At 42.3% G+C, this 64,848-nt stretch overlaps 1 protein-coding gene across 3 annotated transcripts; it reads right to left on the bottom strand.

Moving 5' to 3' along the window:
- Positions 1 to 4,248: 4,248 nt before the first annotated feature.
- LOC139395958 (zinc finger protein 516-like) lies at positions 4,249 to 33,559 on the bottom strand. Of its 3 annotated transcripts, XM_071143273.1 has the most exons (6): positions 32,831 to 33,245; positions 32,083 to 32,170; positions 15,529 to 17,213; positions 12,286 to 13,671; positions 8,751 to 8,815; positions 4,249 to 8,055 (listed from the first exon to the last, which is right to left on the bottom strand). In XM_071143273.1, exons 3-6 carry the CDS (start codon positions 17,054 to 17,056, stop codon positions 8,005 to 8,007), a joined length of 3,030 nt encoding a protein of 1,009 aa, XP_070999374.1. In that variant the 5' UTR covers positions 17,057 to 17,213; positions 32,083 to 32,170; positions 32,831 to 33,245; the 3' UTR covers positions 4,249 to 8,004. The 3 variants fall into 3 exon arrangements, with proteins under 3 accessions (XP_070999374.1, XP_070999372.1, XP_070999373.1); XM_071143271.1 differs by lacking the exons at positions 32,083 to 32,170; positions 32,831 to 33,245 and adding an exon at positions 33,459 to 33,559; XM_071143272.1 differs by lacking the exon at positions 32,083 to 32,170.
- Between the last annotated feature and the right edge of the window lie 31,289 nt (positions 33,560 to 64,848).

The raw sequence follows: 64,848 nt of genomic DNA, 5'->3' as shown, positions 1-64,848 counted from the left end.
AAGTTTGAGGCTAGGGTTAGGCTTAGGGTTGAGTTGAGATGTGGACATAAAGTTAAGGTTAGGGTAGGGTCCAACCGCCCTCTGTTTCGGTGAAAGCTGAAGGATGGGCCTGGAGAATTGTAAGAAATCTCAAATTCATAGACAAAGCAATGGATGCAAGGACTGACAATCCATGATATCAACATTATAGTTTTAACCATGTTTTGAGGCTCTAAAGTGTTTATTTACATTCATTTGAGTAAAACAAGTTTATATTTTGGGTTCTGCTGTGGCACGAAAGTTGGGTTAATTAATTAAGCTCATGAGGCATTTATAAGTTAAGTTCTTCAAGAATCAATGAGAAAAGGGGGGTCTGAAATTATTGACACCCCTAATAAAGATGAGCAAAAATGTATGTATACTAAAAAAAAAGTTTTCAATGCCTTTCAATACCACGCCTTGCGAGGATAACAGATTCCATGTGTGTTACTTTTTCACAAATGTTCTAAGAGGAGTTGGAAAACACATTGTGAGGGATCTTAGAAAGTTATTCCATACATAATCCTTCCAGATCCTCCGTCTGTGTTTATGGACTGCCCTCTTCCATTCAGACCACAGGTTTTCAATCTGTGTTTCAATAGTGAAGACATATGAAATAACACACATGGAATCATGTCGTTACCAAAAAACTGTTAAACAAATCAAAATACTTGTTATATTTGAAATTCATCAAAGTAGCCACCATTTGCCTTGATGACAGCTTTGAAAAATCTAAAATATATTTTCATTTGTTTAACACTTTTTGGTAACTACGTGATTCCATGTGTGTTATTTCAGAGTTTTTACGTCTTCACTATTATTCTACAAGGAAGAAAATATAAAAAAATAAAGAAAAATCCTTGAATGTTTCCATTTATCATTCTTGAGATATTTCTACAACTTGATTGGAGTCCACCTGTGGCAAATTCAATTTATTGGACATGATTTGGAAAGGCACACACCTGTCTATGTAAGGTCCCACAGTTGACAGTGCATGTAAGAGAAGAAACCAAGCCATGAGGTTGAAGGAATTGCCCATAGAGCTCCGAGACAGGATTGTGTGAAGGCACAGATCTGCCCGAAGGGTACAAAAACATTTCTGCAGCATTGATTGTCCCCAAGAGCACAGTGGTCTCCATCATTCTTAAATGGAGGAGTTTGGTACCACAGAGACTCTTCCTAGGCCAAACTGAGCAATCAGGGGAGACGGGCCTTGGTCAGGGAGGTGACCAAGAACCCAATGGTCACTCTGATAAAGTTCCAGAGTTCCTCTGTGGAGATGGGAGAACTTTCCAGAAGGACAACCTCGTCAGCACTCCACCAATCAGGCCTTTATGGTAGAGTGGCTAGACAGAAGCCAGTGAAGCATGGTGGTGGCAGCAACATGCTCTGGGGATGTTTTTCAGCGGCAGGGACTGGGAGACTAGAATCAAGGGGAAGATGAACAGAGCAAAGCACAGAGAGATCATGTACCTCAGACTGGGAGCGGAGGTTCACCTTCCAACAGGACAACGACCCTAAGCACACAGCCAAGACAATGCAGGAGTGGCTTTGGGACAAGTTTCTTATTGTCCTTGAGTGGCCCAGCCAGAGCCCAGACTTGAACCCGATCGAACATCTCTGGAGAGACCTGAAAATAGCTGTAGAGCGACGCTACCCATCCAACCTGACAGAGCTTGAGACGATCTGCAGAGAAGAATGGGAGAAACTCCCCAAATACATGTGTGCCAAGCTTGTAACGTTATCCCAAGAAGACTCAAGGCTGTAATCACTACCAAAGGTGTTTCAACAAAGTACTGAGTAAAGGGTCTGAATAGATATGTAAATGTGACATTTCAGTTTTTTTCTTATACATCCTGAGTGGCGCAGCGGTCTAAGGCACTGCATCTCAGCACTAGAGGCATCACTACGGACCATGGTTAGATTCCAGGTTGCATCACAGCTGGCCGTGATTGGGAGTCCCATAGGGCAGTGCACAATTGGCCCAGCGTCGTTAGGGTTTAGCCGGGGTAGGCAGTCATTGTAAATAAGAATTTATTCTTAACTGACTTGCCTAGTTAAATAAAGGTAAAATAAATAAATGTTTTGCTCCAGCTTCCAGTTGGCACAACATCCAGGGCACAATGGCAGGAAATGTGGTGTGAACTGTGGTAAAGGTTAGATCCTTGTGAACGCCACATTGTCACGCCCTGACCATAGATTGCTTTGTATGTTTCTATTTTTTGTATGGTCAGGGTGTGATGTGGGTGGGCATTCTATGTTGTTGTTCTATGTTTTCTTTTCTATGTGTTTGGCCTGGTATGGTTCCCAATCAGAGGCAGCTGTCTATCATTGTCTCTGATTGAGAACCATACTTAGGTAACCTTTTCCCACCTGGTGTTTGTGGGTAGTTGTTTCCTGTATTGTGTTTTCACCTTTCAGGACTGTTTCGATTTTCATTTCTTACATTCACTTTGTTATTTTGTATTTTTCGTGTTCTGGTATAATAAATAATCATGGACACTTACCACACTGCGTTTTGGTTCGATCCTTCCCACTCCTCATTCGATGAAGACGAAGATGGTTACACATATTGGGATTTTATTGCCTATGCTTTTCTATTCTTTGAGCAAATGATTTGAATTATGATCTAACTTAACATTTTCATTTGAACATGGTTTATCTTGGAACAACATACAGAGCCTTCAGAAAGTATTCACACCCCTGGACTTTTCCCACATTTTGCTGTGTTACAGCCTGAATATGAAATGGATTACATTTAAGATTTGTGTCACTGATCTACACACAATACTCCAGAATATCAAAGTGGAATTATGGTTTTAGAAATGTTTACAAATTAATAAAAGCTAAAACGTCTTGATTCAATAAGTATTTGTTATGTCAAGCAAGCCTGAATAAGTTCCAGAGTAAAAAGTTAGATAATAAGTCAGATAATAAGTTGCACGGACTACGTGTGAAATAATGGTGTTTAACTTTATTTTTTAAATGACTACCCCATCTCTGTGCCCCACACATAAAATTACCTGCAATGTCCCTTAGTCGAGCAGTGAATTTCAAGCACAGATTCAAGGACAAACACCAGAGGTTTTCCAATGCTTCGCAAAGAAGGGCATCTATTGGTAGATAGGTAAAAAAGAGAGAAAAAATAGAAAAAAAAGCAGACATGGAATATCCCTTTGAGCATGGCAAAGTTATTAATTATGCTTTGGATGGTGTATCAACACAACCAGTCACTCCAAAGTTACAGGCGACCTTCCTAACTCAGTTGCAGGACATGAAGGAAACCACTCAGGGATTTCACCAATGGTGATTTTAAACCAATTACAATGTTACATGGCTGGGATAGGAGAAAACTAAGGATGGATCAACAGCATTGTTGTTACTCCACAATATTAACCTAAATGACAGTGGGGGGAAGAAGGAAGCCTGTACAGCATACAAATATTCCAAAACATGCATCCAAAACAATACATAGCATAGCGTTCGGAGCGAATCCAACACGAAACATCACTGAGTACCACTCTTCATATTTTCAAGCACGATGGTGGCTGAATCATGTTATCGGTATTCTTGTCCTCGGCAAGGACTAGGGAGTTTTTTTTAGGATACAAATAAAAGGAATAGAGCAAAGCACAAGCAAAGTCCTAGAGGAAAACCTGGTTCATTCTGCTTTCCAACAGACACTGGGAGACAAATCCACTTTTCAGCAGGGTAATAGCTGAAACGCAAGGCCAAATATACACTGAAGTTCGTGTAGATGAAGGCGAGGAGACATGTTAAAGAAGGATATTTAACATGGGCCAGCCAGCATCTCTGTGGAACACTTGACACCTTGTAAAGTCCATGCCCGACAAATTGAGGCTGTTCTGAGGGCAAAAGAGGGTGAAACTCAATAATGGGAAGGTGTTCCTAATGTTTTCTACACTCGTTGTATATCCATCCTCTCAGAAAATGAATGTCAAATTCCTTCCATATTGCTTTGTAACACTTTTTACCTTCTAATATAACTATATGAGCTAGAATAATTGGTGTAAGAGCTTTACGAAGCACTTTTTAACAATTATGAAAGATAAATTACGCCGATTACAAATACCTGTGATTGTATGAACTTTTCACGTTACATAATCACAACCATTTATATGTTCATGTGTGTGATTGTCATAAACATACCACCTCAAAGGCTGATGAAAGAGCCTCTTGGATAAGTAAATGACCAATATCAAGCCCATGTAAATATATCAAGTTTTATTTGTACTAACAGGTATTATGCAATATAAATAATTTTGAAAATACAGCCTCATCATCTAAAGTCCTAAAAGTCACAGAATATCTCGGCACTGAGTTGCAAATCATTGCAAATCATCATGAAGCGTTCTGATTAACACATGTCCATCTAAGCCCCAACCTTTTCTTATTACAAACGTCTATCGTTTTACGATCTATACAATTTTGACTTCAATTCATTAGACCTTTTTTAAACCTTTTTTTTTAACATACGACAATCAAGGTGGATAACTATCATATAATATTCAATAAATAAAGTAGTAATAACATAAGATTGGTACTGCTTTAACATGGATGGCTTTCTTTCCTTGTGCACAGCTAAAATAACTTGGGAAAAAACTGCAGAAGCCATTTCTAAGACAGATATCCAGTGATCCAGCAAAACACAAAAAGTAAAACACAGCAAAAAGGAACTAGAGAAGAGTGTTTTTCGAAACAGACAATCCAAGACTGACCCACAATCCTCCTCATTGAAGAGTAGTCATTTTCATGGAGTCAAACTGCACATTACCATCTAAAGGGACATTTTCTGTTCTCAGACCTCAAAAGTGGCCTTCTGTTCCAGGTCCACAACACCATTGGTTGTGTAGATCCAGCTATATGCATGAAGCACTGCAAATCTGTAAGTTACATAGTGCTTTCCTTTTCCATGCATTTGTTTTGGATTCATTTTCCGTTCCGTCTGGATCACATAGCCCAGGACGTAGACTTACCTCAACAGAAGACAACACTCTGAGGTCTGAGAAACACCATGTTTGAAATGTTCCACATGGTCAGTGCTCCCTAGCAACGGAAGCCAGTCTTCCAATGTTGGGATATCCACTTGAGTGGATATACAGGCTTAACGCGACAGAACATACATAGTCAGCAGCATTGACATAGTGGTAAAACAATGGGTGGGTAAACTATAAAGTCCAGTGGGCGATCAAGAGAAGACTAACGAAATACAAGAAGACGTGTTACATTGTTATATCTGTATTATTTGCATTTTACTGTAGGCCTATAGGGAAGGTAGGATATGGGGAGATATTGAAATGTCTTATTTTTGTACGTTCTTAATTTGTCTAATAAGATTAGTACAGATTTTCTCAGGGGATCCCACAGGGTGCCCCGACCCCAAGTTTGGGAACCACTGTACTAACCTCTCGCTCTCTGCTTGCTTCCCCTCTCTGTGTCTCCTCTGCCGCCTCCTGCATGCTTTGCAGCCTGCCGCAGCCTCGCCACCGTCTGTCTGACTAGTCCCACAGATAGAACAATGAACCAGATATTTCACCTGATGTATAAATGTGAAGCATCCGGTTGGCATTTCCACCCACTACCAAATATGGTGATGAGAGGAAGCATAGTTGCCGGCAGAGGAAGAAGATAGAGCGAGATGGATTTTGGCCGACATTCCGCAAAAATAAATAATTGATTAAACATTTGATCTCCATACAGTTTTCTGTTTCCAAAACTAGAATCTGTAACAGTGGACTGTGTTTTGTAGATTTGACCCTTTCCCAAAGTTGTGTTATTTAGTAGGAGGGTAAGGGTAAATGTAGTTATTGCACACGCGCACTTCAGAGTAGGCGTTCCCTAAAGGACATATGCAAATAAATACTAGAACGGTCCAGTAGGATCAAACTAACTTGTGCTTGGCTCTGCCCACCTCCTTACTTATTATGCCCACTATGATTAATTTGCTCCCATTGGAAACGACAGGCTCTGGTCTATCTTGGGTTAGTTATAAACATTTCAGTACTCTCTGTAAAGCAAATTTATGATGAGAACTTAGTAGCCTATATTTTGCCCCTGCTCTGGTCAAGCGCCATTTAACATTAGCTTCTTTCTTCATACAGCTAGCTAGCTGGCTAACACTAGCCAGAGCCCTTTAATAATTTAAAATGTTATAGCACTACTAGAAGTCTCTGCCACCTGACTGACATATCTATACGCAACTATTTGCCAGTTGTACACTCATTCTCCAAGAGTCAGGTTTTTTGTTTGTTTGAGGGATGTCTGTAGACACGGCTGGAGTCGCGTACATTTAGGAGAAAAATAATACAATTATGTACGGCATCTCGCAAACCCACTAGTCTGTCAGCGGCGTCTCTAGTTGCCTACTTTTATAGCCACTTGCCGTTGGTGGGGTAGTTTGATTCACTGGCCCTCGGTCTGTGCTGCGATTCGCGAGAGGGCAGAGTTTAGCTGTTCGCTAAAAGAAGGAAGGCGCGAGTAGAACTCATCAAGAACATTTGTGTTCTGAGCTTTGATCTTCGCTGGGAACGCAATAATAAGTGGGTTAACTGTCATTTCACAAATTAAAAAAGGTGAGTAAATAATACGTTTATAATGGATTATATATATATTTCTTTGCATATCCCAACTCCTCAAGTCACTCGCAGGAAGTTGGGTCACGACCAGGGTTGTACAGCGCCCCTGGAGCAGGGTTAAGTGCTTTGCTCAAGGGCACACCCGACACATGGTTGGCTCCAGTATTCGTATTCCTTTCGGTTACTGGCCCAACGCTCCAACCTCGAGGCTACTTGCCAGCATTTTGTGTGTTTACCCTCCACTACATCCCTGGTCAGCAGAGTCTAGCATCGTTGTTGTTCATGTAAACATGGCTGGAGATGGACGGTAAGCCACAAACAGCCGCCTCATTATTGTTGCCTAAAGATGGGAGAAACTCCTCAGTGAGGGAAACCATACCGCTGTCCACCCCATGGCCATTGTTATTGATTTTGTTTGTTGGACAAAGCAGAGGTGGGGAGCGTCGTGCATCAAGGTATCATTTTTTTCCGTTTTAAGAATAATGAATATATGCTGCTGTTCTATGATGTCCGAGAGAAAAAAATGTGTTTGTTGTTTGCAGTAATTTGTTTCTTGTTGTAATATCACAAATGGACATGGCAGTTTTACCATTAAAGATTCCAGCTTTCAAGGTGGATGGTAAATTTGCTTGTGTGAGCTGGCTGACCAATCCAAACAGTTTCCAAATAACACACAAAAAAAGTGTCAAAAGCTCAAATAAACAGATGACTAAAACACTAACACACACATTCACAGTAAACACACATACCAATCCGATTACTTCAAAATGTTCTATCAATTCTCTGGAGGGATATAATATGAAAGTTTCAGTCTTTGCTTGTCTTTTTGCATTGAAGGTTACATAAAACACCCTGGGGGATCCTGGTTTTCTGCCCTTTAACAACTGATTTAGAATCAGTTATCACTAACCCAGCCTGAACTCAATCACCATGAGCTAAACAACTACACCATCTCTGGGTCAGTATACTGTCACCACATAAACATCTAAGCCCTGTGTGTGATGTAGCAGATGGTTAAGTGCATCGCTACTGCATTCCTGAGAAGTTCTGCCACTCTGGATGCAGAAATGCCTTGTCCTTTCTGTGTCCGAGGTATTGACGGTGCTTCTTGAGTATGTTGAGTTACAGTGTAGAGGGTTGTGAGTTCACACCCCAGTTGGGGAAGAATTTCCACTCTGTCACGTCCACATGTAATGGTAGCTTTATCAGTCCGGGAGGGTTAGTTAGTTGTAGACAAAGAGTGTCCCTTGAGACAATTGGGCCCCTCAAGTGAAGAGTCACTGTTCTCCTGTAGTCATGGCTTGGTTCCTGTGAGGGACTGCAGGCTTCTCATCTTGCAGCAGTGCATTTTGGGAAGTCGAGTTTTCAGGGCATGTGGCATGCAGAGTTTTCATGTCCCCTTCCTAAGAGAGGTTGTGGAAGTAGAGGAACGGCCGCTCACCTGTAGAGGACAGAGACAAGGGGCAAAGCGGAGTCAGATCACAGATCATACCAAGACATGTTTGTGTTGCTGAGTGTCAGTTGTCTTTCTATGAGTGTATTTGTGTGTGTGCAAGTATACTTCTGTGTCTGAATGTGTGTTTCGGATTGTGTAAAAAAAGCAGTTTGTGTGAGTATGTGTGAGTTAATCTTTCGGTGTGTGTCAGTGTGTCCTCACGTCTCATACATTACAAAGGCAACAGAAGAGGAAGAAAATAAGAAGAGAACAACAGACAGGTAGGTAGAGAGAGTCCAGGAGGGCCTGCGTGTGGTCATGATTGGCAGGATGTTGACATGCCATATGGAGACGCACGATTGTTTACCCCAAGGGGGGGGATGTCAAGGCTTTTTTATTTTTTTCTGTTCCTGTCAGCTCCTCGTACCAAACAGAGAAAGAGGGAGACAGCAGTCTGACACAGACGCTCAAGTATCACTGCCTCGCCTTTAGTGTTTCAAACACTGATTTCTCTTTTGGATTCTCAGAGCTGGGAGCAGAAAAGAGTGGTGAGGGATTTTTTTAAAGGTCTAAATACCATTAGTATTTTGTTATTGACGGGATAGGGGGAATGCAGAGGGAGATATACATCGAAGGGCACACAGTAAGGAGACGGATTCTATTTCTAGCTAAACAAAACCCAGACATGGAAAGTAGCATACTTGTTTGGAGGCCTCCGTGGAGGAATGGACTTCATTTCCAAAATGTCCATTGTACTGCAGTATCGCTGTAGAAACAAGAGAGAGAGAGAAACACTTCAGAATCCCAAGACCTTCACAATGAAAAGTTAGAAGAAAAAAACTGAACCTAATAATATCACAGTAAGTTAAGGTATCTGTTGTATTTTTAGGGCAATATTCCGTTTAGATTTCAGGGTAATATTGCCTTGGAGTGACAAGCGGGAAAAGCGATGGCTTTTCTGCTTGTTCTTGGTTTTCAATTGATTTGTGGGCTATATATATATATCTATATATATATATATACACACACACACACACACACACACACACACACACACACACACACACACACACACACACACACACACACACACACACACACACACACACACACACACACACACACACACACACACACACACACACACATATATATATACACTAAATCAAACTGTCCACTTAATAAGCAACACTGATTGACAATAAATGTCACATGCTGTTGTGCAAATGGAATAGACAACAGGTGGAAATTATAGGCAATTAGCAAGACACCCCCAATAAAGGAGTGGTTCTGCAGGTGGGGACCACAGACCACTTCTCAGTTCCTATGCTTCCTGGCTGATGTTTTGGTCACTTTTGAATGCTGGCGGTGCTTTCACTCTAGTGGTAGCATGAGACGGAGTCTACAACCCACACAAGTGGCTCAGGTAGTGCAGCTCATCCAGGATGGCACATCAATGCGAGCAGTGGCAAGAAGGTTTGCTGTGTCTGTCAGCGTAGTGTCCAGAGCATGGAGGCGCTACCAGGAGACAGGCCAGTACATCAGGAGACGAGGTGGAGGCCGTAGGAGGGCAACAACCCAGCAGCAGGACCGCTACCTCCGCCTGTGTGCAAGGAGGAGCAGGAGGAGCACTGCCAGAGCACTGCAAAATGACCTCCAGCAGGCCACAAATGTGCATGTGTCTTACTTATTTTCCACCATAATTTGCAAATAAATTCATAAAAAATCCTACAATGTGATTTTCTGGATTTTTTTTCTCATTTTGTCTGTCATAGTTGAAGTGTACCTATGATGAAAATTACAGGCCTCTCATCTTTTTAAGTGGGAGAACTTGCACCTCAAACCAATTGAGACGGTTTGGGATGAGTTGGACCTCAGAGTGAAGGAAAAGCAGCCAACAAGTGCTCAGCATATGTGGGAACTCATTCAAGACTGTTGGAAAATAATTCTAGGTCGGGTGAGAGAATGCCAAGAGTGTGCAAAGCTGTCATAAAAGGCAAAGGGTGGCTACTTTAAAGAATCTAAAATATAAAATATATTTTGATTTGCTAAACACTTTATGTTACTACATGATTCCATATGTGTTATTTCATAGTTTTGATGTCTACGCTATTACTCTACAATGTAGAAAATAGTTTGTTTTTTTTTATTAAAAAAAGAAAACCCTTGAATGAGTAGGTGGGTCCAAACTTTTGACTGGTACTCTGTGTGTGTGTGTGTGTGTGTGTGTGTGTGTGGGGGTATGTGTTTTTGTGCGTGCAAATCTGCTCTTGCACCAATCCATTCAGCCTCTGCTTGCAGCAATCCAATTCTGGGTTGTTACCATCAAAAGTCTGAACACAAGAATGCATAGGAAACAATGCCGAACACCGTTGGACCAGATGGATTATCTAACGAACATACTCCGTTTGGTACCAGTTAAAAAAATATCATTAACACCACACTCTTTCCTCTATTGTTCGAGCTAGATAGTTTGCTTTGTTCATGGAGTATAGGCTAGCTAGCTATCTACCATTGCAGCTGACCTGCTAAAGTATGCTAGCGTTAGCTAGCCAGCTAGCTCTAATTGCAGTGTTGGAACCTGTTCCATTGATAAATTGTTTATCTCACGCAATTTTAACTTATGCAATCTTTTTACTGGGGCTGTGCAGCAGGCACATATTATGCAGAAACAGTAGCTAGCTAGTTAGCCCATTGGGTTTTTCTTTCAGATTTTTTATTGAACAGAATAAAGTCAGAGTGATAGCGTGTAAAGAATAGGAGAGTGACAAAGGGCTGTGGGTTAGATTTGAACTCATGCAGACACAGGTATACATGTGTGCTGGAGGCAGTGACGCTAACCGCCAGAACACCTAAGCCACAGAGTATTGGGCTCATTAGTACTTCCGATGTGCCATTAAGATGGGGGAGGGGTGGGCTTCATTCAGAGCAGTGGATGACAACTTTCGTACCAAATCTGACAGCCCTGACACAGCCCCTGGCTGCCTGGGAAGTAACGCATATATTACCGCAAATTAAACTGCCTGGCCTCTGATGTGCCTTTGGCCAGCGCTCCCGTGTCACATGTCAGATGTCCTCCTCTTGCTCTTTTTCTCTCTCTATGTCTGCATATCCCTCTCACTAGGTCACTCTTTCGCTCCTTGTTGTTTCTCCCTCTCTTTCTCTGTACTTGCTCACTGCTCTTTCTCCTGCTGTCACCCCAATTGTGTCAGGTCTCTGATGTTCTGGGAGTGGAATTTACTGTGTGTGTGTGTGTGTGTGTGTCTGTAGCCTTGATGCCACCTCTTTCATTCTTCCTTTCTCTCGCTCAGACACACACACCCTTATCCTTGTCACACAGTACTGGGTGCCCACTGCCCATCTGTGTCACTGTGATCCATGCACGCACATACTGGTACACCAGCGGAGGTTACTGAGGGGAAGACGGCTCATAATAATGGCTGGAATGGAGTGAATGTAATGCTATTAAACACATTCTTGTGTTCGATACCATTCCAATCACTCCATTCCAGCCAAAATACTCTGTTCCAGCCATTATTATGAGCCGTCCTTCCTGTCCACTATGACACACACACCCACACACACACAAACACACACACACAGGTCGACAGCAGACAGAGAGACCTATTCCTTGACTGGTACTATCACCGGCAGAAACATGCAATGTCCTTCTGTCGGCCTTGGTAAACATGTTTCCCCCAAGCTATTAGCATTCAAGCCAAAACACTCGTAGAAAAACAGAAAAGGCGGCGGACAAATGAAATGAAAAACTCATACTACAAAAGGTCACGTTATTACATGTGACTCAAAGGGCTAAAGAGGATGATGATGGGATCTACGACGACAAGCTGCAGGTTAGAGCTGCTACTCTCAAAGTGACCTGAGTGTACAGTACATGGTCAGTTTTGTGAATGTATATTTCTCTTCCTCTACATGCTGAATTATGTAGGGCTGTGGTGAACAATATAAAAAATACAAAATCAATGCCATTGTCATTAATGGCATTGGGGCCGCAGGTAGCCTAGTGGTTAGAGCGTATGGCCAGTAACGGAAAGGTTGCTAGATCAAATCCCTAAGCTGACAAGGTAAAACATCTGTCATTCTCACCCCTGAACAAGGCAGTTAACCCACTGTGCTGTCATTGTAACTAAGAATTTGTTCTTAACTGACTTGCCTAGTTAAATAAAAGGTAGAAAAAAAGGACTACATTACCCAACACTCAATCCCCCCTTTTACCTTGTTGGTCAAGCCTGGGATCTACAAAGCCCCAGTGCTGGTAGAGAGCTGCCAGGTCGTGGGGGTTGTAGTTCTTCAACAGACCCAGGATGTCCATGTCCATCGGGGTGTCTCTGCTTTCCCCAGCAGTCAACTCCCTCTTCCCATGGCCGAAGACGGTGGTGGGTGCCAGGTACCCACTGCTGCCCTGCGCCCCAAACATGTTTGTAACTGACCAAAGGTCTTGACCTTTCAGGGCTGCAGGGGGATCCTGTGGATGGCTGTGTGGGTGTGGACGGGGCTGGGGGTGTAAATGAGTTCTGTCTGGGGTAAGATGGGATGTGTGGTCGGCCCTGCCATGGTTCCTGGCGAGAATAAAGCCGAGGCCCTCTTGCGGAAGCAGGCTTCCCCCGGCAGCAGCCCGATGATGGCTTCCAGATTTGGGTCTGCTTGTCGACTGCTGGGAGAATACTCGGATGCTGGTTGAGGCGGCGGTGGTGGTGGCGGCAGGAACTTTAGGGTGGGCTTCTGTTTTAGATCGGGCGCTCTTATTTGCCACCTCCCCCGTATGGTTTGGGAGGTTTGACAACTTCTTCTTTTGAGGTAGGAGCGACTTCCCACCACCAGTGGGTGACCTTGTGGAGGTACGTGACCCTGACACCATTGCCTGGCTGGTGTTGGACTGGACAGTAGTAGTTGTGGTGCTTGTGTGGGTCTTTGGCCTCTTGGTGCCTCCACCTGAAGGTTGCGTGGCAGTGAAACCTGGGGCTTTGGTGCGCTGGGACCGGGGCACTGGGAGCGCTGGGCAGTCTTTTCCTTCCAGGAAAGGCGGGGGCCCCGTGCGTCGTCCAGCAGCCTTGGAGCCCTTGAAACAGGTGACGTAGGGGGCCCACTTGGGGGCCAGGGAGCTGCCACTATCCACCCTGTGGGCCACACGCTGGTGGATCCACAGCACCTCCAGGTAATGGGTGGTGTGGGTGCAGAACGGACACTGGTGTCTGACAAGCTTACCCTCGGACAGCGCTGCCACAGGGTTCGCACCACTATCCTCCTGCTGGCCCTCGGGCGGGGCAGACAGGTTGAGGAGGCTGGCGTTGATGATAGATTCCTGAGAGGATTGCCCTTTGACCTTTAGGCTCCTCGAATTTTCAGACTGTCCGCTCGATGCCGCCCTCTCCTGGCCAGGAGGATTCCAGTAGGGCTGGCTAAGCAGTGTGCTCTTCAGCCGGAGATATTCCATGTAACCTGAGACTTTGGGAGTGCCGTGGTTCGGGTCTTCTATAACTGCTTCCAGTATGTGATGACGTGCATCCCTGATGTGCTTGTGCAGCTTGTGCATGTGGAACGTGAGGCAAGAAGGGTCGCTGGTGTGGAAGTCACAGTGCTCGCAGAAGTATGGCTTGGTATCTGTGGATAGCAGAGTACAGGTAGACTAAGCTCACATTGAAAAACAGACATTTTAAGAAAATGAGCTTCAGCAAGGTGTGAAGATTTAATAAGCTTTCACAAACATGTGGATGAGAGAGAAGGACATTGTAATGCTACTTTTCATCAGTCCTTTTTAGTCATTTAGCCTAACAACTCAACTATTTTCAATACACGCTAAATTCAACCGTGTTCACGTCCAACTTAACTTTTACTGTTGAATGAAGCCTTCATGAACCCTTAAGTATATTCCAGAAAACATTCAAACAAATGTCAAGCTATATGAATGGTACAGAAAGGTTTATGCCTCACAGTACCAGATGTAAGGGCCTTTCATATTCCTTTATGTAGGATGGGGGGTGGAATGGGCAATCCATGCCACACGATGGCGCCATAAAGCCATATAATTTGCAGTGGCACCCTAAAGGCAACTGTTGAACAACCATTTGACCTGTATGAGTACTGCTCCATGACAACTGCTTCGAACTGGAAAACTGAACTAAGACATCCACGTCCATACTACTTCAAAATGTGAGAAAAGTGCTACAGAATAATAAATACATCCATCACTTTTTGCTTGTCAATGTCATGAGTGTAATTTCAAACATTATAAGACTATCACAAACTTGTGAGTTGCTAGTTATGGGCATATTTACCATGTAACCACGTTTTATTTGTTTTATTTCACCTTTATTTAACCAGGTAGGCCAGTTGAGAACAGGGCCAAGATAAAGCATAGCAGTGCGACAAAAACAAAACAGAGTTACACATGGGATAAACATAAACAAACGTACAGTCAATAACACAATAGAAAAGGTCTATGTACAGTGTGTGCAAATGTAGTAAGATTAGGGAGGTAAGGCAATAAATAGGCCATAGAGGCGAAATAATTATAATTTAGCATTAACACTGGAGTGATAGATGTGCAGATGATGGTGTGCAAGTAGAGATACTGGGGTGCAAAAGAGCAAAAACAAAATAACAATATGGGGATGAGGTAGTTGGGTGTGCTATTTACAGATGGGCTGTGTACAGGTACAGTGATCGGTAAACTGCCCTGATGCTTAAAGTTGGAGAAGGAGATATAAGTCTCCAGCTTCAGTGATTTTTGCAATTCGTTCCAGCCTTTGGCAGCAGAGAACTGGAAGGCGGCCAAAGTAGGTGTTGGCTTTGGGGATGACCAGCGAAATATGGTAATGTGGTAATGTCTGAATTTTTGGGGGGATTTTTTTCATTATTATTGCTGTGAGAGTAAGGAAAATTGTCCTGTTTTTTAAATATTTTTTATACCCTTTTTGTGATATCCAAGTGGTAGTTACAGTACTGTCCCATCGCCGCAACTCCCTTACAGACTCGGGAGAGGCGAAGGTCGAGAGTCATGAGTCCTCTGAAACATGACACCGCCAAGCCGCACTGATTCTTGACCCAGAAGCCAGATGCACCAATGTGTCGGAGGAAACACCTTTCAGCTGGCGACCGAAGTTAGCGCTGCTTGTGCCCAGCCCGCCACAAGGAGTCGCTAAAGCGCGATGGGACAAGGACATCCCGGCCAGCCAAACCCTCCCCTAACCCAGACAACGCTGGGCCAATTGTGCGGCTGGCTGCGACACAACCTGTGATCGAACCGCTTGTCTGTAGTGACGCCTGTAGCACTGAGATGCAGTGCCTTAGACTGCTGCGCCAAGACAAATGCTCCTTTTGAGGATTACTTTTTTCAGAAATGTTCCCTTTTCAATCAGGATTTGAAGTGTGAATACAACCAAGATGCCCTTTGTCATGTAATTTCACGAAAATCGAATTCTTGTTGCTAATCTAGGTGATAGTGTGGTTTTGTCTTACCTTCATAGGTTGGGTCCCTGATATTATTCCTCTTTATGGAAGAGGCAGACAGAGAATGTTCTTGTCTTGGTGTGCTGGGCTGACTGGAAGAGTTTGATTTGGTGGCTTGCTTGCTGGCTTGATGACCATCTTTCACCTTTTTCTGCAATATTCCAAACGTCTCTGGGCTGAGCCCATTCAACAAGGTGCGGCTATTTCTACTGTCACCATGCTGGTGGGAGATCCCACCGCAACCACCATTAACGACAACATCCTGGGAACCTTTCTTCTTCCTGCTTTGGGAGGAGTCCAGCTGCCTCTTCCGCTTCTCCTGTTTCAGCGGCACATACTCGCCTTTCTCCTGGTCAAACACCACGTCGGCATCCGCCAGCCTCTCCTCCCAGCCTATACTTTTATCTGTCACCTCAACCACATGCCCTCTGGTGACCAACTGCCAGGCCTGGTAACTGCATACCGGGTCCAGCTCGGGGATCCGTCTTCCAAGATTCCCCTCTATAGCTGCCTCTCCAGCCCCGGCTGCCCTGAGGTTAAGGCATTCCAGGAAGCGACTCTTGGCGGCGGGTGATGACGAGCCATTTTCGGGGTCTTGCTGCAGTGGCTTGTTGGGGGTATGGCTCTGCTTGTGGACCCTCTCATGCAGCCGGAGGGTCTTGCGGTCGTAAAAGAAGTTGCCGCAGCCGGCACACAGCTCGTAGAGACAGTCATCGTTCACCAGGGACGCCGGCTCCCGGGGGACCCCGTTGAGGGTGGTCGGGGACTCGCCGCTGTCACCACCCCCAGCCCGCAGCTGGCTTTTGGCCCGATGAATCCGCATGTGGCTCTGGAGGAACCAGGCCTGGCGGAAGCGCCGGCCGCAGATGCGGCAGCCATGGTCTAGGGAGCCGCGGTGCTTCTTCATGTGGGCCTTGAGGAGCAGGGCCTGGGAAAAGACTTGGCTGCAAGACCCGCAGGGGAAGGAGCCAGCACTGGCCTCCTCGACCCTTTCGTCCATCCAGTTGGTCCCTCCCGGAAATGAGTTGCCCTCAGCCATGGTTTGTGATTTGTCCTCCTTGCCGTCATCCTGGATCACTGCGTCGTCGTCTTTCTTCTTGGAGCTTTTCTTTTTTGTCTTGCCATTGACTTTGTGCTTCTTGGCCGAGGTGCCTTTGGCAAGGTTGTTGTCGGGACTAAGCAGTTGCTGGGGGTCTCTATGTGTTTGTCCTTGCTCCCCATCCACTTCCCCCTCCCTTTTCTTGCCGTCCTCTTCTTTCTTGCCCAGGCTTCGGCTGAACAGGCCCAGCTTGTGGCTGCGGATGTGGACTTTCAGGCTGCCCTTCTGGGCCGCCCGGTGTTCGCAGTAAGGACACTTGTACGGCTTCTCTCCAGTGTGCCTGCGCATGTGCTGGGACAGCGAGCTAAGGAGAGGGAAGCTCCGTCCGCAGAGACCACAGGTGTGGCCAGAGGCCATCGCATTGTCCCCCTCCTGGTCACTCTTGACAGCGTCGGCCTTGCTTTGGTCCGCCCGCTCCTGCTTCGACACCACCTCCATGGGCTGTGGCAGCTCAAGTGTCTGTTGATCCCCGATGAAGAAAACTGACTCGTGCGTTCCAAAGTCATAAGTTTCTCATAGTGATGAGGGATAGGTCTGTAGATGTTGGATTTTCTTTAGCAATCATTAAGACTGGAGAGATTATCATTAAACACACCTAAAAAACAAGAAAAAACAATTAGGCCATATTATAAATCTAATAATAGGTTTTATTATAACCACGCAACCAATACAATAACTGACATCTGTTAGGCTATATTTACAACCCAGAGACAGACGGAGGCAGACAGGGACAGAGCGAACACAGTTCTCGGACGGAGCTTCTACAGCTGCACCATCGAGAACATCCTGACTGGTTGCATCACTGCCTGGTATGGCAACTGCTCGGCCTCCGACTGCAAGGCACGACAGAGGGTAGTGCGTATGGCCCAGTACATCACTTGGTCCAAGCTTCCTGCCATCCAGGACCTCTATACCAGGCGGTGTCAAAGGAAGGCCCTAAAAATTGTCAGTCATGGACTGGACTCTCTGCTACCACACGGCAAGTGGTACCAGAGCATCTAAGTCCAAAAGGCATCTTAACAGCTTCTTCCCCCAAGCCATAAGACTTCTGAACAGCTAATCAAATGGCTACCCAGACTATTTGCATTGCCCCCCCCCCCCCCCTTTTACGCTGATGCTACTCTCTGTTCATTATCTATGCATAGTCACTTTAACTCTACCTACATGTACATATTGCCTCAATTACTAACCGGTTCCCCTGCACATTGACTCTGTACCGGTACCCCCTGTATATAGCCTTGCGACTGTTATCTTACTACTGCTCTTTAATTATTTGTTACTTTAATTTCTTATTTTCTTTTACATATCTATTATTTACTTAACACATATTCTTCTTAAAAATCGCATTGTTGGTTAAGGGCTTGTAAGTATGCATTTCACTGTAAGGTTGTACCTGTCGTATTCGGCGCATGTGACAAATACAATTGAATTTGATTTGATTTGACAGTCACCAGGAGGTCAAACAGAGGGGAAATGCTATCGTGCTGCAGTCATCAAAAACAAAACAACGCTATGACCATACAAAGAGCACCAACAACTTTGTCTAGAGGACTAGCCTCTATACAATGACGGTTGCAAATAAGTCAAAAATACACCCCCCATTCCCTGGTACATTTAAAATGATTTCATCCACAGCTTAAGTTTGCATACATTTTGAAAAGAGCTTCTCGCATTGGGCCCAAGTGTAAAGAGTTTACATAGGACTACCATTACTAACAAATCATCATGTCCACATACGGTCGGTTTTTTGAATGTGTATGTTTCACTGTCAAAACGTAAGAGAGTGTTACGTCTGTCCGTATTTAAGTTTCATAAATGTAACGGCGTGTGTTAGAGAGGAGAGGGAGAGAATTTGCATGACACTCACTTTTGAATGGCTATTGTCCACAACAACAGGATGATTGATGGTTGTCCTTAAAGGAAGCGTACACTGAAAGTGCGTATGTGTGTGCGTGTGAGTGTCCTCTGTTCCCCATGCCTTAATTGCATGTGTGTACTGAAGCATGAAGAGGTGCATTCAGTCCTGACCAGTCAGATGAGGCCTCAGGGCCAGTCCACTCCAAACCGCATCAATACGCCATTATCAACAAACTACATTTCTTTATCGCACAGACAAACAAACAGGCTGAGACAGTCACACACGCGCAGACAGACACACACTCGCAATACTAACAGTGAACGTCAAGGTCACATTGAGTGGTTATTAATATGAAGGGAAATGTAATGTCATAAACGAACAGTAGTTAACCTCACTCATACAAGAGACACTGAGAAAAGCACAGATAAAATAATTATAGAAATGGGGCAGGTGGCATCAGCATCGTTAAGAGAAGAATGATACATATTTTCATAGTCAACTCCTCCTGCACTATAGATACCCTAAAGTAAAATAAAATGTGAGCTGTTCCTATATCAAACAAACAATGTGTTTATTATTTACATCTAAGACAAAGATGTATCTTTGTGAAGGGGCATCTGTTCCAAGTTGTGTTTTTTAAATTTTTGTGGATGATACACACACATCCTTCACGGGCCAACTAATTGGCGGCAGGGGGATGGTTTCCCAGACCACAGCAGATGATGGTGCCTTCCTTCTCAAAAACTATAACGGTGCGCAAAGTGCCCAGGCTCTCTTAGAGCCAACGCAGTACAGGCAGCCGCGGGAAAGGAACACCATTGTGTCAGCTGCACCAGAACTGTCACATTTCGTCACGTCTCGCCCTCCAACCATTACCAGGGGGTCCTACAGTGGCCATTGTTGGGCAATGGGGCCTGCAAAAGATGTCTAGGGGTGAGAGAGCAGTGGCGGGGGGGGGGTGACAAAAGAGACCTATCTGTCCCGTTTCAGGCCACTCTGAGCCGTGCGTGTGTGTGCGCGCGCATCCCAGCATGTCTGTGTGTGCGTTCTGCTATGGGCTTTTCACTGCGTGTGCTCTTCCAGCGAAACAGCCAAGACACTGGCATGGGCTCCAGAATGGGAGTTGAGTTAGACGAGTGTGGTGGCAGGTGTTAAGAGGGCAGACGCTGAGGGATTAGCGTACAGACCGAGTGGCACAGTGGCTCTGTATGGGGGGGGGGGGGGGGGGGGAGACAGGGAAGGGGGTGGTTAGTGGAAATTAAGGGGTTAAGGTGACGGCCGGGCCGGGTGATGATGGGTTAACACAATGGGGGATGGTGGGATGATGTCAGAGCGAAAGGAGGCAACAGATGGTAGTGGAGGGCCATCAGGCCTGTGTGTGTGTGTGTGTCTTACAAGCAGACTAAATGAGTCATCCCCGGTAAAGTTTTTGAGGGTATGAAGTGTTTCCAACTAGGTCATTGTTAGGTTTGGGGTCTTAAAATGGCATACAGCAACCTATCCTAATAGGCAGCAACACCATCTTTTATAAAAACTCTCACAAAATGTTTGACAGACATCAACAATTCCATGGTCAGACTTAACACTTTCCAAGGAAAATTTTGAAAAAACACATTTACTTGAAGAACAATGCAGATGCAAAATTTGGTAACAGAATGACTGTTTGTGCCGGCATTCTGTTACCAAACTTTTGAATCTATACTGTTCAAGTAAATGTGATTTTGTAAAATCTTCTGGAAATTCTTCCAAGTTGCCCTTGTGCATAGAGTTGTACGGTTTGTTGAACTTTGCAATCATTGGTTTTTGTTTGACATAGATTTTAAAGTAAAAAATCTCAGTCTCAACATAATTCTGTTGTCCGTGGACAACAAACTTTCCTGAATTGAAAACACACACAAAAACAAACCAAAAAGAGTATTTCTATGAGAGGGTTTAAATACATGCTGTGTCATTTAGTGGAGTGAGAAGATGTCTGACAGTGTGCTGTGTGTTCCGATCTCTCTAACCTCTGGCTGTTCCTTTATTATGTCTCTGTTTGTATAAATCTCTGTGTTCTTCAAAAGTCCATACTAAACAGAAATGGGCCTAATAGAGAAGAACATGATCTTGAATGATCATCGATTTGTGCAATAGACAACATAGCAATAGAAACAAAGAGCAAAAAGAGGAGATTTGAAGAAAAAAAAAGGTCTGCAATATTTACAATTCAAAACAAATGTAAGAGTGTGTCTTTAAAGATATACAGTGCCTTGCGAAAGTATTCGGCCCCCTTGAACTTTGCGACCTTTTGCCACATTTCAGGCTTCAAACATAAAGATATAAAACTGTATTTTTTGTGAAGAATCAACAACAAGTGGGACACAATCATGAAGTGGAACGACATTTATTGGATATTTCAAACTTTTTTAACAAATCAAAAACGGAAAAATTGGGCGTGCAAAATTATTCAGCCCCCTTAAGTTAATACTTTGTAGCGCCACCTTTTGCTGCGATTACAGCTGTAAGTCGCTTGGGGTATGTCTCTATCAGTTTTGCACATCGAGAGACTGACATTTTTTCCCATTCCTCCTTGCAAAACAGCTCGAGCTCAGTGAGGTTGGATGGAGAGCATTTGTGAACAGCAGTTTTCAGTTCTTTCCACAGATTCTCGATTGGATTCAGGTCTGGACTTTGACTTGGCCATTCTAACACCTGGATATGTTTATTTTTGAACCATTCCATTGTAGATTTTGCTTTATGTTTTGGATCATTGTCTTGTTGGAAGACAAATCTTCGTCCCAGTCTCAGGTCTTTTGCAGACTCCATCAGGTTTTCTTCCAGAATGGTCCTGTATTTGGCTCCATCCATCTTCCCATCAATTTTAACCATCTTCCCTGTCCCTGCTGAAGAAAAGCAGGCCCAAACCATGATGCTGCCACCACCATGTTTGACAGTGGGGATGGTGTGTTCAGGGTGATGAGCTGTGTTGCTTTTACGCCAAACTTAACGTTTTGCATTGTTGCCAAAAAGTTCAATTTTGGTTTCATCTGACCAGAGCACCTTCTTCCACATGTTTGGTGTGTCTCCCAGGTGGCTTGTGGCAAACTTTAAACAAAACTTTTTATGGATATCTTTAAGAAATGGCTTTCTTCTTGCCACTCTTCCATAAAGGCCAGATTTGTGCAATATACGACTGATTGTTGTCCTATGGACAGAGTCTCCCACCTCAGCTGTAGATCTCTGCAGTTCATCCAGAGTGATCATGGGCCTCTTGGCTGCATCTCTGATCTGTCTTCTCCTTGTATGAGCTGAAAGTTTAGAGGGACGGCCAGGTCTTGGTAGATTTGCAGTGGTCTGATACTCCTTCCATTTCAATATTATCGCTTGCACAGTGCTCCTTGGGATGTTTAAAGCTTGGGAAATCTTTTTGTATCCAAATCCGGCTTTAAACTTCTTCACAACAGTATCTCGGACCTGCCTGGTGTGTTCCTTGTTCTTCATGATGCTCTCTGCGCTTTTAACGGACCTCTGAGACTATCACAGTGCAGGTGCATTTATACGGAGACTTGATTACACACAGGTGGATTGTATTTATCATCATTAGTCATTTAGGTCAACATTGGATCATTCAGAGATCCTCACTGAACTTCTGGAGAGAGTTTGCTGCACTGAAAGTAAAGGGGCTGAATAATTTTGCACGCCCAATTTTTCAGTTTTTGATTTGTTAAAAAAGTTTGAAATATCCAATAAATGTCGTTCCACTTCATGATTGTGTCCCACTTGTTGTTGATTCTTCACAAAAAATACAGTTTTATATCTTTATGTTTGAAGCCTGAAATGTGGCAAAAGGTCGCAAAGTTCAAGGGGGCCGAATACTTTCGCAAGGCACTGTATTAGCTCTACGTTGAACCTTACAAAGGTTCTCTCAGATGATCTACATAAAGGAAGACAATACATAATATAGGCCAGGGGTTTCCATCCCTGTTCCCGGAGAGCTACCATCGGTAGCTCTACCTGTCGGTTTTCACTCCAACCCTAATCTAGCGCACCTGATTTGTAATAATTAGCTGATTGATCAACTGAATCAGGTTAGTTACAACTGGGGTTGTAGCGAAAGCCTACAAGAGGATAGCTCTCCAGGAACAGGGTTGGAGAGCCCTGATATAGGCTTTTAGCCTAGCTAGATAACACATTCAATAAAAACAGAGATGTGACATTGACTTCAAGATAGTGGAAGGGTGATGCTTCGGACAAACACACACACACAAACAAAAAACAGGACACGTCGATGGATGATACACACAGGCGCAGATAGCCAAACATATTGCTATGAGCTGACTTTTTCTGTACAGTCCCTCTCTCCCGCTCTCTTTTCTTTGGCAGATGAATAGCCATGTCCAGTCAGCTGTCCTCACATTTATTCAGCCTGACGTCCAAACCAGCTCAGCATAAACTCCCCATGGCCAGGGCTCTGGTGCTGAGCTAAGAGCCTGTGTGTGTGTGTGTGTGAGAGAGAGTGTGTGGTGCGTGAGAGACAGTATGTGAATACATGCATGTGTGCGGCTATGCGTGCACGCACCAGTGAACCTTTGTCTGAGTATGTGAGTGTGTTGTCTGTGTGTGATGATTAAGTCACCCACATATGCTCTCTCAACCAACTGCAAGCTGTGCCAACATAGCCACTAGTGCTAGCATGTGACAGTCCTTATGCTAATGTTATGCTATACAGTGTGCTTCTGTCAGTGATCCAAATTTGTGTCTTGCCCAATCCCAAATCAACCTCTAGACCCTACTCCCTCCTAGATCTGTAAGGATTGGAGTACACAATTCCTGTGAGTTTATCAAAGGGCAAGGTGCAGCTATTATGATATTGCTTACAACTATCCAATTAATTCAGATGCATAAAGACTATGGGTCAATTAGGGATTGGGTGAAATTATCCCAGTGATTCACTTTGATTATTTGTAGGTGGAAGATTTTTTTTTTTTTAAATACATAAGACAGCATACAAAACAAGAGACCAAGACAACATAAAGCACAACGAGAACCATAGTAAATTGAGCAACTGAGATAGGCAGGGAGATGCCTCCACTTTGATCACAAAGGGATGCTCTTTGGTCCCAAAGTGTCCCTATTTTGGCCACAGAGGGTCCGCTCCAACGTCCAGCTAAAAAGAGACAGACAGAGGTGTGAGAGGCGACGGGGATGACAGCCGTCTGTCGTGGTGAGGTCACAGTGTAGAGGCCCTTTAAACGAGGCATTGTTTACCAGGCCGCGCGGCAGCTCCAGCGTCCGCCACGTTGACTAACACCCTCTACACTGTCTGCCTAATCCACGTCCTGGAGGCCCACTGTGTTATAGACGTGTCAGAAGCACTGTGTTATAGACGTGTCAGAAGCACTGTGTTATAGACGTGTCAGAAGCACTGTGTTATAGACGTGTCAGAAGCACTGTGTTATAGACGTGTGAGAAGCACTGTGTTATAGACGTGTGAGAAGCACTGTGTTATAGACGTGTGAGAAGCACTGTGTTATAGACGTGTGAGAAGCACTGTGTTATAGACGTGTGAGAAGCACTGTGTTATAGACGTGTGAGAAGCACTGTGTTATAGACGTGTGAGAAGCACTGTGTTATAGACGTGTGAGAAGCACTGTGTTATAGACGTTTGAGAAGCACTGTGTTATAGACGTGTGGGAAGCACTGTGTTATAGACGTGTGAGAAGCACTGTGTTATAGACGTGTGAGAAGCACTGTGTTATAGACGTGTGAGAAGCACTGTGTTATAGACATGTGAGAAGCACTGTGTTATAGACGTGTGAGAAGCACTGTGTTATAGACGTGTGAGAAGCACTGTGTTATAGACGTGTGAGAAGCACTGTGTTATAGACGTGTGAGAAGCACTGTGTTATAGACGTGTGAGAAGCACTGTGTTATAGACGTGTCAGAAACACTGTGTTATAGACGTGTCAGAAGCACTGTGTTATAGACGTGTCAGAAGCACTGTGTTATAGACGTGTCAGAAACACTGTGTTATAGACGTGTCAGAAGCACTGTGTTATAGACGTGTGAGAAGCACTGTGTTATAGACGTGTCAGAAACACAGCCCATTGAGTAGACGTGTCAAATATTGTGTGGAAACAAGAAACTGCATGTCTGGATAAGAAACACCGTTTATAGATGTGGTCCACACAATGTGTGTGATAGACATCTATAAACAGTATCTCTATAAGCTAAACAGAAATTAGGAAGTATGTCTTGTCGCCATTGCGACTATAACCTAATTCTACAGTGAAACACCGCTTTCCCAAATCAACAAAAATATCTAGTCTATATCCCTCAGAAAAGCAAAAAGGTTCAAGTAATTGTTAAAATAAGAGTAAGATATATGATGAAGTCTCATGTTCCTTCTTTGTTTTAACATTATGGCATAAGAGGTGCAAAATGTGCACTAGTACAAACACACAGCATGTCTGGCCCTTAAAGCAACCAGCAGCTGGTGTGGTTATGCTGCTGCTGCGTGTGTGTGTGTGTGTGTGTGTGTGTGTGTCAACTCTCCACCCGGTTACACAACAAATACACAGGGATTACTCTTGATAGCATGTGATGAGCTGCTCAATGAGCTGCCTTTTAACATTCCAGGCCTGCTACACCACTGAAATGTGCTGGAGGTAAACCAGGGAGGGATCTTGAGCATGGAGTTTGAGGGAATTAAGAAAATGCACGCAAATGCACACAGACACACACCCATATAGCTCCCCTAGGTGAGTTTAAAGCCCGATTTTGAGCAATTCCAGAATGTTGTGTATATGAGGCAGTGTTTCCTGTATTTTCCTGGTGGGTCTGACAGTGCAGCACAGACCTCTCCCTCTCCATCTCTACAGCCTCGATTGGTCGGTGTGGGAGACACTGGAGTATAATCTGGTGGCATTAACTTGCTCTCTAAAAAAAGCACTCTCGACAGGGATTAGATTATCATGGTAAGGTCAGCTCAGACTCCCTCTCTCTCCATCCAACCCTCTGTCTGTTTCTCTGTCAAACATAGTGAATATAATCATTTGAAATGCTACAAGGGTCGAATACCGAAATGAGAATATCTAAAGTAATATGGCCCAACACATATGATCCATCTCATCCAATTCATCAGATTTCATCAGATTTCGCAGACAGCACATCTTTCACATTTAATTAGTGGCAGCCTGGCAGGTTAATGTTTTGTAGAATACTATACAGAGATTACAATGAGCGTAAATGTGCTAATTGTATACTTATAACAGTATAAGTGGCAATTTCCTGATTGATCAAATTGTAGGTGAAATTGGTGGAAATTGACGCTGAAATGGTGCTAAACATAGTGATAATCCTAGTATCGTATAGCCTAGCAATAAGCACAACATTTTCAGATGCATCTCTGTCATGGTAAGAGTAAAGAGTAAGGAAAGCTTACATAATTATGAAATGAAAGGCACTGCAGTCTAAAGCCGGTAAAACATATAGCCTAAGGCTGTATAGGCTACATCTAAGCTATCACTCTTATGTAGCAGGAAGTAACTACCCACAAAGACAACAGATTAACAACCAATTTTGTTTAGCATTGGATTGAGGAATATGATAAAATTCCATATCTGAAACATTTTTACAGACAAAATCCCCATTAAAAAATATAATATATATATATATATATATATATATATATATTAGTTGGTCAATAGTTAGGCTGAATTACTTGTTAAAAACAGTATTATTAAATAATTTGCAGTCTTGCAGTCACTAAATAAAACCAATAGTTTGTAGAAAAAATAAGGAATTGGATCACTGCTAGGGTACACAATAGCAGGTATTTTTGTAAATAGAAGGTGCTCTTTGGCCATTGAGTGCAAAGTACATCGGTGTACTCCCTGATGAAGGCCATGCTGCCGAAACGTGTCAGTCTTTAATCCTTGTTCCCTTCAACATGCCATACAAATAAACGCAATTTAATTAGAGAGTGCCTTGATCCTCCTTGCATTTTTAAAGGTGCAATATGCAGAACACCCTCCACCATTTCCTGGTTGCCAAAATTATAATAGTTAGCCTAATTTCAGTTAATGTGACAAAACAAGCAATGTAGAGAATCATTGTACCATCAAAACCGCTGTGAAATACATGTTCAATAACCAAAAACATTGTATTTTCAGCTAGTGTATAAAACCGAAAGTAAAAGATGCAAAACTTAAGAACAGGAAACCTAAAAATAGTGCACATAGAATAGATCTACATCTTCTTAGACTTGCTTTCAATGAGAAAGAAATGTGCGTTACAGATATGTCTGTGAATTTGGTTGGGTCTCCCAAAAACGTTTCATATTGGAGCTTAAAATGTACAGTTTGAGCATTTACACATCATTTGTGGGGGACCATTCTAATGAAGTGGTATCCAAATCGGTCCTCATTTCATGTGTGCATTTAATTACAGCTGGCTGCATCGGGATCAGGTTCCCTGAGGTGGTGCAGCATCTTTTCCAACACCGCCTCATTGGAAGACTATAGTATAGGTAACCGGACACCCATCCAATCTTGTCTTCTTCTCCCTGTCTCAGAGGGCTGAACAGAAGGGATCTGGGACTGCCTCGCCTCCTCATCTCCCATCTGGACAAATTACCAGTGTTTTCCCTACAGATGTGAGATCTTAATTTGAGCCAGTTTGCTACAGCAGGAAAATAATCCTGCAGCAAGAAGACATTTGAATTATGTAGATTAGAATTCATGGACATTTTTGTAGGGGTTGAAAATCAAGTCTGAAATTTCAAAGTGGAAGTTACAGACTTCAAAAGCCTCTGTAAACCTCAGATACACTACACGTTTTACATGTCCTGACATGCAGGAAAGTTTTCCTGCAACAGGATGATCAAATTACGATTTTACATCTATGTATTGAAATACAGACAAGGCAGCCCCATAATCAATATGTTTGCCTCCCCTACCTCAGAGAATTTGGCTTCAAGTCTTCTCATTGAAATGTTTTATTTTGGCTGTAATGGATGGTGATTCTGAAAATAAGAATCTAAGGGCATTGTCTTACGTCAGATAACTCAACGATTCCGCCTGCAGTGATATGTCTCGTATCTCACAAAGAGTAATGGGATAGATCAAAAGGAGTTTGGCTACAATATGCTATATAAGATCTGAAACTGTTACCTACAGTAGGTAACATTGTCTGCTGATCCCCATTTCTCCCTCAAAACAGTTGATCTAAGCTAAAACAATGAATATGTAAATAATGTTGATGTTTTTTGGGGAGAAAGTCTCCCAGTTTTACATGTAGCTAAGGATTATTGTACTTCAATGGGAAGTATTTCAGAATTTTGACTATGGGCATGAAAGCTATCATAAATGTGTCCAACATTAGCTTGCTAGCTGAGCAAGTCACTGAAACAATGTTGCTAACCAACTAACTACCAATTTAGTGCTCCATACACAATATTGAATCTTTCAAAAAAAGCTAGCTAGCAATATACTGTAGTGGTACTAATGCTTACACTGAGTTTTCATGAAGCTGCTATGCTCAGCTAACTCAACGATACAACGTAACGTTAGCGATTGCTGAGAAACGGACTGATTTCTGATAACTGTCCCTCTTAATTTTGGGCCTGCATGTCTACAACTTCATGGTAATTTAAAAAGGTTAAGCAAGGTTTTTATGTAGAGCTAGCTAGCTAGGTAAATATGTCTGTAAGCTAGCTACAATAGTTAGCTAAGCCGCTGATCAAGTCACTGCACTGGCGACTGACGTCCTTGTACATAACTTTTGCAGGAGATAGCTCCGCTTTGTTTTTATTTAATTGCAAACTATTAAATCACTGTCACAGCGTTTGCAATTATATAGCTAGTTATTCTGGTTATTTCATGGAGAGTCATGCGAGAGTGCGGTAATATCTCAAATTAGGAACAATTTTTTCATTTTTGAATGGCGGATGCTCGGGAATACAAAAATGTTAGTATGAGTTCCATGGCCTACAAGACAGGTCGGTTGAGGGACGAGCGTCGCGTAGAAGTAACGCCACCTGTCGTAAGACAATTAATCAAAGGGGTCAATACTACAGCAATAGTGGGAGGAGAGAGGAGAACCATGGGAGTATGAGTTTTCCCAGCTGATCAATCTTGGTTAGTTTGTATCTACCCACAGTCAGACAGACCAAGAGAACATTACCACTCAAACGGGAAACACTATAGATCGGAGCTGCCTTAATGAGTAAACTCACGGTCTTACTGCTTTATCGACTTCCCTTGGTATTTTATCGATCAATTAATGTCATCATTGAATGGTTGGAAAGTCTGCATAACTGTAATGCATCTATTTGAACGTCAACCATAAGGAAGCATGATCAGACACAGAAAAGAATGAAGCACTGACACAGAATAGGCAGGAACTCAGATATGAAAAGGTGACATAAGCTTGATTTCAAATAGGACAAAAGAAAGAAAGGTTGCTCAGCAACTCCAGAAGACATCGGTTTTTATTCAAGTCTAGCGTTATAGCAGACCGTGAATCAATGGGGTGATGGAGTTTGTCTGTGTAAACGCAATGTCAGTTTTCAACCTAAACAACATAACCAACTCAACTGAATGGTTTGTAATCACATTTGCAATGGACGAATAATACATTAAATGCTATATTAAGTCAGAGATATGAATATTAACTTCATCGTATGAAGTGTAGCTACAATAACGGCCTTCGTGACAACGGGCTTTTTTCAATCTGTATTGCGGAAGCGCAGCATTACAGTGTGATTGAAATTTAAAGGCAATGTTCCAGAGTTAGCGGAGGCTCAATCAGAAATTACCTTTCATTTCGATTGCGCAATCTGTAACGCTTCAGCAATACAAATTGTAGAGACTTTTGGGGGACCGATTTTTTTTGTCAAAATCAATGAGGGTCAGAAAAGGGGCAGTTATTTTGGAACTATATTGTTCCATTATAATTTCTACATGCTTTCTATCTAGTTGTAGACGTTTGAGTGTGGCCTGGAGTGTTTGTTTTTTTAACCCAAAATAATAATCTACCACAAAAACAAACAAAAAACACAGGCTGTAGTTTTCCCACCCCTGGTATTAGCAGTAGCACAAGGCAATTTGCAGATTTAAAAAGTAACAATGCAACCACTTGCATGAAACCATATGAATAATAAGTTGCTTAAAACTACATGACACCTCCCAATATAGTTATCTTAACTGACTAGGCCTAATTTGCAGAATAGCAAGTAGAACAACAAATGTTGGCACCTATATCCATTCACTAATCAGGCAACATGTTCCCCATCTGTATAGAGTGGGAGACCTTAGTGATTTTTTAAATTAAAGATGCCTAATATTGGCCCTTAAGTGCCACTGTGTACTGTATATACATTTTGTTCAAATCCATATGGTTATTTGTTTAACCTGATTGAAAGCACTGTACCAGGACTTCATTTGAAGCATGGTAATGCTCAAATTATCCCAAAATTAGAAAGCCAAAAACAGGAACAGTAAGCATCCTGAATGCTGCCAAGACAGTCACATGAACAGCCTCTATGGTTAGATAGTCGATCCTCATGTGTCACTCTATTTAGTACCAACATCCAAAGAGAAGATGCACCTTCAGCATAATCTCTCTGATGCACATACACACTAACGGATGCACAAGCACACACAAACAAACAAAAAAACACACACCATGCCAGAACAAAGTCCCCTGCCCACATTGCTCTCAGTTGTGGCATTGCCAACTGACCAGAGCCAAGGTCTTCACCAGACACCAGCATGTGTGTTCTAAACACAGCTGCCGCAAGTGAGCTCTCTCCACACACACACGGCTCTCTCTCTCTCTTACCTACAGTACATGTTGACTGCCCACTGTCATTAGCATGTAAAAATAACACACTTCTACTTACACACACCAAAACCCATCTTATTTTCTCTACAGCCTTTACACACATTATTGCACAAAGAACTTTAAGCAAAAGCACACTCACGGTTTGTGTTTGAAACATGTCAACGATGTTATGCTAAACTGTCATTCTTGACTATGAATGGTGTTTTTCAGTTTGTGGTCCACAGTGGCACAGCAGAGAATTTGCATACTACTAATGATGCCACTACTGTACCCTGTGCCTGATACAGGAGGTAGGTTATTCAGAAAACTGACCTTACAGTAAAGTGCATTAAATTTCTACAATGCTGTAGATTGGATCCTACTTCTATTCAGCATAATAACAATGACTTAGATGGGAGTTAACCATTTCCATTAGGCTACTGATTATATGAGGTCATCTTTTTTTTTAAGCAGGTTGTCCTGTACCATACATTGACCCGCAGCACTAAGCGGCATGAATACCCCCATCATGGTAATAATACACGACTGCAATGATTTCAAGATCCTACCTATCCACATGATTTCAAAACAACTCTTTCGAGATAAACCCTATCGCTGAACAATCTCAACCTCCCTCTGCCATGTCTCCCCCCCAACCACCCCACCCCAGCCGCCACGTCTCTCCCACTTAATCTGTATGATTAAATCATTTTTCCTTGCCCCTAATTTTTTGGGGGGACGGCAATACTCTGCCTGCCTGATAGTTGCTGAACATACTCCCGATTGATCGCCATGCTGAGAAGATTACCCTAATAGCACCGGATTACCTCCCCACATGTTGGCCACACGCGGGGGGATGGTGTGTGTGTGTGTGTGTATGGGGGGGGGGGTATTTAAATAATTATCTACCCATCCATCTATCTCTAGCTCCTATGTATCCATCTGCCTGTATACCTACAATATCTGTCTGTCTGCATCTGTCTGTACAAAAAAATATCTGTCTGTCTTTATGTCTGTCAAATCAAATGAAATGTTATTGGTCACATACACATATTTTGCCGATATTGCAGGTGCAGCGAAATACTTGTTTCTAGCTCCAACAGTGCAGCAATACCTAACAATTCACACAAATCCCAAAAATGTAAATACACACAAACATACATACATGATGGTGTATATAGACATTATGGACAATATATGAATAGAAAAGGTGTGTACAGCAGTAGTTATATAGGATTAGCTTTGACTAGAATACAGGATATACAGATGAAGGGGGTAAAACAGTATGTAAACATTACTAAAGTGACCAGTGTCCAATGACTATGTACATAGTGCAGGAGTCTCTAAGGTTCAGGGTAGAGTACAGGGTGGTAGTCAGCTAGTAACAGTGACTATGTTCAGGGCAGGGTACTGGGCGGAGGCCGGCTTGTGGTGACTGTTTAACAGTCTGATGGCCTGGAGATAGACAGACAAGACAGACAGTCTTTCAACCATCCAGATCCATCTACAGGCTTCTTTCTCCATCTATATACACACACATCCTTACTTTTACAGGCCTCTAATCAACAGATATGTCACATCCTATTTTGCCAAGCTTTATGTCCACTGTGTCAGGCCTACACTGTTATGCTTTCTTTCAAAGTGCAGGACTATCCAGGAGGAAAGTCACCCAAGCCATTGTTACTTGGGTGACCAAAGGTTTTGTAAATTCTCCCTAGTCACAAGACTTAGATTTGAAAGTGTTGTGTTAGTGTCTCTGGACATGGCTGACCATTCTACAGCATGCTGTGTGGATACCTACCTGCAATACAGAAATACAACTCAACATGGCGACGGTCTAACTGTCTTTAGACAAACTGTCCATATTTTCGTTATAGGTCTCCAACGTACTGTGGTGAGAAGGTTAAACAGCAGCAACAGTTGAAGAAGGACAAAGACGTTCAAATATTAAAGTTGCCTGTGTGGGTTTTTAGGCAGTCCAGATGGAGTAGACTGAGAAGCCATTGAGCGAGTGGAGAGAAAAGGAATTCTAGTAATCTGTTGCTGATCTTGTACAATAGGCGCCTTGTTTCTTGTTAGGGCCCCTCACAAACACAAGTTTGTGTATGTGCACTGACAATGATAGCACCAATAGTCTGCCTTATGAATGTAAAGAGGCAGAAATATATGGTGAAAAGGATAAGCAATTGTGTGACAGCAGAGTAGGCCTAGCCTGTTTTCGTTATCTTGTGCAGTCAAGTCAAACATGACACGCTGTCTCTAATCAAGTCAAGTTGTCTTCAATAGACAATAGACATATAGATCTAGATATTATAGAACCTTCCGAGCTGCCTGTTGAACATTAAGTTCGCACTGTGAATTAATTAACCATTGAAGGACGGTTTATCCCCTCCTCTTCAGAACAATGCACTTGTGCTCAACCTTTTTGGGGACACCATGAAAAACAATAATTAAAACAGTGGTAAATATTTGCATATGGACTTTCGTTGCATAACCTAATATCACTTGAGTCTGTTTCCATCTCATCTAAAGTTAAAAAAGTCCCTTACCTGACTATAATCAAGGGCTAAACGAATTTGTTCTGTCCTCCAGTAGCCTAACACACTAGAAAAAAGAAAAAAAAACGCGATGACAGTAGCCTACATCCGTTAAAAAGTTGTCCAATTATTTTAGCGGAGATAATCCTCCAATTATATGTTTATAGCCTCCTGCTCCCAGATGAATTCCTCGCGTGATTTCTTACTGCGCTCAATATGCCCGAAGTGCAAAATTTTAGTCGGGTCGTTTAATCATGGTCTCCATGTCCCGTTTGACTCGCTACCCTTGAAATAGAATCGGCTTAGTACTCGACAGACTTAATAGTTACAAGCAATAGGCTTCAAGACAAAAACGCATCAAAACAAAAAAGTAGGAGCTAAGCTCCGCCCTAAGCTTCCACCAGACCGTAGTTTCTGTAACCTAGGTATAAAAACATTTTATGACAAAATTAGGCAAGATTTGATCTAATTTCTTCAATGGAATGCGCTGTTGAAATAATCCCTCCACACTGCCTCTACACCGACATCCACCGCCAATAAATAAACAAATAATTATGTAAAATAACCCGCGAACCCATCACCGTTTATAAAAACGCTTGTAAATGTAGGTAATGTCAGCCTATAATCGTTCTCTTCTTACCTGTACGTTGTTGATGTTATTAAAAACCTAAGGGCAGAGTAGATGACTGTGCATCGATGGCATACTTCAAAGTGAAGATGTCTGCGTGACGCCACCTCCACAGTGGCTGATAGTTACGTTATCTCTGTTTTGGATGTGTAATAAAGTAGGCTAGCTACCCTGACTCACGTAGCCTAATAACAGCTCTCAGCAATCCTATGTTGGCTGAATGGAATTTCACAGGAGAATACTCGTGGGTTTCCATTGTTGGCAATACAAGCCAAATGTTTTTCAAACTAGTGTGTCAATATAATGTAATTATTTAATAGACCGACATAACTTTCCCAATCATACCGCTCAAGAAATTAATCTGTATCCACTCATTATTGTAAATTGCTCTGGATAAGAGCGTCTGCTAAATGACTAAAATGTCAAATATTATTTTTTATGCAAGCTACCTAGTATTGCCACTAGCTGCTCAAATAATGCCTCCAAATCTCTCTCCTACTGTATTGTCACAAGTGCAAACACGGATGCAACATTGATTTCAATGTTTAGAAAATAAATACAAAGCACAAGGTAGAATTATATTATTTTATTAAGATTCATTTGTAAAAGTAGGCAAACACTTAGCATGTAAAATCCAACACAAAAGAAGACAATTTGAACAGTGGAAATGGACAAGGAGAAGACAATAAGATTCACCCATCTGGTCCAATATTACTTGTATTCATTCAAATTGACATATTTGGTTCCAACTTAGATTTACGAAACAATAAAATTGTCTATGTGAGTATGAAACTATTATGTTAAATACAAAGTTACAATCCAATAATGAAAGTAACACACCACAACAACTAGAATGTCCATGAAACCTTCTGAGGTTGCCATGTCAGTTGGGAGTGTACAGATTTGAGTATATCATCTCACCAATGTGGGCAACAGCTGTCGCTTGAACAGGACAAAGCCTACTCTGCTGTCTCGCCCTACCATTAAGCAAATGCTCCAGTTTTGTGTGTGTGTCTGAAAAGACATGCCACACGATCCCCTAATCTCCAATTACCCCACAGAAACATAATCTCTCCCCCACCAGCCACCCCCCAATCACTGGGCAAATAGCTGGGAGCGTTACCCATGGTCCCATGGAGAGGGTCAAACATAACAAGAATCACACATTGGTCATAATCAATAGTTGTTTCGATTACTTTATCGTACCATCAAATATTCCCAAAATGTCTTTAAATGCTTCCAAGTAACCATGTTTTTGTAGAGGTAGGCAGTGACATACGCAGAAATCTGTTGATGGTAGGGCCAGCAAAAATGTAGATGTGGGCAAAAATTTGGCAACTGAGATTATTATTAAATTATCATAAAAACCTACCCTACTGTAATCGATCACACACAACAAACCATCTAACATGTGATTTTGCATTACAGACCAAATAGACTTGTAGGCCTACGTAACATTTAAAATGCAACTTAAAATGCAACTCACATAGACCTACTGTTCTGTTTTCGTTCTAATACTTACCTATATTACTTACATTGAATTTGGCCCCCCCTATTGTTGATCTGGAGATTTTCCTTTAGCTAGAAAATGACCCGTCATGTGGCCTGTTAGGAGGAAGTTGGTCATTGTTGCCTCATGTAGAGCTCAGAGTGCTCTGTTTTAGTTGTCCGCTTTCAATCTTCATCCATCCTTTACGTTGTATGCCTTAGGAAGCTTTGTCATTTCACGCTGTTTCAACTCAATAAATCTTGTGAACATGGAGATCGTGCTTTGAGGATTATTGATGTGAAGGCGTTTAATTACGACAGTGTACAGACAACTTCCAACACACTATGGCCGAGGAGCAGGCATGCACCTTCAAGACCAGGTCTCGTGCCTCAGCCTCATCCTACCATTCAAACAGCTCACCTACAGGAGCTGCAGACGCTATAGCAAGGGCAAAAGCAGAAGCTGCAAATGCTCGCCTCTCCTTTGTGGAGAAAGAAAGGAGAATGAACATAGAAAAAACACAATTAGAAGCATCTATGGATGTGCTGAAAGAGGAAAAGGAAGCGGCTGCAGCAGTGGCTGAAGCTGAGGCTCTAGAGGCCGCTGCTGATTTTGGCAGTCAGAAAAGTAGCTGCAGACTCAAGCTCGACTCCACCCAACTCGACCCCACACAGCGAACTAAAGAGTATCTCATGGAGCAAGCTAAATCCTACTACACTCCCAAGCCAATCACAGGAGTAGAGCCGTCCTCTGATGATGAGATAAGACAGGGATATATATGCCCTGTGGCAGCCCCACGCACCAGGCTGTCTCTGCGTCTCCTCCCTCCAGCGACGCCCTCCAATCCGGGGCCCGCAACTAGGGTGCCCAGTCCGGGGCCCGCAATGAGGGTGCCCAGTCCGGGGCCCGCAACGAGGGTGCCCAGTCCGGGGCCCGCGACGAGAGTGCCCAGTCCAGGGCCCTCTACGAGGGTCCCCAGTCCGGGGTCGGCGGTGACGGTCCCCGCACTAGTGGCGCCACCAAAGTGGGCCAAGCCAGAGGTGGAGCGGGGTCTACATCCCGCACCAGAGCCGCCACCGCATAGAAATGCCCACCCAGACCCTCCCCTATAGGTTCAGGTTTTGCGGCCGGAGTGCACCTTTGGGGGGGTACTGTCACACCCTGACCTTAGAGAGCTTTCTATGTCTCTATTTTGGTTTGGTCAGGGTATGATTTGGGTGGGCATTCTATGTTCATTTTTCTATGTTTTGATATTTCTTTGTTTTGTCCGGGTATGGTTCTCAATCAGGGACAGCTGTCTATCGCTGTCTCTGATTGGGAACCATACTTAGGTAGCTTTTTCCCACCTGTGTTTTGTGGGTAGTTGTTTTCTGTTTAGTGTTCTGCACCTGACAGGACTGTTTCAGTTTCATTTCTCACTTTGTTATTTTGTTCTAGTGTTCAGTTTGAATAAAAATCATGAACACTTACCATGCTGCGCATTGGTCCGATCCTTCCTCATCAGACGACCGTTACACTTCTTATTTTTATATGAAACATTAATGTGTTGAAAATCCCAAATTGTTTGCATAGTCAATTTACACACAGGTCTGACACACACACTTATCCCATCAGACATGCCACCAGGGGTCTTTTCAAAGTCCCCAAATCCAGAAAAAAATTCAAGAACATGTACAGTATTATATAGAGCCCTTATTGCATGGAACTTTCTTCCATCTCGTATTGCTCAAATAAACCTCAAACTTGGTTTCAAAAACAAATAAAGCAACACCTTGCGGCAGAACGCCTCTTCCCTATTTGACCTAGATAGTTTGTGTGTATACATTGATATGTAGGCTACTTGTGCCTTGGTGGCGCTCCTTTCACAACGCCATCAGAGGCTTAGACTTAACCCACAATGAAGAAATGAATCTTCACTTGGAAGAGAGTCTGCTGAACATATAAAACAAATCCGAGCCGTTTATGTGAACCATTTATAACAAGGTCTGAGGATGGTTTGGGATAGACTTGAGGAATGCTACAGTTCGCCAGAGGTGATAGAAAGTGCGCTCACCAAACGAATCAACAGTTTCCCCAAGATCTCCAACAAGGACTACCCAAAGCTGAGGGAATTGGGCGACCTGCTTATGGAGCTTCAGTCCGCCAAGTCCGAAGGAGACCTCCGTGGTCTAGCTTTTCTTGATACAGCTCGAGTTGTAAAACCCTATAGTCCAGAAACTGCCCTTCGGGTTACAAGAGTAATGGATCTCCATTGGTTCCAACTACAAGCAACAATATCATGTTCCGTTCCCTCCTTTTGCCTTCTTTGTTGACTTCGTCATCCAGTAAGCCAGAATCATGAACGACCCCAGTTTCAACCTTGTTGCCGATGTTTCTGCTAAAGCAGACAAAGTTCCCTGGAAGCAAAGCAGACAGACAGAAGTCTCAGTTCACAAAACAGAGGTATCCCCCACTACCCCCTCTGACTCAGACAAGCCTATCAAGAAAGCTGAGAACTCTGAACGGCAGTGCCCTATCCACAAGTAGCCTCACTCCTTACAGAAGTGCCGCGCCTTCCGCGAGTAACCACTGGACCAATGCAAGGCTGAAAGAGAATGGCATATGCTTTAAATGTTGTTAATCCTCCTTTCACATTGCCAAGAACTGCAAGTCAAGCTTTAGCTGCTCAGAATGTGAAAGCGAGAGTCATAACACCTCCCTTCATCCAGGACCACCCCCTTGGGTCAAAAAAGCAGACCCTCCTACAGAGCACAGTGGGGAGGAAGAGCTCACACCTCCTTTCGACGTAACGTCTCAGTGCACGCAAGTCTGCGGTTGGAACATCACCGACAGGTCTTGCTCAAAGATCTGCCTCGTCTAAATCTACCCAACAGGCTACCGAGATAGAGCAGTGAAATTCTATACCATCCTCGACGAGCAAAGCAACAGATCATTGGTTTGTTCTGAGTTCTTCGATATCTTCAGGGTACAAGGCCCCAGCTCTCCCTACTCCCTTAAGACCTGCGTCAGGGTGATGGAGAGAGTAGGAAGACGAGCCAATGGCTACCAAGTAGAATCTATGGATGGGCAAGTCAGTCTTCCGCTGCCAACTCTCATCAAGTGTAATGAGATCCTGAACAACCGATCTGAGATCCCAACTCCAGAGGCAGCACTCTACCATGCTCACCTGAAGCCCCTTGCTCATCTCATCCCAGAACTCGAACCCAAGGCTCCCATCATGCTCCGATAATGTCCATAAGGTGCTCAAGCAAGTTAATGGGCCCAATGACTCACCAATGCCCAGAAGCTTGACCTCAGATGGGTCATAATAGGCAATGTCTGCCTGGGGAGCGTTCACAAGCCTCTCTCAGTGAGTACTTTTTACACAAACACTTTGGAGAAAGGACGCCCTACACTCTTCGAGCCATGTCTCAACCTCTTCTTGGTGAAAGAAAGTTTCCAGAATGCCCAAGCTCCCGATCAACATGCATTGTGCTGCTACAAAAGTCTTCCTTGCGACAAAGAGGAAATTCACTTGGGCTGCAATGTGTTCCAGCAAATAAGAGGCAACAATAAAGTGGCCTTCTCTGTTGAAGACAGCTCTTTTCTGAAAATAATGATGGAAGGACGACAGCAACAGCTAGGTGGAACCATCGAGAATGGTCATGCTGAAGTGACTCCGCCCATGAAAGAAGAAGAAGAAGGTTGGTACCTACCTACATTTGATGTCTATCACCCAAAGAAGCCTGGTCAAATCCGGGTGGTTTTTGACTCGTTTTTGACTAGTGTCAAATATGATGGAGTATCCCTCAGTGATGTTCTCATGACTGGGCCCGACCTCAACAACACACTCCTTGGGGTGCTTTCTCGTTTCAGTAAGGAATCTGTCGCTGTGACAGCAGATATCCAACAACTGTTCCACTGTTTTCTGGTGAAGGAAGAAGACAGTACCTTCCTGAGATTCCTGTGGTTCCAGGACAACGACTTGTCCAAAGACATCATCGACTACCAAATGAAGGTCCATGTCTTTGGCAACAGTCCCTCTCCAGCAGTGGCCATCTACAGCCTCAGACAGTCTGTTCAACAAGTACAAACAAACTACGATCCTGATGTCAGACAGTTTGTGGAACATGACTTCTATGTCAACGATGGCTTAAAGTTATTTCCTTCAGTCCAAGATGCAGTCACCCTGCTCAAGAGAACACAAGAGATTATCGCTAACTCTAATCTTAGGTTACACAAGATTGCCTCGAACAAGTAGGAGGTAATGGAAGTATTTCCATCTCAAGATCATGCAAACGACCTCAAAGATCTCAACATAGGGTCAAACACTCTGCCTATGCAGCACAGCTTGGGTCTCAACTGGGACCTCAGGACTGACACTTTCAGCTTCAAAATAGCTGAAGATGAGAAGCCCTTCCCATGCTGAGGAGTGCTATCAACTGTGAACAGTCTGTATGACCCACTGGGATTTGTGGCCCCTGTCACCATTCAAGGCAAGTCTATTCTCAGGGTGACCACAATGGCCAACGGAGAATGCCGAAATGGAGGAGCCATGGAGAGAGTCTTTGAAAGAGCTATGTAACCTCCATATCCCTAGGGCCTACACTAAGGTCTCACTAAGGACGAAGAGAACTATGCATATTCCCAGATGCATCCACGAAGGCAATAGCCGCAGTTGCCTACCTCAAAGTGATAGACATCAAAGGATTGAGTCACATGGGCTTAGTTATGGGTAAAGCAAAACTGATGCCATGCCCAGAACATACGATTCCAAGGTTGGAACTCTGCACAGCAGTCTTGGCAGTCAAGTTGGGCAAGCTCATCACCTCAGAAATAGACATCGAGCTTGATTATACAACCTTCCACACAGACAGCAAGGGGGTGTTAGACTACATATACAACGAGATCCGACGTTTCTACGTCTATGTCAGCAATCGAGTCCATCGGATAAGGAGATCTACTCATAAGGAACAGTGGCGCTATGTACCTACAGATCAGAACCCTGCAGATCATGTGACGACATTCATCCCTGCAGCTTACCTCTCAGACACAACCTGGTTCTCTGGCCCAGAGTTTCTGACACGCCAGTCTCTCAGTCTTGAAAGGGATGCTTTTGTGCTCATCAACCCCTCCTCAGATGCTGACATTCGCCACCAAGTGTCCACACTGAAGACAACAACTTCACCCAAGCAGCTTGGATCCTTTTCAAGCTTTTCAAGGTTCTCCACGTGGAAGTCGCTGACTTGTGCCATCACTCACCTCGTCCACATCGCTCGTCTCTTCAACAACACTACAGTGACAAAAAAACAGCAACTGTAAGGGCTGGCACTACTGTCAGACAGCATGCACGCCAGACAAATTCTCTCAGTCAAAGGATATAATCATACGGACAGTCCAAAAGGAAACCTATCCAAGAGAGTTTGAGTGCATCAGGAACCAGGAAACAATTCCCAAAGAAAGCTCTCTGAGAGCCTTAGATCCATTCATTGATAAAGATGGCCTTCTGAGAGTTTGGGGTCGCAACACAGAAGCAAAACTCAGACATGACGAGAAGAACGCCCTGATCATCCAGGGGAAGCATCACGTTGCAACTTTACCGGTGAGGCATTACCACAAACGGATCCAATACCAGGGACGCCTTTTCACAGAGGGAGCCATCCGTACAGCCGGTCTTTGGATAGTTGATGGTAAAAGGTGTGTGAACAGCATCATCCACCAGTGTGTCACCTGTCGGAGACTTCACGGTCCTCCCCAGGCACAGAAGATGGCCAGCCTTCCTGCTGATCCTCTCTCCACCGAACCTCCATTCACCCCTCTTGGCCTGGATGTATTTGGTCCATGGACCGTCGCCTCTCACCGGACAAGAGGAGGCCTCACTCAAAGTAAGCGGTGGGCCGTCATATTCCCCTGTATTTAAAAAAAATTAAAATTACTTCACCTTTATTTAACCAGGTAGGCAAGTTGAAAACAAGTTCTCATTTACAATTGTGACCTGGCCAAGATAAAGCAAAGCAGTTCGACACATACAACAACACAGAGTTACACATGGAGTAAAACAAACATACAGTCAATAATACAATGGAAAATAAGTCTATATACAATGTGAGCAAATGAGGTGAGATAAGGGAGGTAAAGGCAAAAAAAGGCCATGGTGGCGAAGTAAATACAATATAGCAAGTAAAACACTGGAATGGTAGATTTGCAGTGGAAGAATGTGCAAAATATAAATAAAAATAATGGGGTGCAAAGGAGCAAAATAAATAAATAAATACAGTAGGGGATGAAGTAGTTGTTTGGGCTAAATTATAGATGGGCTATGTACAGGTGCAGTAATCTGTGAGCTGCTCTGACAGCTGGTGCTTAAAGCTAGTGAGGGAGATAAGTGTTTCCAGTTTCAGAGATTTTTGTAGTTCGTTCCAGTCATTGGCAGCAGAGAACTGGAAGGAGAGGCGGCCAAAGGAGGAATTGGTTTTGGGGGTGACCAGAGAGATATACCTGCTGGAGCGCATGCTATGGTGACCAGCGAGCTGAGATAAGGGGGGACTTTACCTAGCAGGGTCTTGTAGATGACCTGTATCCAGTGGGTTTGGCGACGAGTATGAAGCGAGGGCCAGCCAACGAGAGCGTACTATCTTCATCCATCCTTTATGTTGTATGACTTAGGAAGCTTTGTTATTTCATGCTGTTTCAAACAATGTGCGTAATAATCCTGGTAGTGCGGCCATTTCTGAGATACTGGATCCGTTGCGCCTGGAACTGATGATCATACCATGCACAAAGTTGCTTAGGTCACTCATTTGGCCATTCTAACTTTCAATCGAACAGTAGCCTAATGCCTCAGTGCCTGTCTGCCTGCTTAATATAACAAGCATTGGCCATGTGCTTCACTGTCTGCATGAGCAATCCATTTTAGTGAAGTGGGTAGTTTACCTAATAAACTGGTCGGTGAATGTATATCCCAAATAATGTCCATTTTTTGTTCTCTCAATCTGATTGGGTGGGCACGCGCCCACCCGTACCTACATCCATGTTGTAGAGCGTAGTTTTGCAGCTGTATATCTGACACTACATTGAGACTCATATGGAGAGTCCATTACTGTATCTACTACAATATCAGTAGTATGTAGATAGTGTAGTAACTCTAATGGTTTGTAGCATGTCATAAATGTACATCAGTTTAGGTGCATGTGTCCATATATTTTTCATTTTTGTTTTCTCACTTTTTCCCAACAGATCTGGATATCAATCCTACATAATCAGTAGCAATGTAGGAAATGTAGTTACTCTTTGAATGTTATGTAACATGTCAGTTTGCATATTCGTTTAGATACATTTGGTCTTGTTTTTTCATGTCTCACTTTTTTTTTCAACAGATGCCCACATGGAAGTTCAGGGCTTTTTGTAGATACATGGAGGAAGCTGGTCCTCGTTGGGGGAGGGGCAGTAGCTATAACCCCCATCACATTTCTCTGTCTCTTTCTTTCTCTGTCTCTCTCTCTCACTCACTCACACACAGACAGAAACACACACACACACAGCGGGGTTAGGTTGAATTGGTCACACCCCACAGGATGTAGAATTTGAGTTTGAGTGACAGGAAGTAGAATTGAATTCAGTGCAATTCAAATAAATTCCACTCAGTCATAGAATATGAGAGTTTCACTGTATCTGACAGTTCACACTTCCAGATACCAAAGAATATATCACTTTTCTCTGGAAACAATGTTCATATACTCTTTTAACCTTAGTGCTTAGAATAGCCAATTGCTGTACTTTATATTCCCAATAACCACATAATTTGTTTGGCTTCTTTTTGAAGGACTAAGGGTCAACTTGAGGGTTAAGCTAATGCATTCTGGGAAAAGTACTATTTTCCCCATATTGAACAAAATGTAAGTGATTAACATTAAACAACATGATCATGCTGTTTAATCAGCTTCTTGATATGCCACACCTGTCAGGTGGATGGATTATCTTGGCAAAGGATAAATGCTTACTAACATGGATGTAAGCAGATTTGTGCACAACATTGAAGATAAATAAGCTTTTTGTGCATATGGAACATTTCTGGGATGTTTTATTTCAGCTGATGAAAAATGGCACCAACACTTTACATGTTGCATTTATATTTTTGTTCAAGTTAATATAGAATAGAAGAGGCATTTGAATTTCATTGAATTTCACTGAATTCAATTCTATTTCTTTTCATTCCAATTCGAAATGCAATTCTGTATCCTGTTTACTACTCCAATTCAAATTCATGAATGTAATGAAAATGTATGAGGCATTCTCAATTCAATTCTAACTGAGACCAACCTTGACACACACATGCCTGGAATCTGGGCACAATATGTAATCAACCAAACTTGATCTGTTGCTCCTCTCCAACAGAAGCCCCTTATCGTCCAACCAGATGCATTTCCCTGGAAGGTAGTTTTGTGAGAACAAGAAAGACTGCATGGATGCAGAACAGTGTTCTTTAGGGATAAGCTTTCATTGGCAAATCTTTTTGGAAAAAATTGAAAAAAGGGACCATGGGGGAAGTGATCAACACTCAAAAGAGTAATATGTCCTCATGTTTATTTAATTATCTCCTCTGATGACTTTCCTAGCCTGAGGACTTGTCACAATACATTTACATTTTTACATTTTAGTCATTTAGCACACAATCTTATCCAGAGCGACTTAAAGTTAGTGCATTCATCTTAAGATATCTAGGAAATGCAAAAATGCTTCTAAATTTTGTAATTTCCATGTTGAAATTTCAGACTTGATTGTTATAACAAAAAAAGTATTGCCTATAAAAATGTCTATTAATTTTAATCCACATAATAATTCACATTTCCTGTCATTGCAGGACTCTTTTCCTCCTGTAGCAAACTGGCTCAAATTAAGATCCTACATTTGTACTTACTTTTTACTAATAAATCAGTGTTTATACACTGAATGTACAAAACATTAGGAACACCTTCATAGTATTGAGTAGCACTCCCTTTTGCCCTCAGAACAGCCTCAATTCGCCAGGACAGAACTCTACAACGTGTTCCACAGGAATGCTGGCCCATGTTGACTCCAATGCTTCCCACTGTTGTGTCAAATTGGCTGGATGTCCTTTGGGTGGTGGACCATTCTTGATACACATAGGAAACTGTTGAGATCGGAAAACCTTGCAGCGTTTCAGTTCTTGACACACTCAAACCGGTGTGCCTGGCACCTACTACCATACCACATTCGAAGACACTTAAATCTTTTGTCTTGCCCATTCACCCTCTGAATGGAACACATACACAATACATGTCTCTATTGTCTCAAGGCTTAAAAATCCTTATTTAATCTGTCCCCTCCCCTTCATCTACACTGATTGAAGTGGATCAAGTGACATCAATATGGGATCGTAGCTTTCACCTGGATTCACCTGGTCAGTCTATGTCATGGAAAGAGCAGGTGTCCCTAATATTTTTTACAGTGTTTATCAGTGTTATAAAGTACTTTGAGATTGTTGGCTGTTTGTTGACCAGAGGCTATAACCCATGCACCAGCCGGTTGAACTATATACTGGCTGGCTTATCTGCTCATAACAGTTGAAAAATCTTGTATTCGGGAGTTCACACTATTACAGACACACACTGGCTTTATTTATTCAAGGATCATCTGGGTGATTGTGACCCAGATCTCTGTTCTGCTAGTATCAAAGTTAAAACTCTGAAGAAGTGTGTCAAATTTTCACTTTAGTTTTTAGACAACAACCATATCAAGAGTAAAATACTCCATCATTTAGTTCTAACATTATTCATTCTGAAATGGAAATGTCTAATTACAATATTATACTTTGGTTTCCTTATCCTTTAAGCAGTCTATGGACAGGATATGACAGCAGTCAATTCTTTATAAAGGTTAAATAAATAAAATAAAATAATATTTGGTGATATTTATCTGGCATTGCTTTCAAAAGCTAATGTTTTAGCATTTTGGGCAAAAATTCCGTTCAAGTCCTGGTACTGATATTAGCATTTTTCACGCATCATGTCCAAAAGGTATTTAAAATTGATTGTGAAGCTCAACAAAGTCATTATAGATTATTTTAACATGGATGCATGAAAAATAATAATATCGATAACAGGACTTGAATGGGATTTGTGCCATAAAATCCTAAAACTTTAACATTTGGAAAGTGACAGGGAAACTAAACCAAAGCATGGATTGATGTCATACCTTCTCCATAGCTCACGTGGCAAGGAAACCAATATGTTATTTTGTCATTTGGTTTAACTATCCATTTACTATCCAAAAGTATTCACTCCCCTGGCATTTTTCCTATTTTGTTGCCTTACAACCTAGAATTAAAAAGGATTTTGGGGGGGGGGGGGGGGTTGTATAATTGGATTTACACAACATGCCTACCACTTTGAAGATGCAAATATATTTTATTGTGAAACAAACAAGAAATAAGACAAAAAAACAAAACTTGAGTGTGCACAACTATTCACCCCCCAAAGTCAATACTTTGTAGAGCCACCTCTTGCGGCAATTACAGCTGCAAGTCTCTTGGGGTATGACTCTATAAGCTTGACACATCTAGCCACTGGCATTTTTGCCCATTCTTCAAGGCAAAACTGCTCCAGATCCTTCAAGTTGGATGGGTTCCGCTGGTGTACAGCAATCTTTAAGTCATACCACAGATTCTCAATTGAATTGAGATCTGGGCTTTAACTAGGCCATTCCAAGACATTTAAATGTTTCCCCTTAAACCACTCGAGTGTTGCTTTAGCAGTATGCTTAGGGTCATTGTCCTGCTGGAAGGTGAACCTCTGTCCCAGTCTCAAATCTCTGGAAGACTGAAACCGGTTTCCCTCAAGAATTGCCCTATATTGAGCGCCATTCATCATTCCTTCAATTCTGACCAGTTTCCGAGTCCCTGCCGATAAAAAACATCCCCACAGCATGATGCTGCCACCACCATGCTTCACTGTGGGGATGCTGTTCTCGGGGTGATGAGAGGTGTTGGGTTTGCGCCAGACATAGCATTTTCCTTGATGGCCAAAAAGCTAAATTCTACTCTTATCTGACCAGAGTGCCTTCTTCCATATGTTTGGGGAGTCTCCCACATGCGTTTTGGCGAACACCAAACATGTTTGCTTATTTTCTTCTTTAAGCAATGGCTTTTTTTCTGGCCACTCTTCCGCAAAGCCCAGCTCTGTGGAGTGTACTGCTTAAAGTGGTCCTATGGACAGATACAGATACACAGATCTCAGCTACGGGGCTTTGCAGCTCCTTCCGGGTTATCTTTGGTCTCTTTGTTGCCTCTCTGATTAATGCTCTCCTTGCATGGTCCGTGAGTTTTGGTTGGCGGCCCTCTCTTGGCAGGTTTGTTGTGGTGCCATATTCTTTTCATTTTTAAATAATGGATTGAATGGTGCTCCGTGGGACGTTCAAAGTTTCTGATATTTTTTATAAACCTGATCTGTACTTCTCCACAACTTTTCCCTGACCTGTTTGGAGAGTAACTTAGTCTTCATAGTGCTGCTTGCTTGGTGGTGCCCCTTGCTTAGTGGTATTGCAGAATCTGGGGCCTTTCAGAGCAGGTGTATATATACTGAGATCATGTGACAGATAATGTGACACTTCGATTGCACACAGGTGAACTTTATTCAACTAATTATGTGACTTCTGAAGGTAATTGGTTGCACCAGATCTTATTTAGGGGCTTCATAGCAAAGGGGGTGAATACATATGCACGCACCACTTTTCCGTTGTAATTTTTTTTAATGTCATGTTTTTCTTTTCACTTCACCAATTTGGACTATTTTGTGTATGTCCCTTACATGACATCCAAATATAAATCAATTTACATTACAGGTTGTAATGAAATAAAATAGGAAAAACGCCAAGGGGGTGAATACTTTTGCAAGTAAATTCAACTGTCATCAAAACTGAACTACATTTTATTTCTCCCCTTTTGGAATGGGATTTAAATCAGAATTAAACTTTTAATTATTAGTTATATATAACTCAGCAAAAAAAGAAATGTCCTCTCACTGTTTAACTGCATTTACTTTCAGCAAACTTAACATGTGTAAATATTTGTATGAACATAACAAGATTAAACAACTGAGACATACACTGAACAAGTTCCACAGACATGTGACTAACATAAATGGAATAATGCATCCCTGAACAAGGGGGGGGGGGGGGGGGGTATCTGTCAGTAACAGTCAGTATCTGGTGTGGCCACTGCAGTGATCTCCTCCTCATGGAATGCACCAGATTTGCCAGTTCTTGCTGTGAGATGTTACCCCACTCTTCCACCAAGGCACCTGCAAGTTCCCGGACATTTCTGGGGGGAATGGCCCTGGCCCTCACCCTCCGATCCAACAGGTCCCAGATGTGCTCAATGGGATTGAGATCCGGGCTCTTCACTGACTATGGCAGAACACTGACATGCCTGTCTTGCAGGAAATCACGCACAGAACGAGCTGTATGGCTGTGTGGCTGGTGGCATTGTCATGCTGGAGGGTCATGTCAGGATGAGCTTGCAGGAAGGGTACACATGGGGGAGGAGGATGTCTTCCCTGTATTGCACAGCATAGAGATTGCCTGCAATGACAACAAGCTCAGTCTGATGATGCTGTGACACACCGCCCCAGACCATGACGGACCCTCCACCTCCAAATCGACCCCGCTCCATAGTACAGGCCTCGGTGTAACGCTTATTCCTTCAACGATAAACACGAATCCGACCATCACCATTGATGAGACAAAACCGCTACTCGTCAGTGAAGACCACTTTTTGCCAGTTCTGTCAGGTCCAGTGACGGTGGATTTGTGCCCATAGGCGTCGTTGCTGCTCGTGATGTCTGGTGAGGACCTGCCTTACAACAGGCCTGCAAGCCTTCAGTCCAGCCTCTCTCAGTCTATGGCGAACAGTTGGAGCGCTGATAGAGGGATTGTGCATTCCTGGTGTGACTCTGGCAGTTGTTGTTGCCATCCTGTACCTGTCCCGTAGGTGTGATGTTCGGATGTACCAATCCTGTGCAGGTGTTGTTACACGTGGTCTGCCACTGCAAGGACGATCAGCTGTCCAACCTGTCTCGCTGTAGCGATGTCTTAGGCATCTCACAGTACGGGCATTGCAATTTGCCCTGGCCACATCTGCAGTCCTCATGCCTCCTTGCAGCATGCCTAAGGCACGTTCACTCAGATGATCAGGGACCCTGGGCATCTTTCTTTTTGTGTTTTTCAGAGTCAGTAGAAAGGCCTCTTTAGTGTCCTAAGGTTTCATAACTGTGACATTAATTGCCTACCGTCTGTAAGCTGTTAGTGTCTTAACGACCGTTCCACAGGTGCATGTTCATTAATTGTTTATGGTTCATTGAACAAGCATGGGAAACAGTGTTTAAACCCTTTACAATGAAGATCTGGAGTTATTTGGATATTTACAAATTACCTTTGAAAGACAGGGTCCTGAAAAAGGGGCGTTTCTTTTCTTGCTGAGTTTATATATATATATATATATATATATATATATATATATATATATATACACACACACACAGTTGAAGTCAGAAGTTTACATACACTTAGGTTGGAGTCATTAAAACTCGTTTTTCAACCACTCCACAAATGTCTTGTAAACAAACTGTAGTTTTTACAAGTTGTTTAGTTCATCTACTTTGTGCTTCACACAAATCATTTTTCCAACAATTGTTTACAGACAGATTATTTAACTTATAATTCACTGTATCGCAATTCCAGTGGGTCAGAAGTTTACATACACTAAGTTAACTGTGCCTTTAAACAGCTTGGCAAATTCCAGATAAAGATGTCATGGCTTCTGAAGCTTCTGATAGGCTAATTAACATCATTCGAGTCAATTGGAGGTGTACCTGTGGATGTAATTCAAGGCCTACCTTCAAACTCAGTGCCTCTTTGCTTGACATCGTGGAAAAATATAAAGAAATTAGCAAATATTTCAGAAAAAAATTGTAGACCTCCACAAGTCTGGTTCATCTTTGGGAGCAGTTTCCAAACGCCTGAAAGTACCACGTTCATCTGTACAAACAAGAGTACGCAAGTGTAAACACCATGGACCACACAGCCATCATACCGAGATGTGTTCTGTCTCCTAGAGATGAACATACTTTGGTGCGAAAAGTGCAAATTAATCCCAGAACAACGGCAAAGGACCTTGTGAAGATGCTGGAGGAAACAGGTGCAAAGGTATCTATGTCCACTGTAAATGAGTCCTATATCGATATAACCTGAAAGGCATCTCAGTAAGGATGAAGCCACTGCTCCAAATCTTCCATAAAAAAGCCAGACTACGGTTTGCAACTGCACATGGGAACAAAGATCGTACTTTTTGGAGAAATGTTCGCTGGTCTGATGAAACAAAAATGGCCATAATGGCCAAAATGACCATTGTTAGGTTTGGAGGAAAAAGGGGGAGGCTTGCAAGCCGAAGAACACCATCCCAACCGTGAAGCACAGGGGTGGCAGCATCATGTTGTGGGGGTGTTTTTCTGCAGGAGGGATTGGTGCAGTTCAGAAAATAGATGGCATCATGAGGGAGGAACATTATGTGGATATATTGAAGCAACATCTCAAGACATCAGTCAGGAAGTTAAAGCTTGGTCGCAAATGGGTCTTCCATGTGGACGATGACCCCAAGCATACTTCCAAAGTTGTGGAAAAATGGCTTAAGGACAACAAAGTCAAGGTATTGGAGTGGCCATCACAAAGCTCTGCCCTCAATCCTGTAGAAAATTTGTGGGCAGAACTGAAAAAGCATTTGCGAGCAAGGGGCCCTACAAACCTGACACAGTCACATCAGCTCTGTCAGGAGGAATGGGCCAAAATTCACCCAACTTATTATGGACGCTTGTGGAAGGCTACCCAAAACGTTTGACCTAAATTAAACAATTTAAAGGCAATGCTACCAATTACTAATTTAGTGTATTGTAACTTCTAATCCACTGGGAATGTGATGAAAGAAATTAAAGCTGAAATTAATCATTCTCTCTACTATCATTCTGTCATTTGACATTCTTAAATCAAAGTGGTGATCCTAACTGAACTAGGACAGGGAATTTTTACAAGGATTAAATGTCAGGAATTGTGAAAAACTGAGTTTAAATGTATTTGGCTAAGGTGTATGTAAACTTCCGACTTCAACTGTATAAATATATATACACAGTACCAGTCAAAAGTTTGGAAACACCTACTCATTCCAGGATTTGTATTTATTTGTAATATGTTCTACATTGTAGAATAATAAGGAAGACATCAAATATAGGAAATAACACATATGAAGTCATGTATAACCAAAAAACTATAGAATGCATTTTTTCCCTTGTTTTGCGATATCATAGATTCATCTGCAAATGCAGAAAATCTATCAATAAACAAGAAAATTAGAAAGTACACCTCCACGTTCGATATTCCAAAAAGTTGAAAATATCAAAATGGTCAGAACAAATGACCTAATTAGAAATAAGATGTGGATAAACTTACTTCCAACATCCAATCTAGTGCCTCCAAAAGTGAACCACAGTGATACAATCTCATTCAAAGGGCGTAAAACCCTCTAACACTACAGAGACACTACTCTTGTGCTTTGAAAAGCTACATTTTGCCAATCAGATCTCAACAATAGCAGCTCACCGAATGCTGCTTTATAGCTAATGCCCTCTGCTGGTATGAAACTCCGGTAGACTGGCCACGTTCATGTTTGCTGTTGAACTTTCAACATTACGAAAGTGCTATGTTGATATCTGTAGCATGTTGTATTTTATAATGGAACAATATCAATTCAACGAATATCAGTTCCAACTCACTTGAGCAAATCAAATCATGAAAAGGAGCTTACATGTGATACTTCAAGGAGGTAATCCACATCCTTATGAAGTTTTCTGCATAAAGACATACATCTTGTCTGTTTACATATGTTTTTTGTCATGATTTTTAGACAACACATGAAAGATGGTGGTCAAAGACGTTGTTGTCGTGGGTTTCTGTTGTCAGGAAGGACAGCTCTCAGTCATGAAGTGTTCAACTCACAGAGCTGTAAACACACCCATCTTCAAAATAGCTTCCAACACTCTACTCAGCAAACTGGATGCAGTCTATCATAGTGCCATCCGTTTTGTTACCAAATCATCTTATACCACCCACCACTGCGACCTGTATGCTCTAGTCGGCTGGCCCTCGCTATATATTCGTCGCCAGACCCACTGGCTCCAGGTCATCTATAAGTCTATGCTAGGTAAAGCTCCGCCTTATCTCAGTTCACTGGTCACGATAACAACACCCACCCGTAGCACACGTTCCAGCAGGTATATCTCACTGATCACCCCCAAAGCCAACACCTCATTTGGCCGTCTTTCCTTCCAGTTCTCTGCTGCCAGTGACTGGAACGAACTGCAAAAATCGCTGATGTTGGAGACTTTTATTTCCCTCACCAACTTTAAACATCAACTATCTGAGCAGCTAACCGATCGCTGCAGCTGTACATAGTCCATCTGTAAATAGCCTACCCAATCTACCTACCTCATCCCCCATACTGTTTTTATTTTATTTACTTTTCTGCTCTTTTGCACACCAGTATCTCTACTTGCACATCATCATCTGCTCATTTATCACTCCAGTGTTAATCTGCTAAATTGTAACTATTCGCTCCTATGGCCTATTTATTGCCTACCTCCTCATGCCTTTTGCACACACTGTATATAGACTTCCTTTTTTTGTACTGTGTCATTGATTTGTTTATTGTGTTATTGGCTTGTTTATTGTTTACTCCATGTGTAACTCTGTGTTGTTGTCTGTGTCACACTGCTTTATCTTGGCCAGGTCGCAGTTGCAAATGAGAACGTGTTCTCAACTAGCCTACCCGGTTAAATAAAGGTGAAATATAAAATTATAAAATAAAATAGGGAACGTGAACGTGTCCAATTTTCTGGAGTTCCAGAGTGTACCAGTAGGGGGCATCAGTTCCATGTCTCTCTTATCATTCCCCTCTGTGTCTGTCTGGAGGTTTTTGTATAGCCAGTCAATCAGACTCTATCACTGTGGTGGACTTTTGGTGGAGGGACTAAACTGGCTCTAAGTATTCAATTCAAGATCTTGACCTCTGATATCAACATCACAATTCATTTTCTTAACGGTGTTACAACTACCTCAAATAGAAAGTCGAAATGTAGGCTCCATTTATTTGGGGAGAATTTGTGTTGCCTTTATTTACCTTTAGAATAGTACACTTAAAAATAAAATGTATATTAAAGATGTAATATATCAAAAGGTGCTTATACAGTGCGTTCATGTCAACAGTTATTGTTGAACTGAAGAGTGGTTTGGCTAAATGTATATTTTCAAAGAGCTAGAGCTGTGTCTCTACAGTGTGAGGGGTTTTCGTATGGCCGCTGAATGACATTGTATCACTGTGGTATACTTTTGGGTGAGGAATTAGGCTGGATCTTGGAAGTACAGTGCATTTGGAGAGTATTTGGACCCCTTGACTTTTTCCACAATTTGTTGTGTTACAGCCTTATTCTAAAATGTATTCAATTGTTTTATTTTTCATCATCAATCTACGCACTATACCTCATAATGAAAAAGCAAAAACAGTTTTTATACATTTTTGCAAATGTATAAAAAATCTTTAAAAAACATCACATTTACATAAGTATTCAGACACTTTACTCAGTACTTTGTTGAAGCACCTTTGGCAGCGATTACAGCCTCGAGTCTTCTTGGGTAAGACGCCACAAGCTTGGCACACCTGTATTTGGGGAGTTTCTCCCATTCTTCTCTGCAGATCCTCTCAAGCGCTGTCAGGTTGGATGGGGAGCGTCGCTGCACAGCTATTTTCAGGTATCTCCAGAGATGTTTGATCGGGTTCAAGTCCGGGCTCTGTCTGGGCCACACAAGGACATTCAGACACTTGTCCCGAAGCCACTCCTGCTTGTCTTGACTGTGTGCTTAGGGTTGTTGTCCTCTTGGAAGGTGAACCTTCATCCCCAGTCTGAGGTCCTGAGTGGTCTGGAGCAGGTTTTTATCAAGGATCTCTCTGTACTTTGTTCCGTTCATCTTTCCCTCAATCCTGACTTGTCTCCCAGTCCCTGGCACTGAAAAAGATCCCCACTGCATGACGCAGCTACAATCATGCTTCACCGCAGGGATGTTGCCAGGTTTCTTCCAGACGTGACGCTTGGCATTCAGGCTAAAGAGTTCAATCTTGGTTTCATCAGACCAGATAATCTTGTTTCTCATGGTCTGAGAGTCCTTTAGGTGTCATGTGCTTTTTAACGAGAAGTTTATCTTTAAAATGGTGTAAAATACGTGTCTGTTTGAGGAATTTTAATTATGAGATTTCTGTTGTTTTGAATTTGGAGCCCTGCACTTTCACTGGCTGTTGTTGACGTGGGACGCTACCGTCCCGAATATCCCAGAGTGGTTCAATCTCTGCACCAAGACAGTATGGTCCACAGTGTCAAACGCCTTTGACAAGTGTATGAATACAAATACGCAATGCGGCTTTCTATCCAGGGCACAGTGAACATCATTCAAAACCTTCACATTTGCTGTGACAGTGCTGTGGCCAGACCTGAATCCTGATTGCACACCACTCAAAACATTGTTTTCCTGGAGATAGGCCTTAAGCTGCTTATTGACTAGGGACTCCAATATCTTTGCCAGAATAGACAATTTTGATATGGGCCGATAGTTATTCAGTAAAGTGGGATCACATAATTTCAAAAGAAGTAGGACAAATGATGATTTCTCACAATCTGGAGATTTCATTACATTCTAGAGTGAGGTTCAAGATGCATGTTAAAAGAGGGTAGCAGCTAATTGTAGGGGTCTAGATTATCAGGACCAGGGGACTTTCTTTTTTTTTCAATCAATTGCTTTCAGGGTTCTACGCACCTCTGAGACAGTGCTTGGGAGTGTCAGGTAATTTCACAGGGGGCTCATGTTGAGCTTTAACCCTATCAAATAATCAGCCTGCATCAAGAAAATGTTGATTAAAAGAGTTCAGAATAGAGGTTCTCTCAGTTACTACCTGTGAGTCAACCAGCAGTTGTTTAGAGAGCTGTGCATTTTTTGGGGCACTCTAAACCTTTCACAACATGCCAAAATATTGAAGGATTATTCTGATTATCAGCAGTAGATTTGAGGTGGTGGTCTGCTTTCGGGTTATCGGCACACCCTGAATCTGAAGGCATTTAAAAGCCATACAATCAACTGAGTCAGACCTTCTTGCTTTAGCCTACATAGCAATCCTTATGATTTCAGCTAGTTCATCTGAGAACCAAGAGTTGTCTCTGCCCTTAATTCTGTATTGTTTGAAAGGGGCATGCTTGTTGCATACATCCTGGAAGGCTTTATGGAAGTAAAGAAAAGCTAATTCAACATCAGGGATGAATTCAACTTTATTCCAGGCAATGTTAAAAACGTAATGTAACAAACCCTGAGTATCAAACTGCTTCCGTTTTCGTGGTGATGCGTGGGGATAATGTAGTTTAGGAGTTTTACCATCCCTTACACAGGCCACAGCGTAGTAATTAAAAAAAAAAAATTATTTGATTTTTGACCTTGATTTAACTAGGCAAGTAATCACTTATATGATTTGCAAAAACACCAGAAGCATTAAAACGACGTGGAGTGTTCGTTAAAATAAGACCAATCAAAGAGGATTTTAGAGGACACTTTGCATTCAACCTTGTTACATTGTTTACAATCTTGGTAAGAGTGTATTGAGTTGATCAGAGTTGGTTGTCAACAAGTCTAGGTTCAGGTTACCCATAAGCACAAATTCAGATTTGACATTCTGTGATAATAATTAAAAAACACCATCCAGAGTGCCAGCAATAGCAGATGGGGGTCTATAATTACAGGATTCAAGGATGCACAGAGATTTATATTCAAAGCCAGATATTCAAATTGCTTGGGTTCGGTAACTGAAGTCAGAATGGTTGATAAAAACATGTCTTTTATACATACAGCAACACCACCACCCTTAGATTTGCGATCTGACCGAAAAACGTTGTAACCACATCTCTGGATGTTTCTAATACTGAAGACATGTGCTCGAAACTCAGTGGAACTCTCTGGGAACAGGTGAACATCTGGCCATGGTACTGCTGTATTCTGGGACTGTTGTGGTCACCCTGCCCATGTAAATCTGAGTTTCCACCCAACCAGAGTTCACATTCACTCAACCTCAAATCCTCTGGGACTGGGGCAGCTGTGTGTCTGACTAAAGAACTGAACATGGCCTGGGGAAGCAGACTTTACACTTAAAAGAAAGTTTTCCAAAATGAATCTTCAACTGTCCCCATAGGATAACCTTTTTTGGTTCCATGTAGAACCCTCTGTGTATACAGTATACAGTATGTAAACTACATTTGTTTGTGACATATATGTAGAATAATGATATCAAAGTGGTACTTCTTGAATGGAATCGATATGACAGTATTCACTTTCAGAGTTGGGGGGTATAGAAGTAGGCCATGAATATTTTGGAAGATGTGTTTGGACAGGTTCAACATTCATTCTGTTGTGTACTGAAACGGGTGCTCCTTATAATAAGAAAAAAAATATATTAAAAAATATATATATATAAACCTTTTCTGAATTTTGTTCAACATGTCCTTTAAAAGAAAGCATTTTCTACAGTTCTGTGTCATTACTGGTCAAAGTGTGTTTACAAAGATTTTTGCAGAATATATTGAGAGATATTGTAGGGACAGTATCATAGTCGATAGGCAAGTCTAGCCAATAAGCTACATTATTGTATTGTAGAGTCATATTGTGAAGAATTGGTGTTTAGAACACCTTAGAATACGGGGGACTCTGTATATCTGCAGCTGTTGAGTCAGAGCAGTTCCTCTTTAGCTGAGGGAGGTTTTTGTACAATGCTCTAACACTGTGTGAATGGATAGCTTGCACCCTGCTGACAGTAGTAATCTGATGCATCTTCAGCCTGGACTCCACTGATGGTCAGAGTGTAATGAGTGTTTGAACTACCAGATCCACTCCCACTGAAACGACCTGGAATCCCAGACTGACGGCTTGTTGCATAATAAACCAGGAGTTTAGGAGCTTCTCCAGGTTTCTGCAGGTACCAGTGGAGATAATTACTAGTACTTGAACTGGCTGTACAGCTGATAGAGACAGTCTCTCCTGGACTAACAGACTGAGATTTAGGAGACTGTCATTATTATATCTGCTGATGAGTCTGAAAAATAAAATATAAGTGAAGAAGGAATGATTAAACAAATAGACATTGCAAATATTGATAAATGATAAAACCAGATGATTAATTTAAACCAGATGAATTAAAACCAGATTATTTGTTTTTATTAATTTCTTCAATATTCACAAATTAAGTTTAATTCTGAAGCCAAATCAGCCAAATCATGAATTCAAGTTGGTCAAAGTGGCTCTCACCCTGAACAAGGAGCCCCAGTGTCCACAGCAGTAGAATCAGTGACATCATCATTGTGCTGCGTGTCAGTGGCTCTGAAAGGAGTGTACAGTCACTGATCAACACTGGGGTTTTAAAAGTATGTGGAGCAATGAGGCAGGACAGCTATGCTATGTATTTTATGCAAATACACGCACCGCGCTGGCGCACACACACAGATAAATGAAGTCCGCGGTTTCCAAAGGTAGGTCCACTGTATATCACATTTGAGAATACAAAAATCATAAACCACATATTGTAACAGCTATGTCTTAAATTATGCATAGTTTGACCGCCTACATAGTGGTTTATGTTCCTCAACAGTGGTTGTCAGTCCCAGGAGAAGGTAAATGAAGCTGAACAGTAGAATTGCTGCTTCTGCAGTGCTTTCACAAAGTATTCACACCCCTTGACTTTTTCCACATTTTGTTGTGTTACAAGTTGGGATTAAAATGGATTTCTAATTCCAACATGTGTTAAAAGAAATACATAAGTATTCAATCCTTTGAGTCAATACTTGTTAGAATCACCTTTGGTAGTGATTATAGCTGTGAGTCTTTCTGGGTAAGTCTCTAAGAGCTTTGCACACCTGGATTGTACAATATTTGCACATTATAAGTTTTTAAAACTCTTCAAGCTCTGTTAAAATTATTATTGATCATTGCTAGACAGCCATGTTCAAGTCTTGCCATAGATTTTCAAGACGATTTAAGTAGAATATTTAACCAGGCCACACAGGAACATTGGATGTCGTCTTTATAAGAAACTCCAATGTATATTTGACCTTATATTTTAGGTTATTGTCCTGCTGAAAGGCGAATTTGCCTCCCAGTGTCTGGTGGAAAGCGGAGGACATGAACATTATGGGTTTTCCCTGGGTCAAACACTTTCTAACAATTAGCTAGTCATGTCTCTGTACTACAGAATGTATCAGATTGTTGGGTTTGTGGATTGTTACCAGACAGTGCTGAGACTATGCCATTACTAGCTATACCCCTCGGTTCTCATGAAATATTGCTGTGGACCAAAGCAGGAAGTCTTACAGACATGGAGTTTGATTGGGTAGAGGACGAGGTGTTTTACATCAGAAGATTTGATTTGAATAATCCCACTTCTCTGCCCAAGCAAACCGTCACCATGGCCTACGCTCCCCCAGGTTATTTGTGTAATATAGCAAATGGAACCGGTCTCCAGTTGCGGGAAAAGTCAAAGTAAGTATAACCTTTCTGTCTACAATAACATAACTCTGCCTTTACTGTTGAGAAATGGAACATTCCACACTAACATGTCGTTGGGAATACGTTATCAACTCAAGAATCACAATGTGTATGCTTAACCTACTTCCTCGGTAAGTGGAACTACGTTACAGCTACAACACCAGGCAAAAGTTTGCACACACCAACTCATTCAAGAGTTTTTCTTTATTTGTACTATTCTCTACATTGTAGAATAATAGTGAAGACATCAAAACTATGAAATAACACATAAGGAATAATGTAGTGACCAAAAAAAGTGTTAAACAAATCAAAATATATCTGATGCAGCACTCCATCACTCTCCTTGGTCAAATAGACCTTACACAGCCAGGAGGTGTGTTGAGTCATTGTCCTGTCGAAAAACAAATGATGGGATGTGCAAACCAGATGGGATGGCGTATCGCTGCAGAATGTTGTTGTAGCCATGCTGGTTAAGTGTGCCTTGAATTCTAAATAAATCACAAACAGTTTCACCAACAAAGCACCCCCACACTATCACACCACTTCCTCCATGCTTCACGGTGGGGAACATACATGCGGAGATCATCCGTTCACCTACTCTGCATCTTACAATGGTACAGCGGTTGGAACCAAACATCTCAAATTTGGACTCATCAGACCAAAGGACAGACTTCTAACTGCTCGTCCATTGCTCGTGTTTCTTGGCCCAAGCAAGTCTCTTCTTATTATTGGTGTCCTTTAGTAGTGGTTTCTTTGCAGCAATTCGACCATGAAGGCCTGATTCACGCAGTCTCATCTGAACAGTTGATGTTGAGATGTATCTGTTGCTTGAACTCTGTGAAGCATTTATTTGGTCTGCAATTTCTGAGGCTGGTTACCCTAATTAACTTATCCTCTGCAGCAGAGGTAACTCTGGGTCTTCCTTTCCTGTGGCGGTCCTTATGATAGCCAGTTTCATCATAGCGCTTGATGGTTTTTGTGACTGCACTTGAAGAAACTTTCCATTTTCTTGAAAGTTTCCGGATTGACTGACCTTCATGTCTTAAAGTAATGATGGACTGTCATTTCTCTTTGCTTATTTGAGTTGTTCTTGCAGTAATATGGACTTGGTCTTTTACCAAAAATGGGTAAAACTGTTATTTGAAATGCATTCCAGGTGACTACCTCATTAACTTGTTTGAGAGAATGCAAAGCTGTCATCAAGGCAGAGGGTGGCTACTTTTAAGAATCTCAAATATAAAATATATTTAGATTTGTTTAACACTTTTTTGGTTACTACATGATTCCGCACACTGCATACCATCTGGATAGATGGGTCTTGATCAGTGGCTGTCAGTGCCGTTTAAGATGAGGGAGGACAATTTGTTTTTCATGAGCATGGCGTTATTACCTCAAATTGGATGACTGTCAATGCAACAGCGATAGGTTTAGGCTACGATATGATACTCAAATTGTCCCTATACCCATCATGAGGTTGCTACAACCTAGCCTATGAATGACAGTTTACAACGTAGGTGCATACAGGTCGAGAGACAAATTTGAGGTGACAGACAGTGACAGAGGGACAGACAGTGACCTTCAATACCGCCTTGCACACTCTTGCCTGCATCTAGCTGATTGAGGGTGTAATCATTAGTCTAACGAGTTTCTATTGGACAAATTCAGGTAGGTTTATCCCTGTTTTGTTCCATTTGCTTCTGTTTTTAAGAAACGTTTTTCAACAGAATCGGTGGAATGAATACATCCTGATCTCACGCCTAAACACAGTTCACTTTCATAGCAGCCATGTTGTATTCCTTCTCGCATCTATGTGCTCTCCTCCTCTCATCGCTTCCCTTCTCTTGTGGACTTCAATGCACAACACATCTGCTGTATGTGACCAGGCGAAAGAAAACGTTCCAAGCCAAACCACTACACACTGCCTACATAGTTGTCACCATATTAGCTAAAGTCACCTCATAGTCAGCATAGCTAATAGAACTAAGGAATTGGTAAACCCACTACAATCATGCAGTAATGTTACAGTGTACAGTCAGTAAACAGTTACAAATTAGTCAAACCAAAAGCTTACCTTGACTTGGTAGAGTTCCAGTGTTGTATTGGAAAGTCATAGCCAGCTAGTTAACATAGCATCCCTCAGTTTGAGCAGGGTGTTTCAGTTGGCTAAACTAGCTAAAGTTCACTGCATTTGTTAGCTAAGTAAGTGACACTTACTTCTCTCTTCCTTCTCTTTCATTTTGGAAAAATGTATTTTGTTCAAAACTGTTCAACTACTGTCTTTCTCTATCTTTGAGTCAATTACCCACCACAATTTATGCACTGCAGTGCTAGCTAGCTGTAGCTTCTGCTTTCACTACTAGATTCATTCTTTGATCCTTTGATTGCGTGGACAACATGTCAGTTCATGCTGCAAGAGTTCTGATAGGTTGGAGGACGTCTTCTGGAAGTTGCCATAGTAGCTGTGTAAGTCTATTGAGGGGGGTGAGAACCATGAGCCTCCTATGTTTTGTAATGAAGTCAATATACCCAGAAGAGGATGGAAGATAGCTGTCCTCCGGCTACACCATGGTGCTAACCTACAGAGTGTTGTTGGGGCTACTGTAGACCTTCTTTACAAAATAGTGTGTTTTAATCAATTATTTGGTGAAGTATAGCTTTATCTTAAAAGTAACTATTTTTTTATGCTTTACAATTTTATTTTTAAGAAATTCACTGAGGAGTATGGTCCTCCCCTTCCTCCTCTGAGGAGGCTCCATTGGTCTCGATTGACCGTGACCAGTATTGACAGACCCACCCGCCCACATTGTGAATTCTGATTGGAAAGAACGGACTGGCTGTTTGAGATGGTGACAGTGACTGTAAAAGGTTAAGATTTTAACTGACAAAAAATAATACTTGGACAGTGAAACTAATTCAAACATGAAATAAAGGACAGAAAAATAGAGGGATAGAAGAAGGAAAGGTCAATGAAGTGATGAAGGAGAATTCCGGTAGGCTACATATGAGGACTCTCTAAGTGTATCTACAAATAAATGTGATTTATACAAATTACCAGTTATTGTCATAAATGTGATTCATATACAAATTACCAGTTATTATGTTGGTTACACATAATTTCATTGAAATGACATGTATACAACGTTGATTCGTATGCCAAGTGGCCCTTATCACCCTTATCTTACCACTAGATGGCAGCACCGTAGCATGTCCATACATTCACAGACAGATGGATTAAATGCATGAAGAATCCGTTACTCCTCCATTTATCCTTCAAAAGTTTGAATCAACTTTTTACACATAGTTAAAATCACTGAACATTTTTGATTTTTCTATGGGGGTAAAAAAAAAAAAAAAAAACTGAGAGGCTGGCCCCTAGAGACATCTGCAGTAGAAGTTTTGCCTATGTCAGTGTTTCCCAAATTCAGTCCTCGGGACCCCAAGGGTTGCACGTTTTGGTTTTTGCCCTAGCACTACACAGTTGATTCAAATAATCAACTAATCATCAAGCTTTCATAATTTTACTCAGCTGTTTAGTGTTAGTGCAAAAACCGAAACGTGCACCTCTTGGAGGGGTCTCAGTGTCGTGTGCTACATTTTAAAATATCTATTTGTGAGAATCGGGTTGGCCGTAGCCTGAATGACAAAATAGGACGCATCTAACTGTTTATGGTTAGATACCAAACAAATCTCTCTCTCTCTCTCTCTCTGTCACACACACACACCTCATTGAAAGAAAGTTGACCAGAGGCAGTTAACCCATATCATTCCTATGGTAAGAGAAGAAACTTGAGAGGATTTCAAGCAGTGCACAGACTGTTTTAACTGTATCTATTTTTGGGTGTCAAGCACCTGCAAAAAAAACTAGAAACAAATAATTAGATGTCTAAAGTCTACTGTCTTCCAGATAGCCCTTAGATCTTTTATCTTTTTATTTCACCGACCGTGGAGAACCATAACTCCTCTAACACCTCCAGCTTGGACACCACCACCCCGGATTACGGCCATCTGATTTTGAGCCTGGGGCTGTGCTGTTCACTGGTCCTCCCTGGTAACATAGTTGTGCTGGTTGTCATTCTGCTCTGCTCGTCCTGACGCCCCAACTTTACCCTGTGCCTCATGCCGAACCTGGTGTCCTCCGACATCCTGTGGCCTGGCCACGGTGCCCGTGTGGATCTATACTGAGTGTATAAAAAACATTAGGATCACTTTTCTAAAATAGAGTTGCACCCCCTTTTCCATCACAATCACCTCAATTCGTCGGGGCATGGACTCTACAAGGTGTTCGAAAGCGTTCCACACGGATGCTGGCTCATGTTGACTCCAATGCTTCACGGAGTTGTGTCAAATCGGCTGTAATGGATCCCTAATCCGAATAGCTCGCTCCAACTCATCCCACAGAAACTCAACCTGATTGAGATCTGGTGACTGGGCAGGCCACTGCAGTAAGATGAATTCAGTGTCATGTTCATGGAGCCATTCCTGGACAATCCTAGCTTTGTGACATGGGGAATTATCCTGCTTAAAAAATACATTTGCAGATAGATACACTTCTGCCATGAAGGGATGCACCTGAATGGCAATGATGTTCAGATATCGTGAGGCATTAAAACATTGCTCCACTTTTATCAAGGGGCCCAATGTGTGCCATGAAAACACACCCCACACCATCACACCACCAGCAGCCTGTAATGTTGACAAGCGGCATGATGGATGCATGTATTCATGTGGTTTTATCCATATTCTAGTCCTCCCATCAGAGTGAAACAGCAGTTTTTCCACTTCTCCAGTGTTTTCATTCCTCAGCCCACTACTACTGCAGTTTCTTGTTTTGAGCTGAAAGAAGTGGATCTCTGTAATGTCGTCGGCTGCCATACTCCATTCGTGTCATGGTACGACGAGTTGTGCATTCTTTTATGGGTCTTTGGGCACCATTGTTGTACTGGACAGTCAGTTGACTAACTGTAGCCCGTCTGTTGCTCTGCACAATTCTTGTCAGCCTCCTTTATCCCCTTTCATCAATTACCATATTCGACCACTGGCCTGCCGTTGGATGGATGTCCTTTGGGTGGTGGACCATTCTTGATACACACAGGAAACTGTTTAGCGTGAAAAACCCAGTACTTGACACAATCAATCTGGTGCGCCTGTCACCAACTACTATACCCCGGTTTTAAAGGCACTTAAATCTTTTGTCTTGCCCATTCACCCTCTGAATGATACTAATATGCAATCCATGTCTCAATTGTCTCATTACTTAAAAATCCTTCTTTATCCTGTCTCCTCCCCTTCATCAACACTGATTGAAGTGGATTTAACAGGTGATAACGTATCATAGCACCTGGATTCACATGGTCAGTCTAAGTCACAGAAAGAGCAGGTTTCCTTAATGTTTTGTACACTCGGTATATACAGTGCCTTCGGAAAGTATTCAGACTCCTTGACTTTTTCCACATTTTGTTGTTACAGACTTATTCTAAAATGGATTTCATATAATATTTTTCTCAGCAATCTACACATAATTAAAATAGATTTAATATTTGAGCTTCTTCAAAGTAGCCACCCTTTGCATTGATGACAGCTTTGCACACTCTTGACATTCTCTCAACCAGCTTCATGAGGTAGTCACCTGGAATGCATTTCAATGAACAGGTGTGCCTTGTTAAAAGTTAATTTGTGGAATTTCTTTCCTTAATGTGTTTGAGCCAATCAGCTGTGTTGTGTCAAGGTAGTGGTGGTATACAGAAGATAGCCTTATTCGGTGAAAGACCATGTCCATATCATGGCAAAAACAGTTCAAATAAGCAAAGAGAAATGACAGTCCATCATTACTTTAAGACATGAAGGTCAGTCAATGAGGAACATTTCAAGAACTTTGAAAGTTTCTTCAAGTGCAGTCGCAAAAACCATCAAGCGGCATCATGAAACTGGCTCTCATGAGGACCGCCACAGGAAAGGAGGACCCAGAATTACCTCTGCTGCAAAGGATAAGATCATTACAAATTGCAGCCCAAATAAATGCTTCACAGAGTTAAAGTAACACACATCTCAACATCAACTGTTCAGAGGAGACAGCGTGAATCAGGCCTTCATGGTCGAATTGCTGTGAAGAAACCACTACTGAAGGACACCAATAAGAAGAAGAGACTTCCATGGGCCAAGAAACATGAGCAATGGGCATTAGACCGGTGGAAATCCTTCCTTTGGTCTGATGAGTCCAAATTTGAGATGTTTGGCTCCAACCGCCGTGTCTTTGTGAGACGCAGAGTAGGTGAACAGATGCTCTCCTCATGTGTGGTTCTCACCGTGAAGCATGGAGGAGGAGGTGTGATGGTGTGGGGGTGCTTTTCTGGTGACACTGTCTGTGATTTATTTAGAATTCAAGGCACACTTAAGCAGCATGGCTACCACAGCATTCTGCAACAATACATCATCCCATCTGGTTTGCGCTTAGTGGGACTATAATTTGTTTTTCAACAAGACAATGACCCAACACATCTCCAGGCTGTGTAAGGGCTATTTGACCAAGAAGGAGAGTGATGGAGTGCTGCATCAGATGACCTGGCCTCCACAATCACCCGACCTCAACCGAACTGTACAATCACCCGGCCTCAACACAACTGAAATGGTTTGGGATGAGTTGGATCGCAGAGTGAAAGAAAAGCAGCCAACAAGTGCTCAGCATATGTTGTAACTCCTTCAAGACTGTTGGAAAAGCATTCCTCATGAAGATGGTTGAGAGAATGCCAAGAGTGTGTAAAGCTGTCATCAAGGCAAAGGGTGGCTACTTTGAAGAATCTCAAATATAAAATATATTTTGATTTGTTTGATACTTTTTTGGTTATACATGAATTCATGTGTTATTTCATAGTTTTGATGTCTTCCTTATTATTCTACAATGTGAAAAATAGTCAAAGTAAAGAAAACCCCTTGAATGAGTAGGTGTGTCCAAACCTTTGACTGGTACTATATATAAATATGAACATAAAATAGGATTTCATTGATACCAGACAGGATGACATTGATTCTGCCTTAAATATGTATAGTAGTAATTTAAAATATTATTTGAATTACCATCATATTTTACTCAGACTATCGTCAAATTTAAATTAAATTAAAAAATATTGTAACAAAAAATTGTATCATTGAATTGGAAATCAAATTACAGGCATGGGAAAGCATATTTTTACAACAAATATTACATCCATAGAATGAAAGTATTAATGGATTTATCTCACAAAAAAATATATCACA

This window comes from Oncorhynchus clarkii, unplaced genomic scaffold, assembly GCF_045791955.1.
Source record: "Oncorhynchus clarkii lewisi isolate Uvic-CL-2024 unplaced genomic scaffold, UVic_Ocla_1.0 unplaced_contig_13835_pilon_pilon, whole genome shotgun sequence".
Taxonomy (NCBI): domain Eukaryota; kingdom Metazoa; phylum Chordata; class Actinopteri; order Salmoniformes; family Salmonidae; genus Oncorhynchus; species Oncorhynchus clarkii.
This window is presented reverse-complemented; position numbering and strand designations above follow the sequence as displayed.

Coding starts and splice junctions, on each gene's coding strand:
- LOC139395958 (XM_071143271.1), bottom strand. CDS start 17,056: ATGGAGGTGGTGTCGAAGCAGGAGCGGGCGGACCAAAGCAAGGCCGAC. Junction 13,672..15,528: donor CAGGGACCCAACCTATGAAG/GTAAGACAAAAC, acceptor TGCTATCCACAG/ATACCAAGCCATACTTCTGC. Junction 8,056..8,750: donor CCACGGAGGCCTCCAAACAA/GTATGCTACTTT, acceptor TGTCCTCTACAG/GTGAGCGGCCGTTCCTCTAC.